The 72089-nt window shown below is 47.2% G+C and overlaps 1 protein-coding gene across 1 annotated transcript; it reads left to right on the plus strand.

Moving 5' to 3' along the window:
• Positions 1-39569: 39569 nt before the first annotated feature.
• On the plus strand, positions 39570-58736 carry Sall3 (spalt like transcription factor 3). Its single transcript, XM_085676361.2, has 4 exons — positions 39570-39697; positions 51119-54010; positions 54227-54567; positions 55918-58736. The coding sequence occupies exons 1-4, from the start codon at positions 39616-39618 to the stop codon at positions 56347-56349; spliced, it is 3747 nt and encodes a 1248-aa protein (XP_085532487.2). The 5' UTR covers positions 39570-39615; the 3' UTR covers positions 56350-58736.
• Positions 58737-72089: the final 13353 nt, after the last annotated feature.

Here is a 72089-nt window from a genome sequence, read left to right on the forward strand (position 1 = left end):
AAACTATTTCTGGGAAGTACTGGAAAAGGCTCTTTTCCAGACTCTGGGTTTCTCTTTCTGGGCTGAGTCACTAGGGATGGAGGTGCCTCTGTTTCAGGAATACACAGCAAAATGAAGGTGCTTGATTGATAACTTTGGTTGGGTCTTAGTTTGAGTTTAACTAACAGGTAATTATTATCTTGTTTTGACTAAAGACAAGCAGTTAGTTAAAAACCCAACCAAGGAGCTCCTCTGACCATGCTACACTAAGTACGCAGTACTGGAACCAGAGGGCCCCCCTGTGCTATCACTGGTCATAAGATGGCTTTTTTAAAAAAAATATTTATTCATTTATTACGCATACAATATCTGCCTACATGTGTGCCTGCAGGCCAGAGAGGGCACCAGATCTCATTACAGATGATTGTGAACCACAATATGGTTGTTGGGAATTGAACTCAGGACCTTTAGAAGAACGGGCAATGCTCTTAACCACTGAGCCATCTCTCCAGCCCTTGGCTAATGGCTTTTAGAACCTTCTCCTCTGAGGCCATCTCTCCTTGGGATATTGACCACTCTGGACTGCATATATAGAACTTATCTTAGAACAAGCTTTCCCCCACCTGAAAGACCACGCCTGTCTGCCCAAGCTCCTTCTTGTCCCCTGTGTTTGGTGACCTGAGCCAAGAAACACACCTTGACAATAAAACAATTTTGCTGCCAAGTTTGAAACAAGAGGCTCAAGGATAGCTAACGAATCTGAAAACTGCCGATTCCCAACTCAGCGTTTATCATTTTGAAGGAAAACCCATGACTAATTATGATGGATCACCATGTGGTTATTGGCAGTCGACTTAGCAGGAGTTTAAAATACTGCATGTCACTGACACCACAAAGTTCCCTCCATTTCTGTTAGTTTCTGTTAGCAAATATTTAAGAACATAGAAGTAGATTTGAGATGGGAGGACCACTCCACCCTAGCTATAAATAACCATTATACACAAATGTACATCCCAGGGGTACTGATCCACCTCCTCAATCAACTTGTTTTCAGCTACTAGCCTTTTCTTACACAGGACTAAGATAAGATGATACATCAAAAAGTGGGGGGGGGGCTGGAGAGATGGCTCAGGGGTTAAGAGCGCTGGCTGTTCATCCAAAGGTCCTGAGTTCAATTCCCAGCAACCACATGGAGGCTCACAACCATCTGTAATGAGGTCTGGTGCCCTCTTCTGGCATGTGGCCATACATGGAGGCAGAATGTTGTATCCATAATAAATAAATAAATAATCTTTAATTTATTAAAGATTAACACACTCAAGGGCATGCGCACACATACAAACATATTAGGAGAAACTCCCACCAGGAAAAGAAACTGAAATTCAAGCATATGGAAGAGAAGAAATAATATTAAACTTCCAACAGTTAAAGATCCTGTTTTGGGACTGGAGAGATGGCTCAGAGGTTAGGAGCTGACTTTTCTTCCGAGGGTTCAATTCCTGACAACCACATGGCAGCTCACAGCCATCTATAATGAGAGCTGATGCCCTCTTCTGGTGTGCAGGCACGGATGCAGACAGAACACTGTATACATAATAAATAAATACATATTTAAGGTTTGGAAAGATAGCTGAGTAGTTAAGAGCATATACTGCTCTGAGGACTCTTCTGATCCCCAGCACACACATCAGGTGACTTACAACTGCCTATAACCCCAGCTTCAGGAGGGTCTCACACCCCTGACTTCTGTGGCCACCTGCATTCATGTGCACATACACCCACAAGCACATAATTAAAATAAATAATTAAAAATAAATAAATAAATCTTTAGAAAAATCTAAAAAGAGTCTGTTCTGTGTATTTTTGTTCTGTGCTGTATTTCACTATCTATTTTCCTTGCTGGCCTGGAACTCATTAGGTAAACCAAGCCAGACTCAGACTCACTGAGATCCTCCTACCTCTGCCTCCTGAGGGCTGGCATTGCTATGCTGAGCTTTGTTTTGTTTTTGACATAGAGTATTCCTGTTGTCTAGGCTGGCCTTAAATCTTTACTACTCCCGCCTTGACATTCTGAGTACTAGAATTGCAGCCATACAGCAGCGCACCAGACTTAAATATTTTTTAAAATAGAAACAGCGCACATTAAATTGCTATTGTATTTACACTCCATATAAAACACGCTAGGGGGGTTGCAGTTTTAATTGTAAAAGATCGATACGTGTATCAATATAACGGAAGCTCTCTTGGCAGTTATTTAAACTTATGACGAGAAAACCAGATGCCAGCTTAAAGCTGTGTCAAGTTCCATAACGCTAAAATGTGTGTGCATATGTTGTGCGACTTTCCCTACAGAGGCAAAAAGAAACGTTTATTCACTTCAGAAAGAGAGAGAGAGAGAGAGCACAGACAACCCAAAGCAAGGATATCGTCCAAGTTCAGCTTAGGGAGCGAGTGACTTTTCTGGAGTTGGTGGCAGGACCGGGGAGAACCGCAGGAAGGGACACCACCAAGAAATGTCACCCCAGTCAGCTGGTGATCCCTGGGCTCTAACTCCTGTGTCAGATGAAGACTGTTGCTAGGGTCTAGGCATCCATTTATTCCTCGCAATCATGAACTGTAACTTGACACCAAGGTGATGTTATCAAGAGGTGGGTGTTTGGGAAGTAGTTATGTCCTGGGGGCTCTGCATTTCCAGAGAGGAGCTTAAGGGCTACCCCTCAGAGACATGGAGAAGGCACACTCATAGAGCACAGTCAACTGCCTCAGATTCCTCGGAAGATTGCTGCTGGAGGTTTGTAAGCCACTGATTTGATGATGTTTGACTATCTTTCCGCTGCTCCTCTCCGCTACCTACTGCCTACGCCGTTACTTTTGCTTGCTACACATTTAATAAGCTTACTCATCCTAAACCAAAAGCGCAGCTATGATAAATCTTTCTCTGAACGACACAGAACACACGCTCGGTTCTCTGACATTTAGGGGTCACCTGGCTTTCATAACGTAAGAGCCCTGTGAAGTCTGCAGCCTGCATACTGTTCACCATCAGTAGGCACCATGCTGCTGGCTGTGCTGCATCTTTGGGGAAATGCCCGTGCAAACCTTTCTGCCACACACCTGAAACCTATTGATATATCCTACTGCCTTTCTACTCCTTAAGCCAGGCCTCACTTCCAGGAAAGGGGGCGTCACAGAAGAAATGGGGAAGACGTAAAACAATACATTGACAAGAAGCAGTCGTACCCTAACCTCAACTGATTTTCAAAGTTACATAGAATGGAGCCACAGTTGGTCTGTGGAGATGGATTCGAGGGAAGGCCAGGTTATACTTTAAAGCACAAACACTGTGTCTTCATCTTACTTTTGACTATTTTTTTTTTACTTGCTTTCAAAAAGACAGTACAGTTAACACCCAGATTTCTAATTTTGTTTGATTGTTTTGACACAGGCTCCAGCTGTGCATCCTAGACTAGCCGGTGTCACACGGTCCCCGGTGTCACACGGTCCCTGGTGTCATCCGGTCCCCGGTGTCACACGGTCCCTGGTGTCATACGGTCCCCGGTGTCACACGGTCCCCGGCCTCAGCCTCCGTGGGCTCCATCTGTTTTCAACGTCACAAATGACTTCAGTTTCTTTAAAGGCCTTATTTAGTTTATTAAAACTGTAACATAAAATCTCACATGTGGGTACCGATTTCATCTCGGGCTTTCTCGTGTTTGGTCGGATTGGGTTGCATGGGGCTTTTGAACATATCACCACTGCATGTTAGCTGGGCTTGAGCTAATGATCTTCCTTCCTCAGCCACCGCAGTGCCAGAATTGCTGGTGTTTGCCACCGTTTCTGGCTCCATTCCTGGTCTTTATGTTTTGTTGTTGTTGTTCTGTTTGGTTGATTAGTTGGGCATTTTGTTTTTTAAACACAGATAGAATGTTCACTTCTATGGTTTTACCTCCAAAGGCCAGACGATGGTAGCAAACTGTCACAGGTTTCTCTGTGAGAATAGATGATCAAGAAATCAGAGACTAGAAAGTCCCCAAAGCCATGAAGGTGGTGATGCATTACAGAGAAAGGTAAGCAGGCCACATGGCCACGGCTCTCAGCTGGGCTGGGCCTTGAGAGAGTCAGGCTCCTACAATCTCAGTCTAAATAAGGTCTCCAAGTTCAACAAGAGGAGGTCGGGGCGAGGGTGGCAACCGGGATGTGGGAAGACATGCAGGTGTAGAGACGGAGTGGGTGGGGTAGGCTTGATTAGATCCGATATAGGTTCGTTACAAATAGAGAGGCGGGTGTTAACAGTCCTGCTAGACTTCATGCTTGCTGAATTGTATATGATAAAACATTTCCTTCCTCTTTGCTTGGTTTGGGTGTGAATAGCAAACGCCCCCACACTCACCAAGAGTCCCAAGAATTATCTAATGCGATTAAAAGGAAGAAGTCAAGAATCGCGGGGACATCACACCTGCCGCCCTGTGAGTTATTGGCCTCTTAAACGTCCATAACCCAACCCGTCAGTGAGAGCCTTTATTTACCCTTAAGGCACTTGGCAGCTGCTAAATGGCTGTCTATGGCAGTTTGGTGGAGACAATAATAATACATTATAAATCAATGAAAATGAAGTTTTTGCTGTGATAATCTCATAGAGATTTGCCGGCGTTTGTATGAAATTCAATTCTGTTTGATTGCATCAGCATATGCTTCATAGCTCTCCCTGCACTATTGATTTTGAAGGTTCTTATCCATATGTCTAAATTATTTCTATTACATCCTTGCGTTAGTGCTTAGAAATAACCTAGGTAAACGGGAGCCGCTGTCCCACTCTCCGCTGCATTTCCCTCTGGTTCAGGGTGGTTCAATGCTCAGGTTGTGTTTTAAATGGAAAGAAATGCCTTTCTTAAAAGCCCTCCTTTCTATAGACACAGCTAATATCACCCGATAATTGCAACATGCCAATTTCCCTTTATAAAACATTTATTGTTGTCGTTGTTGTTATTATTTTCACTGTTATCATTTTCTGAGTGCCCAGGACTGTTAGGAGGGGTCAGATTTTCAAACAGCGCTTTAAGTGATTTCAGCATCGACTGCTACATATTCATCTTCTTTAAAAACCATGAAAAAGTGTGTATAGCACTGAGGACGATTCGTGCATGAAAATGCTGATTTTATCATGGTAGGGAAAGGGAGCCAAGGGGACCTTGAGCTCTACTGAGTGCCTGGTGCTCCCCCAGGTACCTCCAAAAACTTCTGCCCTGAGGGAGCAGCATCTCTGAGTAGACCGTGCAGGCTCAGTTGTGCCCATCATGAAGTACAGCAGCAGAGCCCTCTGTCTTTCTGTATCACCGGGCCAGTGTCCACATCTCAGAAGCCCAGTCTCTCTCCATCCAGAGGTTCGAATCCATGTGACCCTGTGAGATGGGAACATGTGGGGAAAGGGAAAGTTAATAGAGTCACTTAATGAGGCTTCCCTGCTTCAGAATGAAATTGATTTTAAAAAAAAAAACTCCAAGAAGTTAGCCTGCCATCTGGCCTTAAATATTTTCTGTACCTCCTGTGTTTCAAGGATACAGGATGTACTCCAAACTAACCTGAAATTCTTTAGAAAGCATGCCACATGATGCAAAGAAAGTTGTGGCTGTCCATTTTAAAAGAGAATAAACCACAATATTTTAAAAACACACCCAGGCCTGCCTAGACTCCCAGGTTGAGGAGGCTGTCTGCCCTTACAGCAGATCTCAGCTTATCTATGATACTTTACATTTGCAAAAACATTAGCATCGTATAAGTTGACCTAAAACACACTTTATTATCTTCACTGAGATAATTCTACCTGTAATTGAGAATAGGTTGCCCGTTGTCATTTTTAAACATATTCAAGATAAAGATTTAATTTGTTTTTATTTCCTATCGCATAACCCCTTCTTTTTTTTTTCACCAGACCCCTCAGTCTTTAAATAAGTATTCTAACAGGAAAACACACACACACACACACACACACACACACAATTGATAAGTGGATGTGTGTCCTCCTGCCTCTTCAGGATAGAAATGTGGTCAGAGCCAGGTCTCCATGAAAGGACGCCAGATAAAAGACAGGCAAAGGGTGCCGAACAATGGACAAAGCCTCAAGAGGTTTGAGTTGCAGCGTGGCCTCTGAATTGCTCAGAGGCCATGGCAGCAGATGGTACTTTTCTGTCCATGTGCTCCCCCGGGGATGGGACAAACAAGGTCCCTGAGGAATGTGTGCCAGGTTAAAGAAGCTTTTTCCCCTGAGCATCCCTGAGTTCTCCAGCTAAGCTGGAAGCAGCAGAAGGCACACAGGTATCTGAGCACACGCTGCTGTGAGGCCTCTCCTTTCTCTGCACACCAGGATGATGATCTGAGAGAGCTGGTCTGGGGTGACTTCCCTTAAAGTCACCTGAGGATTCGACATCAATTTCTTAGCAATACAAATAGATTTGGTAATCGCACTTTCAAAATGCTGCATCAACTTTTCCAACTGAAACGTCATCCAAATCAGACCCATACGTACATCTATATATACACAGGCATCTTCAGTGAGTCCTCTCCAGGAACCACCTGTGGTTCCTTTGGTTGACTCTTAATAGCAGAAGGTATGACTTTAAAACTAGAGTATCTCTTTAAAAAATCAAAAGTATCAAATTACAGCCTAAGGGTAAAGTTCTCTGGTGTTTATTTATACCACGACATTTATTTATAATGAATAGCTGTCATTATTCTAGAGTAAATGGTCTGCCCTACGAATTTTCACATAAATCCTAGTTTTGAGTCAAGCTTGTGCCTCTTCTGGTTCAACTTCATGCTTTACCAAAATCTTTTCAAAGACTTTTACACGGTGATTTTACAAACCATTTTCACACTCAACTGCTTTCCGTTTGTTCATGCCATAGATATTTGCCAAAGAGCCACCCTGGCGGTGTCATAGATGCGCTAAGGAGGACAGAGTGAAGCAAACGAAGATGAGCGGACAGAAGCCAGCGTCCGCCCTGCCCCGCACATCTCGTTATCACCTGCTCCTTCATAAAAGACTGAACCACTGCAACAGTGAGCCTTTCCGTGTATGGAAAGGCCAGGGCTCCCGCCCTAGAAAGTCAACAGGCTGGCAAAACGCCTGGCTCCGAAATACTTTTCATTCCCTGTGACATGGATCCCCCCAGACTTAGCTCCCTGCTGGCAAGTCCTAAATTTTTGTGCTCTTAAATTTGTTTGAGCGCTTTGGTCACACATGCATGTTGGCAGTGGCACCGGATAGAAAGATAACATCTGGATTCTCCGAAGAATGGAGCACAGCTCAGAAAGACTTACCTTTCCTCACCCCTCTCTAGTCTCCAGTGCTAACCAAGCAATCACCCAGAAAGCTAGAACCCAGCCAATCTTGGAGTTTTGACTCATATGTGGGTCAGTATTAAAATATTTAAAAGTGAAAGGTGTATGTGTGTCCCCATGCACACTGTGATCAGCGCTCTTTTTTACTATATTAATAGCCTCTCGCCTCACTCCTCTACAGCAGTCAGAATATGGCAGGGTTGTCAAGATTGCATTGCTGACTTCCACTGTCAGAGTCCCGCCCAAAGCCAGTCCCCACTATCCAGCCATGGCAAGCAGGTGGTGCTGACTTTTGGACATGTTCCTAGAAGGCAGTAACAGAATGTCACATGACAAAGCTCATGACTGGACCAGGACCTGGGGACATTTCTCTGTCTGAACCCAGTGAACAGTCCTCAGCTGGAAGCATCTATGAGCACAGAAAGATGGAAGTGTGTATCCCTACACTTAGAAAATCAAGGGGGGCTTGCTGCAAAAAGCCAAGCAATAGAAATTTGTTCCTACCAAAAGAGAAATCATGAAAACAGCATTCGTGTGCTTAAACATTCTGTCAGATCTTATTATACTTTTAAGAACACAGAACAGTGACTGAGAGGCTTTCAAACAGCAGGTAATATTAACCCTGTCCCTCAGCCTGCATGCACCGAGGAGGCTGGGTCTCTAATGGGTTCCCTGAGACCAACTACACATGCACCCTACCCCCCCGGCCCAGCATGGGGAGGGTTGAGGCCAGTTCCTGTAGACCCATTCAGAACCATGATCTCTGGGGTACTGCGAGGGAGACATCTGAGGCCCACTGCTGATGACCCAAGCTGTCCTTGTGTGGTGTAAGGACTGGCTTGTGCGGAGAAAGAGGCCCGCAGGACAAAGGTTTGGGTTCCCGCTCTGCAACACCATCCTGGCCCTCGCGGCACAGTGAAGGGTGGGTTCTCTAGCCTCGTGTGCGCTTCCTTCAACCTGGGCTTTTTCCCATTTTCCACATGTGCTCTCTTACTCTCCGAGCTGCCTCTTTCTCCTTTTTCAATCTTTCTCATCTCGCCCTTCCATTGTTATTCACCCTGTTTATTGCTTCAAGCAACCCTGACAGAGTGGACGTCATCTGGAACCACAAACGACAGGATGCAATAAGCTGGAGAATAGCCCAATCTGGGGAAAGTTCTTCATTCACTCGCGCTCCTAACTCTCTGTCTTCTTATCCTACATAGAAAATAAAAAAATCAATACCACCTCACAGGGCTTGATAAAAGCACCGGCCGAGTACAGCAGGCATGCTGGATATAGTAAATTAAAGTGATCAAAATTTCCCAGCCCACTGCCTGTAGCCTACATAAACTAACAACCCTGTCTGCCCAGTGTCCATCAGCTGGAAGCTTTATTTTATCTGGGCCTCTGATTATCTGGGGAATGAATACATATACCTGCCTGGGCCTGGGAGTCTCAGTCTCTGTGGGAGAATAAGTGTGGCCACGGATGGATTGCAGGGGTGAGGTGCAAGGGGCAAGCACCTGTCTTCATAGACAAGCAAATGCACTCACAATCAAATTGCAGACAAGAATACCTGTGTGCTTAAGCTTAGAGTTGGGGGAGGGGTGAACAACTGGCCCTGGTACAAGTGGGAAGGACTGTGGGACAGTCCCCAGCTCTGACCCCTCGCTGGTGGCACAACCTTAAATAAATGCCTGACTCAATCAGCCAAGAGGCCTCCACCTTCAAAACAGCAATTACAGTTACAGTTGGAGAAATAGAAGAGGCTGAAAACCTTAGCCCAGGAATTTCGGACCTGTCCATTACAACATCTTTGCAAACACCACTGACACCATGTTACTTTCTTCAGATGTGTGAGCAGTCAAACAAAGTGCTTGCACATATGCACGCCATAAGAAGCTGAAATATTGCTGTTTTCACCCCAGAGGGAGATCATTTTCCATCTAATTAAACAGGCATTCAGGGTGCATATTCCTGATAGACTAAATTATGGAAAAAGTTCTATTTTAACGGCAGCCTTTCGAATACAACTTACTAATATAGAACAAGCATTTCATTTAGCTTAGAGCAAGATGCATGAAAGCTCAACTAAAACCTACCAGGCAGCCTGCAGCAAGAGATGGAACAACTCTGCTCTCCATGATGACGGCTGAGAAATTCCAGACATCTCCAGTAGAAGCCCCGGTTCTCCCATCAGACCCGGGACCCTTGCTAGGTAACTGACGTTTGTTCAGCATTGGAAATGAACTCAACCATTAGAGAAATAAAGAAGGAATTGAATCCTGTAGTCAAACAACATGTCAGGCCAACCAAAGACTGGGGTGCAAGCAGACAGCCAGGGGCCAGACAGTGACCCCCAGCAAAGCCCATGTGAACCCAAACACACTTTCAGGAACAGACACATCCCAAATTGTCTCAAGATAAAGAACTAAACTTGAGGTATGGAGAGATAGTTCAGTCTGTAAAGTGTTTGCCTTGCAAGCGTGAGGACCTGAGTTTCATCCCCAGTACCCACATAAAGGAAAGCCAGGCATAGTCCCTGGTAACTCCAGCTCTAAAAATCAAGAGATAGGAGGGTTCCTGGGGTTTGCTGGCTATCCAGACTAGCCTGTTTGGCAAGTTCCAGGCCAATGCAAGACCCTGTCTCGAAAAACAAGGCTCTGGAGAAATGATACCCAAGGCTGCCCTCTGGCCTGCACTTATGTGAGCGCACGCACACACACACACACACACACACACACACAAATATCAACACAAAAGAACTTAATTCAGGACCTTGCCAACCGCCTCACATGAGGAGGACTTAGTCCATTAGGAGTTCAACAGAATAAAAAGTGTAGCTGTGGTCAGTGACCTTGAGTGTTTGCCCAGGTAGCACTGGGGTTATAGGTATTCTGGGTTCTAGGAGAAATGGGCAGGGAAGAGACCAGAGCAAAGCTACCTCTCCAAGTCTAGCTCTTCAGCTCTCTGGGAGGACATTCTCTAAGTCTTGGTTTTCTCGGAGGTAAATTCAGGGCGATCAAAGTATCAAAGTGGTCAGATCACAGACAGAAGAAATCCAGAAAGACACTAAGCCCTGCACTCAGAAAATACCAGAGGGAAAGGAACATGGTTGCTTCCAGACTAGATACACAAGCAGAGAAATGGGAAAAGTGAATCAGACCCTAAGCAAGCTCATGGCTGTCAATGTGGATAACAGTGAGTTTTAAACACACAGACCTTATTCTGAAGATTTTCAAATCCACATCAAGGTAGACAGATTAAGACAATGAAGCCCACGTTCCCAGCCATCACCTAACCCTGACATTTGTCAGCACACATGGCAGGCACATGTCACGTGTCCCTATACCTTCTTAGAGCAAATCTCAATTGCAACACCTCCTTTATAACAAAATCACATCACCGCTGCCCACTTAAAATTATTCCTATTATAAAGCATCCTTGATTGTCTAATAAATACCTTTTTAAATCTCAGTTTATCCAAGTCATTGATGCCCTTCCCAAAAGACAAAGACCAGAGAGGTGACAGGGCTGAGCCTGCTCACAGGTAGAAGAGGCAGTTCACACTGGGACTTGCTTTTGCTACAGAGACTTGTCCATCACTGAAGTGTGTCTTCTTGTAGTCCATGACCTTACCTGTGCCTCTCTTCTCATTGGACATCACTACCAGAGGTCCCCGTCCTCACCATGGCTGTAGGTTGCAGCAATGGAAGATGTCATTGGCTATGCAGAGGTTTCCTGCCCTGTCTCATTCTAACTCACACCTTCCCACAAAACCCCAGGTTACACAGCAGAATGCTGGGTCCTGGAGATTCTCAGGTAACAGTCTTGCCACCTTCAAGTGGCCTTAACACAACAAACAGCCATCTCTTCAGCCTAAACAGAGACAGCAGGACAAGCTATTTGCTCTGGTCTTTCCCCGCTATGGACAAGCTTGGCAGGCACGGCTCGATCCCGTCCCAGGTCTGACCTGCCTTGTCTACCTTCCCAGTTCTTCTTAAGTAGGACAAACAAATAGGTCCTCCAAACATGGGTAGGGAGGGTAAAGAAAAGTCTGGAGCATGTCCCCTAGTTGTACCCAGAGTAAAGATGCAGTCAACAGCTCCCTCTTTAAATTTACATGGAATCTCCGCAAATCTGGAAGGCATAACTTGTTCATGTGTTTATTGGTCTATGCTTCCCGAGCTGTTTACAGCTGTAGACTTGATTTTGTCACAGAGAGACCATAGCATAATCAGCTCAACCCACTGACACCTCTACAATTCATTCGTACAATGCTGTGAAGGTCATCGGATGCCATGCCTTGGTCCTAAGACCCCATGATTCTAGAGCCTATTTCCCCTGTGACCCTTCAAAATTCTTGATTGTAATCCTGACTGAGTATGCCCCCAAGATTGTTTCACATCAATAGAGATGAGGTGTGGAAACAAGACCCATGACATAGAGGTCCTGCAGATGTCAGGGCTTAACACATGCCAGCTGCTGTCACATCCCGTGGACATCATCACACCTCTTCCTGGCTTAGACAATGAGACCGTGAAAGGAACAGAGGGTTCAGTAGGGCTTGGCGCAGGCTGCTGCTTCTCTCTCACAAGGAGGATCTCTCCCTTGCTTTCCGTTGGAGAGAAAACGTCTCATTGTCATTGCAAGAGTATTATTTTAATATAAGTACCACAAAAATAAAATAAAATCTCCCTTGAAATCAAACAGAAGGTCATTCCTTTCACTCTGACACACAGATATCCAAAGACCTTGGCTTCAATCACTCTCTCATTTAGCACTGTCTGGGGCACTTAAGAAAAAGAAAGCCCGTTTGAGACGGAGAGGTTGAGTCCGCAGCTCCTTGATGGCGAGATGAAGACAATTTTCATCAGGCTTAATTCTCTGAATGAAATCAAACCTCTGGCTCGAGAAATTTCTATCTACTGATTTATAGCACTACAGGGAACCAGACCTAAATATCTTAGGGGTAAGGGCATTTTATATGGTGATGATTTGACATCAATAAGAGAAAGCATCCAAAAGTCAGCACAAGAGATTCAGGGTCATCTGGCAGGAAAAGGGGAGATGGATCCCCCAAGGAGCCCCATCTCATCTTCCCAGACTGAGACTACAGTTGTGACCCCTTAAAAAGCCAGACATGGTGGTGGTGGAATGTTCCTGTAATCCCTGAACACAGGAAGCTTAAGCAGGAGGATCACTTCTTGTCTGAGGCCAGTCTCAGATATATGGTGACTTCAAGGACTATATAGATAGTGATATATAGTGAACAAGGCCTATACAGACAGATATTGTCTAAAAACTACTATTATTACTTAATAATAATAAACAAGGATAGATAGATAGATAGATAGATAGATAGATAGATAGATAGATAGATAGATAGATGGATAGATATAGATAGATAGATAGAGCAGGCTATCCCAGAATATCATCACAAGACTCAGAGGCTCAGAGAATGAACTTCAACCATGACCTGCAAAGATAAGTTTTCCACTTTTAAATAAAAGATTATGGCATATCCAGGAAAAAAAACCATGTAACTAAAAACCTTTTTACTATTTCAGGTGTTTTTGTTCCTTCTTTTTGTCTAGAGGCAGGGTCTCCTGTAACGAAGGCTAGCCTTGAATTCACAAGCTGAGAGTAGCCTTGATCCGTTCTCTTTCATCTCCCTATGCTAGGATGGTAGCCACGAGCCACCACGCCCAGCTTTCCCTGTGAACAGCACTGAGGCTTTTCCGGCATCATTTAATGCTCTTGGAGCAGGTTCCTCTTGGCAACACTCCCTGGAGTCCCTCCTTCTGCCCAGTCCTGGCTGCAGCGTGCTGAGGGCTTGTTCTGTCATTAGTCTACTGCAGGAACATCTTGTCAATTTTCTTAGGATAAAATAAAGAGAATTATTAGGTCAAAATGCGGAACTGTATCGGCTTTGGATTCCATGTGGGACAGGAAGACCCTATATCATCTACCGCTTCAGAGTCCCCACCCTGAACTTCCAAACAAGCTGGAAGGGTCAAAACACCTGGATAATGCTCAAGGACCCATATATGACCACGGTCTCCATCAGAAAACAGCCTCCATTTTCTCTCCTATGCCCAGAGACTTTACTTTTTCCCTCCCTTCATAGTTATTGCCCACAACCTGGAGTCACAGAAATTCCAAAGAAGACAATGATCATCAGACGCGTACCAAAGCTCAAGTTCTTGCTTTGGATCCCTAGCAACCACACATCCCTTCACGCCTTTGCCACGTGGTCTGATCCAGACTAGGCCTCAGCACTGGTACCCAGCTTTGGAGACCGTGCTTTGCACGGCAAGCCATGTTCTTGACCCCTGAGCTTCCATCTTACAAAAACCTCTAACAGTATCTTTACATACAGCCCTGTGCCTGGATTCCCCAGAAACCAAGATTCCTCAGCACCTTCCTTCTGGATGAACTCCCAAAATATTTTATCTCTTGCCTTTTGACACCAGAGTCATCGGACATGATGAGGATCCCTTCCCAGTGTTTTCGATGTGTCTTCCTACCGTCGCCACCTGACCCCGGATTCAGACCCCATGAGCTATGTGATCTGGAAAAGGAGAACGTCTGACCCGTGTGGCCAGCAGGCTCCACCCTGATGCCTGCAGACACAGACAGCTGGCTCGTCTTACATGACCTAACCTGGTGTCGCCTGAAGACTTGATTAGCTGGCTAAGAAGACAAGCGTGCTGAATCAACCCTTGCAGGGAGGCCACACATGGCTTGCATGCCAGGGGAGAAAAGACATCAACTGGAGAATAAACAGAAAGGCAGCAACCCAGGAAGAGGGCTGACTGAGATACTAAGGTCTGCCTTCCTTTCCATTTGCCTCAAAGCAAGGCGCTTTCCCTTACTGTCCCCACCCCCCAAAGTCTCTAAACACGAACATTCCATCTTCCCTGCTTATTTCTGAATTAAGGGACATGAATGGGAATCCTTCCTGGGTGATAAAGTGCCTGGCAAACGTCAGGATGGTGACACCCAGAGAGTAGCCGTTTCCTCGTGGACCTGTTTGCAAACTTGCGATTCACAGGACAAACAGGAGGCAAGATGTCTAGTGGCTGAGCCGGGTGCTGGCCATTGACCAGCCCTGAGGAACGTCTCTGAGCAGAAGACAGGCAACAGAGCTCTCCCATTCAGAGATGTAGAGAGGGAAATCCAAGTTATCTTTTTATAGTTTCAGATTTAACAGCCCACACCGTTGCTACGTCAAGGGAATTGCCAGAAATTAAAATGATTCCTGAAATCAATGTAGACCCCCCCAACATTAAAATTATTTTTAAGCGTGTTCTCATCGAGGGAGAATTTCATCTCAAACTACAATTAACAAGGCTGGGGAATGCGGCAGCCGTAAGGAGAGATGCTCTTTCACGGTCCTCTGGTTCTCATCCAGCAGCAAAGAGCCCAGCCTGTTTCCACAAGCTACCAAGTCCCCCATGGGTCTGCTTGAGCCAGCAACTGGGCTGGAAGGCTGCGGCCGCTCCACACCCTCCCTCCCAGCAAACAGCCCACGACAGTCTCTTTTTGGCTCGATCTGTTTCTCCCTCTTGTCTGATATTTTCAAGGGGTTTTAATCACGACGCCAGCAGATTGATCAATGACAGATATGAGCAACAACTTTTGCATGCTAACGGTGCTGGATTTTTTATCTGAGAAAATATTTCTCTCCTAAAAAGCCTCTGCAGGGCTGTGTATTAATTAAAATCTAAATACTAAATATTGATTGATGCGTTATCAGGCCATAGCAGTTGGGCCCTGCCACATTGATTTTTTGCTGTGATTTATTATCATATTTAAGAAAAATCATTTTGTGTGATTATACGAGGAAATAGACTTTAGTGCGGGTGTAATTCTTTTGTATCACTTTTGTTGTGTGGAGGACGGGCCAATTCCTCAATCGGGGCTGAGATTGCTGATACCCTTCACCGCCTCCTCACCGTGGCTGCAGCGGCTTGTGCGTTAAGCCTGCTTGGTCTTGTCATTAGGAATAATGGGCGCTAGCATTAGGTCCTTAATCACAGCTGAGATTAACAGATGGATGAGCCTAAGTTCTTAAAATTATCTAGTTATTAACAAGTATTTCTTTTTATCACATTAATGACATTGTTGCAGGGGACTTTTCTTCTTTCACACAAGAATTGAAGCGAAACCTGGAACAATGTCCTGGCTGGCCCTACGTGTGACAATTAGTTAATCTTCTCTCTTGGTGCAAATGTCCCTGTAGAGCAGCAGATATCTGGCTATGGGATAGACGGAGCATCTGTAGAGATAGGCCAGGGTTGTTTGTCGAGGAACTCACATGAATTTGTACAAACAGCGTGTAGATGATCCACCTGGACTGTTCCAGGAAGAAAGGAGGCCTGGTTACCCGGATGGAACCACTTACCTTATCCCTCCAGGAGTGGAGGCAGACACTGACCATGGTCCCTCCTCTAGATCCTTGTCAGAGCAGTAAGGAAAACAGTCACTTACAATTGCTTCAAGTCTAAATAGTCCTCACATTTTATTTTCTTTCCATTTATTTTATATAATCTTAAGACCTTAAATTTACTATGTATTATACGGAGTGCCAGTGTTGTCTCTGTTGTCATTTCTTTCACCTACACAAAAACCAAACAAATATGCAGTCTTTTTACTCCCTCTCTGTGGGTTATTTGTATAGATGATTTGTGTGTGTGTGTGTGCATATGTGTGTATTTGTGGGGTATTTGTATAAATGATTAGTGTGTGTGCGCACGTTTCTGTGTGTATGTATGTGTACGTGTATGTGTACATGCATGCTTATGTGAGTATGTATGTGTATGCTCATGTGTGCATGTGTCCACATGTGTGAGCACACCTGTGGAGGCCAGCGATTAATGTCAAGTGTTCTTCTCTGTTTATCTCCACCTTAGTTTTGAGACAGGGTCTGTTACTGAAGCCAGAACTCACCGTGGGCTAGACTGGCTGGCCAGGGACTCTGAAGATCCACCTGGCTCTGCTCACTCCAGGCCTAGGCTGATAAATGTTGGTTTCCACACCTGGTCTCTTACGCAGGTGCAAGGGATGGAGACTCAGGTCCTCGTGATTATATGACTGGAATTTTGTCAGCTGGCCATTTCCCCAGCCCCAGTGAATGATTCTTTAAGGAACTGTAAGGAACTTCCACAATAGCCCCCTTCCAGATTCTCTGTTGTGTTTTCTCAGCCCTGACCTCCTTGGCACTCATCGAATGCCAATGCCCACAGTTGGCAGCACCTCACCCCTAACGGCCATCACCCTCATCACAGACAAGCTGCTTTGCTGCTTTGACCAGCACAGGACCCTCAGATATCAGGGCTACCCTGAATTGGGGACAGGTGTGTGTGTGTGTGTGTGTGTGTGTGTGTGTGTGTGTGTGTGTGTATTGTTCTAATCTTGCATATAATCCTGCTTATTTTAGATTATTATTGATCAATTCTCACAGTTGTATTAAGGAAGTAAAGGAAAGAAGGAAGGGAGAATGGAGGGAGGAAAGAAAGGGAGGAAGAAAAGAAGAGAAAAGGAAGGGAGGGAGGGAACAGGTAGATGGTTCTGGAAACACAGGCAGTTCTATGACATGAACAACAGAGATGGGGTTGTTGGCCACAGTACTGTGCATTTTATAGATGTCCCCCAAATGAATTCTAAGTCGGGGCTCCTATATCAGACTGAAGAGAGCCTGAAGCAAAATTTGTGGAGATTATTTTATAGGAAAAACACTAAACTCAGTCCCATCCATAAAACCCTTTTCCTCCCTTGCTCTATGAGGTTGAATCGTGAAACCAAACAATCACAAACGACTCTGCATTAATCCCGGAACCTAGCGCTGTCCACTTGACGGTAAGGGACAGTGGGAAGGTGGGACTCCTTCAGCAGCCTCCAGCCAGTTCCGGTTCCTCTGCTTTTGTGGGTTACTGAACACCTCAGCCACCATAAAATTCTTGATCTCACTATTCTAAGACTCTTGACCCAGAAAGGAAAATCTAAAATAAAGTACATTTGGCTGATCCTGGCTATGAGGGCAAAAGTCAATCGCCTTACACCTTACATTTTGGAAAATCACGTTTCTGAAATTTCATCTGGTGATTTTGCCATAAACATCTCACTTGGTCTCGGATAAGAGCAAGAAGCACCATTTTGTCTCAGTGTTTTGCCCACCACAGTCCAGTGTTGAGACAAATACATGTCAAGGTAGGTTAGAAGTCATGGTGGGAGCCTGGAGCCAAACTGGACCTAGCAGAAGACAGCTGAACCCAGCCGGGAGAGTGGACTCGGAGCAGAGAAGCCGCTTCTACACGGTTCCCACGCTGCACCTGACCAGAGATGTGAAGATGGATTTAGGAGGAAACTGAGTCAGTGGAGACCACGTAAAGCGACGGCCAGCTCTCACCTCCCCCAAGCCACCCTGCACACCCTGCACACATGTCTTCCCAGCCCTTTGCCACCATCTCTGCAAGCTTCAGGTTTTGCAATGAAGTCTCCCTACTCAGTTACAGTACTGTCTGCTCACTGTCCTATGTGTCTCGGAGAGTCTCAGGCAAAGACAGCTCTGCCGGCACTGACCTGTGATGCCTGTGTTCTGACCCCTGGATGCAGGAGATTCTGCAAGAATACCCAAGAGTCAGAAAATAGCTCTCATTGGAAATATCAGCACTCAGGTGTCTGCTCTCCAAAATACTGACAGACTCCAGAGAGAGTTCTGCCACGACAGGAACAGGGCTGTCCAAAGGGGAGTTGGGATTCAGCCCTGCCTGAGATGTGCTGTTAACTCACCAGGCCAGAAAGCTGAGCAAGAACTACAGGGTACTGTCCTCTCTGTGGGAAGACCAAAGTGGGGATGGAGTCAGCAGGCCCTGCACCCAGCAGGGGCGCTCAGGACCAGGGGTCAGAGAATGAACACACGGACCTAGGATCCTCTGATGGCAATGTTCTTCCAGAAGGAAAAAGTCCCCATGAATAATGAACAAACTGATAAACAAGAAGAGAGATCACTGGCCCCATGAGAAAATATGTGAGCTGCAGTGTTTCAAATACTTAGCCTGCCACTCCATCATGAAGACCTAAGTTCAGGTCTCCAGAACCCACGTACAAGTTAGGTGTCAGGTTCAGTGAGGAACTTTGTCTCAAATACTAAGGTGGAGAATAAATAAGAGGACACCTAGTACTGACCTCTGACCTATACACATACATGTGTGCCTGCACATGCTCATGTGAACAAACAAGCACATATCACACCCCCCCACACACATACACCCCCCCAAACACACTACACCACACACACACCACACCTCAATCCAGGACTACCTGCAAAGTGCCCAGGGCCTCACCTGAGACAAAGCTCCTCAGATGATCAGTCAGCGGTACCAACCCCTCCTCACGCTCACCTACCTCATCTGCAGGCCTGGCTCCCTCACAAGGCTTCTTCTCACACCTCCTAAGCAAGAGCAGAGCACCGCAGAGGGGCAGGCGGGGCACTGCAGAGGGACTAGAGGAGCATCGCAGAGGGATGGGTGGAGCACTGCAGAGGGACGAGAGGAGCACTGCAGAGGGATGGGTGGAACACTGCAGAGGGATTGGCGGAGTACCGCAGAGGGATGGGCAGAGCACCGCAGAGGGACGAGAGGAGCACCACAGAGGGATGGGTGGAGCATCACAGAGGGACGAGAGGAGCACCGCAGAGGGATGGGTGGAGCACCGCAGAGGAAAGAGAGGAGCACCGTAGTGAGACGAGAGGAGCACAGCAGAGGGACTGGTGGAGCACCACAGAGGGATGGGCGGAGCACCACAGAGGGATGAGAGGAGCACCGCAGAGGGATGGGTGGAGCATCACAGAGGGACAGGTGGAGCACCACAGAGGGATGGGCAGAGCACGGCAGAGGGACTGGTGGAGCACCACAGAGGGATGGGCTGAACCTATGGCTTTGCTAGTCACTCTAACTCCCCATCAGACATGGTTCTAGGAGCCAAACCCCTTCACCTCATACGTGTCACCCCCTATTTCCTATTCTATAGCCTTTCCGTGTTTGTTGCCACTGTCTCAGGTTGCAGGACAAGTATCCATAAAATAGGGGACTTCTGCTAAATCGGAATGATGGAGTCTATCCTTCAGTCAGTGGTGACGGTGACAACTATCAGCACATACAATGTGTTTTTCTAATGTCAAAAACATCATTACCATTTGTTACTAAATGGGGCTAAAAGTTAGGCAGAAAAGTGGCATGTGTTTCCCTGTTGACGATAGCCCTGACACCATGCACGTTGGTTCTACATATCCCCTTAATTGGTAGGAACCATGAGGAGTGGCTTTCTTGGGTTGCCTATGCGCACCCTGTTCTGACGCAGAAACATGTTCAGTTGCCTCCCCATGGTTCTTCACTACTCTGTAGCACAGTGCAAGGACCAAGGTAGCAAGACAGCTTGCATGGGAGGAAGCGCATTTGCAGCACAAACACAAAGTCATTCAAGACACAACACCAGGTTTAATTTGCCTTAAAGTGGAGTTTGCATGAAGTACCTTCCAGTTTGTAGGCAGCAAGTTCATCCTTCCCTCTGAGGTCAAATCATTATCTCAGCAAGAGCGAAGGGCATCACTACTCCTGCTGCCACCCATAGCACACCAAGGCTACCACACGTAGCCAGAGACAGATATTGGGGTTCAACCTGAAGACCAGAAAAGTAAAGCAGTCAGTCGCTGGTTCTTACCTCTACCTCAGTCTGAAAATGGTGATCCTGCCTCCAGGAATCCTCAGAATGAGACTGAGAGTGAAACCTGTCTCCTCCCATCTTATATTCCTCTCTAGGGTTGGGATTAAAGGTATTCACCACTACCACCCAGTTTCTATGGCAAACTAGTGGGGCTACTGGGATTAAAGGTGTGTGCCACCCCTGCCTGGTCTGTATGGCTGACCAGTGCGGCTGTCTTACTCTCTGATCTTCAGACAAGCTTTATTTATTAAAATACAAATGAAATATCACTACAACCACATACTCTGCTCAGTTTTTATGGTCATGATGATGAAATGGACAGTTGATCCCAATTTACCTCTGCACAGGGAGGGGTGTCCAGTATTAGTGAAGGGGTATTATTAATGAGAAATGAAGATATGCCTGCAATATCATGAGTCCTCACTGTGCGACTGCCCCAGAGGACAGTCTACCCGAAAGGGTGTTTTCCAAGGAACAATATATGGGCCATAACAGACACAGTGAAGACAAAGACTTGGGAGGACCTCGGAAAGACCTTGGGCTTCTTGCTTCCTGCCTGGGTATGGCCAAGCTCCCCAGAAAAACTCGTAAGGGGATGACAGTACAATGTCCAGACAGAGTGTGAGGGAGAAAGATGGACAAATCTCCCATGCCCATTCCAAGCCATGAGAAGTTCTTCCAAGGATCTATGCAGAACTCATTCCTGCTCATGACTGAGTCAACTGAGATGTCACCGGGGAACACAGTGAAAGACCATTTCTGATCCTATAGATTAAAGAGACAAATACTCGGCATCAGCAAGGAATGGCACTTGAGATCAATGTAAATCCAGGTGGCTTGTGGGGGACAGGAGAGGGGGTACGCAGAGGAAGAGTCCCTTCTAGTTCACTATCAAGTCCCAGGTAAAGACTGAATGGCAGTTCTCCCATTAAAAAGCTTGTGAATTATTCAATTAAAAACTACATATGGGGGCCTGTGGGTAACTCCCATTGAACTAGAGTGATGGGAAGGGACTGTGGGCAAATGAAGAAACCATACAGCCCTAGCTGCCTGGACTGAGAATTCTGGACCCTGCACTGGGAAGAAAAAGCCCTGGACACTGTGATCAGCCCACCTAGAGCGCTTCAGTCACCTCCAGGAAATGGTCCTGCTTCTCTTGGGGATGCATAGCAAGCAGGGTTCAGTGGGTCCACAGCTATTGTGTGCATACTGATAGTCGAACAATTGGAACAACAGAGCACACTGCTCTCTGAAATTCTCTGCCCCGAATCTCCGCCACTGACTTATGCATCCATGATGGTAGAAACTCAGGCAACCCTTGGCTTAGACTTTCTCGCCCTGAGAGCAAAGGACGCGACCCAAGGAGATGTTCACCTACGTGCTCCTGTTGATGCAGAGTTGATTGACACTTGAACACACAGGTCTTCTATTTCACCCGGAGGATACCGCTCCTCCATGGAAGCACCTGATTGTCTGCAGACAGGTGTCAGAACACCTGGGCACACCCAGGCACACCTGGCACATCTAGGCCCTGACCATCCTGTGCAATGGAATTATCCTGGGGGTATCTCCATGGCTTTATTATTACAGGGTTCACTCAGCCGTACCGTGGCATGGAACTAAGCTAAAAGGCTCGCCACATGGTTCATAACCACTCACAGCTGACACTTGCTGAGAGCATGCTTTCTCCACCGGAGAGGTGTGTATGGGATACACTACGTGTGCTAGATGCCGTGGGTCAGCCTTTTCACAGGGCAGAGATATGGCAGCAGCCTATGACGCACTACACATATACCCAAGTTTTACTTTCCGATTTAAAAGTAAGTAATTTAAGAAAACTACGTTTTTTTTTCCTTGTTCAGTTTCCTTGAGTCACATTTTGTCAAATGCAATTACACACCTGTTAACCTTTACTGAAATCCCAAAAGGAATATATTTACTCCTTGACTCACCTCACGACTACCAAGAATAAATGCACTCTAATATTTAAAGAGAGCCGTCGGCCAAGGAATTTTAAGAGGTCTGTCCAGGTTTCCACATACAAATCATCAATTTGCTTTCCAAACCTCTCTACTGCTCTCTCTCTCTCTCTCTCTCTCTCTCTCTCTCTCTCCATAATGGAGGACACTGTTTCTTACATCACTGGTCACAGTGACCCCAAACACTGTGGGGGGTGCCCTTACCCTCCACAGACATTCTGAGATGACTAACTGTGTCCCACAGCCAGAAAGACAGGGCCTGTGCCGGTACCAAACACCCCAACTAAGTATGAGCAATATTGAGGAAGCCGTGTTTCCAGAAAGCAAATTGCTGCTTTGCATAAACAGAGTCTTTCTTGCAAAATTTCCACAGTTTCTTCCCCCTCCCCCACTAAGAAAGTATTTTGTGCAGTACACAAAGAAGAAAAACCAATCCCCATTTCTTCAGTCTGGGAGTCTTGGGTGAGATGCGCCCACAATGTTCTGCTCCTTGGCACGGGCCACAGCCTAAGTGCTCTCTGAGGTCACTGCTTTCTGGGCTGATTCTAGAATTCCTCAGGAACCCCAGGTACTCAGGCCCCCAGGCCCCTTGCTGAGGGTTCCCAGGACATCTTAGACAGCAACTTTCAGCACTCACTGGAAGACAGTGACATGCCCTCCAGGAGCTGAACTCCAGTTGACTCAGATCTCTGAGCAAGTCTACAGAAAGCTGAGCCAAAATGGGCCTCTGTGCTCTTTCTCCTGTAAACACAACAAGGTACACCAAATGCACTAATATTCCATTTAAAATTACATCCAGGGACAGTTGACTAGCATCCTGAAACTGATATGTGGAGACTGAGATAAAGGGGAAAAATGGGGACAAAAACCCCAGGTAAAGTCTATATGGACAATACAAGTAAAGACAACAGAACATAGGCTGGAGAAATCGATGGGCTGATTCTCAGTGAAAATACATTTAAGATTCACTGGAACTTAAAAAAAAATCACCATGTGATATTATTTTAATTCTCTTTGAAATTGGTGCATTGTGACAAAATAATAGCAACCAAATTATGTCTCTGCATTGATATAACTAAGATGTGCGTTTAACATAGAATAAGAGCAGTTAATATGTTTGTGTTTATAAAGTCCTTGCGAAATTCAAGCATCACATGATCAAGAGGAAAACAATTCCGGCTAATTCCAATATGAATTATAATGACAGTGCTCAGCTAACAGCATGGATTCGGATGGCGCAAGGTACTGTGGGCACAATTAACAGGTAACAATGGAGAGAAGCTCTACCTGGAAGGGCCTAGCGCAGGGCCCAGTAATTAGTGATCACTCTAATTATTTTTAAAGTAATTACCCAGATACAAGTTTCAGTAACAGCTCAGTTCTTAACTAAGCACAGAAATGCAAAGAGCATCCAAAAAGTCGGTTTCTTCATTGCAAGGCATACATCATATGTGCCCAATATTAGAGATTCTGTACTGTAGTCTAAGGCCATATTACATTGTTCATCCAAAATCAGATTCTATAAAGGGAAATTAGAAGAACTATGATGAAAGCTCTCTTGATAAAATGCTTCCCATGCAAGTTTGAGCATCTGAGTCTCATGCCCAGAACTGTAGCACTAAGCACTGAGAGGGCAAAGGTGTGTGCATCTCTAACTGTGATGGTCAGCTAGCCTGGCCCACTAGGAGCCAAAGTGGACAGGGCATGAGGAATGACACCCAAGGCTGACCTCTGGCCTGCGCGCGCGCACACACACACACACACACACACACATCAATTAAAGAGTGACTGTGACAGAGAAAATATAAAGAAAGAATGAATGACATCACTGATGGAGAAACTGGAGCCAAGCGAGCCCTGCTTTGGTTGCTCTACTTGTGAACAGGCTGTGCGCCTCAGTCCTAAGCAGTCTCCTTACACCTCTGCTTGGCTTGGCATCCATTTTAAAGAAACTACAGCATGCCATTACATTGAGAAGCAAAAGTTGGCATGGAGGTAGACTGAGGGTATCCATCAGTTAGCAATCCTTCATCCATCTGGGGTCTCCCTCGGGTAAAGGCTAATTACATGCCTTTCAAAAGCTCAAAGACTAAAGACATTGACCAAAAGGTGAATTACAAGAGTAATTCCATAGTAATACCCTACGGAAAGTATGGGTCACGAAATCTGCTTTTCATAAAACATCAGAAATTGGCCTTCTTTGCAAATATTATTATTCCAATATGATGGGTTAGGTAAACTAGGTATGGATTTTATTTTATTACTTACCCCTTCATTTTCATCCATTCTCATTGCTCGGCTTTATCAGTTCATTCATCCTTTCCTGGTCTCCTGCCCCTCTACTCCAGTCTAGTAACGTTTTCAACCCTCCCAGTGGGAGGCTGAGACAGGAGGATTGCCATGAATTTGATACTAGCCAAATAATAGTGACTTCCAAGCCAGCAAGGGCTGCAGTGTGAGACTGTCTCACAGGAAGAAAAAGAGAACTTCTTGGGGGAGGGATTCCCTTGAACATGAACCCCTTGTTGTTTTGTAATGTCAACTGCTACTGGGTCAGGCTGTGACCTTCGCTCATTGGCTACATTTTCTGGGGGTTACCCAATAGCTAAAGGCCCTGAGGATGTCTCTCAAGGGCAGTCAGAGTTTCTCCCATAGGCTAGTACGTTTGCCTGTGCACGTGGTGTATGTTTAACCACGATCAGAGTAGGCCAGAGTAAGTTAAACAAAACAAATCTAATTCTTCAATCAGAAAAATGGAGCTGGGGGTTAAATATCAACAAGGAGACACAGAACCCAGACTGGCAATAAAATGTAGTTTCACACTGCAGAAACTTAATAACAGCAACAACAATAAAAGTCACACTAACACTCCCCATAGGGTGAGCAAGAGAGCGCAACCAGTAAGGGCATTGGCTGCCTAGATTGGTAACCTGAGTTCTATCCCGGGAACCACAAGGTAGAAGAAAACCAACTCCTTCCAGTTGTCCTCTGACCTCTATATGTGCCCAGACCACGGACCAGGTCTGTCACACACACGCCCCACACCCCACACCCCCACGTATTTTGGAACTGAGGAAATAAATCCCACACAGGATGACGGTGTCTCTTGTAGGGTAATCTTGCAGGAAAATCCTCCAGTCGGCGCACATGCTCACCTCCTCACTCAGTATAAATCATCTCGTTTTCAAATATCAGCCACCGCTACAGGGAGCTTGGGATATGTCCCCAGTTCTGTGTGTTTTATTTCTCCCAAGCTCATGGAAAAGGCATTCTTGCTGCAGTGTTATTCAGCCACACTGGCACTGCGAAGGGATTTTACCTGGCGCGTTACTGAAGCCGTACCGAAAACCCTCAGAACTTCAACAGTGTTCACATGCAGTGGAAGCAGTCTTGCTCGCTCTGCCTTGCTATCCCATTTTCTCTCAGACTGAGAAACAGAACCACAGAGACACAGAGAACAAAAGAGAGTTAAGAGGGATCCCGGCCTTGCTGATCTCAGCAGCGTCAGGTTTAGATCAAGCAAGATCCTACCCACAGGATACACATGTCCTGCTTTTCCTGGTGGGGAAAAGACTAAAGGACTGGTAATGTGCAGGCAGACCCTCCTGACTCCATACACTCCCGCTGCACCGTAGTAAATGAAAGTTTCACGTGCAAGAATAAAAGTTAATGCTCACAGTTTTATACAACTCACTCCCCTGAAAGTTAATAAAAGTCCCACAAACACCAATCTGGCCAGTCGCCTTCAGTGAGCAGGTACCACTCCACAACCCCAGGCAATGAGCAAGTACAAGCTTCCTCTCTGCCCCATTGTTAGTAAGCTAAATGCCATAGAGAATATTTCCGTCCGAGCTGTGTTCTCAGAAAGGTAAGGTGCCTTCCCTGGAGCTGCGGAACAGTGTGGCAGTCTGTGTCCTTTCTAGTGGATGTCTGCCCTCAGGTGGTAAGATCGCAGCTGCTCCACCACCTTTGCCAGGCCTGATATACACACAGGTATGTTCACACACGGGTGCACACACATGCCTGTCACCTACTCGCATGTGTCTCATGTCCATGTACTCCCCCACACCCTCACATTCATACACGCTCATGCTCAATCACATACATGCTCATACATGCATACATGTCCATTCTTACATGTTCATGCGTACTGACATTCACACCCCTACTCCTTTGCACACTCACACATGCCCTCATGCACTCACACACATTTTCAAGGCTCACACTCATACAAGCTCAGGCTCAGACACATACCCATGCACACATTCATAGACTCTCACATATGTTCACACTCTCCACATGCTCACACACTCTCACATACTCTCCCACAAATTCAGGTTCACACCCATACTCCCAATATGCTCACACTCAAACACATGTGCATATACTCACAATCAGCCACAACCTCAGCCACATGTACTCACACCCTCACACACTTAATGCATTATCATACACTCACATGTACTTCTACACACACTACACACACACATACACACACACACACACACACACACACTTCTTTGTCTTGGCAAAGCCATGATGTCTGCTGTCACTGTAGTTTAACCAGTTCATTAAAAAGAAACAAAAAAAACACAAAAAACAAAAAAAAACCCTTATTTTAAAAATGGAGTTCTCTCTTAATAATATCTTTTTAAAAAAAAAAGAAAAGAGAAGAAACTATCTTTTTTCATTATACATACCAATCCAAATTCCCACTCCCTCCCCTCCTCCCATTCCCTCTACATACCCTCCCACTCCACCCCATCTAATCCTAAGAGAGGGTAAGGCACATTGCTTTGGTGAAGGCTCAAGGCCCTCCCTACTGTATCTAGGCTAAGCAAGGTATCCATCCAAAAAGAATAGGATCCCCAAAAGCCATACCTGCAGTAGGGATAAATTCTGGGACCACTGCCAGTGGTCCCTCCATCTGCCCCAGCCATGCAACTGTCAACCACATTCAGAGGGACTAGTTTGGTCCTATGCTTGTTCTTTCCCAGTCCAGCTTATGAGTTTTATGTTAAATATTTAATAGAGTGCTGGACTGAATTTCCATTATTCCATATCATGAAAAAGAATTCTTTCAACTTCAACGACAACTCTGGCTCCATCTGCAAAGGTGTCTCCAGCATTTGTCGCCCATAACAGTTCCTGGGAGCTGTTTCCTCAGTTTTCTAAGCAATATAAATTTAAATAACCTCAAATTCTATGACACACCAAACAAAACAGCTCTTCAGAGTCCACGGTGGGATTAAAGGGTTCCTTGATTCTTCCAAAGAACCCCGCGCACACTAGAGTGAGCAAAAGCTCCAGGCCTCTCTGCCTTGACGTTTTCATCTACCGTAAACCGTTGGGCATCCGGTAAACATAGTATCTGCTCTTTTATCCACAAAAGCACACACATGTTCTAGGACTAGAGAAAGCATCCACAGTTGCTTACATTTCTGAGATGAAGCGTAAGGAGCAGAACGTACAGTAAAGTTACGTAAACCAGAGCGAAGACGGAGGCTGCTGAGAGCGATGAAGGATGCCTCCCTGTCTCAAGCTTCTCCTAGGTCACATCTCAGATGGCCAAGGGCTCCAGCTGACATCTCTCCAGGGTCAATGCCTCCTAGCATGGACTACAGAAAGGCATGTGACTTGTTTCCACCGGCAGCAGAGTTCAAGCCCAGCCTGGTCTACAAGAGCTAGTTCCAGGTAGGTTCCAAAGCTATAGAGAAACCCTGTCTAAGAAAACAAAAAACAAACAAAACAAACAAAAAAATCAAAAAACATAAAACAGAATGATCTTTAACTCAGTTTCCCAAAATGCTTTCTGAACATCTCCATACCAAATTTTTCCTATGCATATTTTCTTTTTAAAAAAATTTAATGTGAATGGATAGGTATTTTACCTCTGTGTGTTTATGTGTAACACATGCATGCCTGGTGCTTGTGAAAGTCAAAGGAGGGCCTCAGATCCCCTGGCCCTGGGATTACAGATGGTGCGGGGAATTGAACCCTCCTCTGGAGGAGCAGTCAGTGTTCTAGTCATAAGCCATGTCTCCAGCCCCCTACTAGTGTAAAATTCGTGCTCTGTAATTTTTAATGATATTAGATCTGTGATTATCATATTTTTACGTGCAAAGTAACTCCTTCTAAAAACATGGTCAATATATTTTAGTTGCTTTCATTTCTTGTAAACACCCATAATTTAATAACTATCTCAGAATATAAGAAATGTTTGTAATGGGATAAAGTATATTTTAAATATATGTTCAAATAATACATAGATAAAGACACAAAACAGATCTTTTAGAAGCATGTAAGTGGAGTGTTTAACAAAACCATGCATATTTTCTACCCACACACGGGCACAATGGGCAAAGAAGACATTACAGAGAGAAGCCTCCACTCCGTTTCTGCAAAACGGCTCCTATGTCTCTTTCCTCCAGTTGTAGCCTCTCTATAAACAGACACAAAACGCTTGGCTAATTCCCTGATGTTGATCAACACTGTGGCAAAGACTCTGTTATAGCAGTAAATCCCACAACCTTGTGATATCTAGGCAGATGTTGACAACCAGAAAGCCAGGCATGAGTGTCTGCGTGTCTAAGGAGAGGCAGCGTCTTCCCTTCCTGGCAGGAAACCGAAGGTCGATATGAGTGCTGCCATTTTGTCTCACTCTGAGTGAAAGGCTGTCTGGAGACATTAGAGAAAAACAAGAGTGCATCTGAAGGTTTCCCCAGGCCCACCCCACAGCCCCGCTGCATGGAGATGTCCCACAATGCAGTGCTGTTTTGCAGCCTGCCCATGTGAAGTCTGAAAGCCCAGATGCACCTGACAGCTGTGGGTGAGTATTACCATGCTTGCACAAAACCAAATTTACAGAGATCTGTGTGGACATCAGTGTGGGGTGTGGCTGTGTGGGAGAGAATTGAAGGACTCTAATGCTACCCAGGTGTCCCCAGCTTCCAGGCAGTGTTTCTCTGAAAGGTAGTTTGGTCATCAGGAAGACCCATCTGAGGAAGTGCGCATCTAGCCACTCAGCCCTGTGCTGAGAGCATTTGTCCCACTAGTCAATCTCCCGTCTTATGAGACCTTCTGTACCTGAGCAATGTGACAACTCAGGGCAAGGCTAGATGTGAGCCAGGGTTCCCTGCTGCTCTGCCACACTCCAGTGCCCCATATAAATCATTTTTATGTCATCACGTTCTCAAGTTTAGAAGCAAGACATTGAAGTCTGGGGGTGTGCCATGCACAAGGCCCTGGGTTCTAACCCTGCACAAAAAAAAAAAAGAAAAAGAAAAAAGAAAAACAGAAACTATAGCCAAGTTTCTACTACTGAGACAGGCATCCCAAACCCAGCTGAAGGCACAGCTATACATTCATGGAGGCAACCTATCTCTCCATGTAATACGCTCAGTGGTTCAGTTTTGCTTCCTCAAAGGTGCTTTGCAACATCCTATGAGAATCAAAGTGGCAGATGTAATTCCCTCAGAAGAGCACCCTGGGGCACGAATAGTAAGACCAGAGTTTTGGTTACTCATACAAATCATATGATAGGCGTAAGGGGCAGCAACCTTCAGCTTCTCTTGCTGGGACAGCGTCAGGTGCCAAAGACATGAGGGCAAGGACACAGAGACTGGCAGAGGTGGGACAGACACAAGATGGCGGCACAGGTGTGTGCTTATATTAGACCTTACTTTCAGAATAACTTCATGACAGTTTTTGAGCTCTGGGAAATACTCTCTAAAAACCATTTTTTAACACCATTCATGATGTCCACCAATAAAAAGAAAAGGGGAGAACAGAAGAACCCCAGGTGTGAAGAAGGTGCCATCTTGGAATGTTTCCTCATAGAAAAGTGTCAAATGGTTCATACCAGGCTTGGTGGTGCAAGGCTATAATCCCAGCATTTGGGAGGCAGAGGCAGGAAGATCTGGGGTTCCAAGGTTTATAGTAAGATACCTTCTCAAAAGAAGAAAGCAGCCAGGGACCAGAGAACTGACTTAGCAGTTAAATGCATGCTCTGGTCCTCCAGAGGACCTGGGTTTGGTTCCGAGCACCCAGATGACTGCTCACATCATCTATAACTCCTGTTTCAGGATATCAACACCATCTGACTTCTGTGGGCACTATACACATGGTACACATACACATATGCATACATACATACATACATGCAAAACACTCATAAAAATAAAAATGATTCTTAAAAAATAAGAAGCAACAAGAACAAAGGAAACACTGGCTCAAAATTTGCTCAAGGATGAAACTAGTCTGTTTCAGGTGAGTCTGATGTTTACAGAAGAGGTGAGTGGGTGCCCAAGACGGACTAGGATGGTACAGCAAGACCAGAACAGTAAGGGTGAGAAATTAGATCATTTGAACGAACCCTTCTGCAGGAGAAAATGAACTCTGCCTCAGATATCCAAAGAAATAGCAGCCACGCTGTCAGGGAGGACAAGGTCGGGCTCATCTTGATGGTCACTTCTGAAGAAGGTAATGACATCATTGCTGCACAAGCAGCAAAAGGGAAAACAGTGTGGGCAGAAGCGCGGCACACGGGCTCGTCAGGAATGTGTTTCCAGGCGGACTAAGATGAGCAATGTTCTCCTTCTCCATCTCCATCAGTGCAGGGGAGGGGCTGGCCATGGATGTCACTGCTTCTTCAGAATCTACCTGAATGCATGGGACAAAAGAGTGAGAAGCAAAGCAGCTAGAGAAAACACCGGAAAGCCCAGACATGATGCCTAGGGATAACGTGGACTTCGTAGACAAAAATCTGAACATCTGGAAGGTTAAAGCCAGAGAGACCCCACACACATACACACAGTAACAAGAGTTTCCTACTCTGCCTCCAGATTAGCTGCAGGGAGGGGGGAGCAGCAATGAGGAATTCAACCAAGATCAGTAGTTGTACCATATGCACACGTGTGTGCATGTACACTCACACATCCATTACTTGAGCTGTCAGACACATGCAGTCCTGCACATGGATTTGCCCGAGGAGGTCTTTCTGGAAGCTCCTCCTGGTTCTGAAGTCTCCTACAGAAAACTGAACCTGTGGACCTGTGGTGCACATAAGAACCACAGAGAAGACCCAGCTGGGGGGGGGGGGGAGAAGGGGGTGGCAGTGAGGTGGGGTGTGGGGCAGGGGGAGGGGGAGAGGGGGTAGCAGTGAGGCAGGGTGGGATCTGGGGGAGGGAGAGAGGGTGGTGGCAATGAGGCGGGGTGGGGCAGGGGTAGGGGTGGAATTCCTCTGACCATGTGGAATAAGAAGATAGATCACTTTTTCTCAAGTTTGTCAGAAAACAGAAATGGTTTCCACAGAAGCTTAGCAAACATGCTCAGAGATGACTGCTCCCTGGGGTGTGTGGGGGAGGGGGGTCTCCCCGTGGGAAGGAGGACCTCACACCAGGCAGCAAAGACTGCTGCTTGAACTTCAGCCTAGACTGTGTAGTCTGAGAGGAGCAGACTCCAGGAGGGAGCTGATTTAGGGACCCTGAACACCACCCTCCGCACTACTGACCCAGGTCTTCTCTCCTTGAAGACTCTCCCAACTGTCCTGAGCTTCAGTGACTGACCTTCCTCTCTTCTCTCTGGCCTTTCACAGCCTGCTGTTCCTCAGACTCCCTAGTCTGCCACCTTCCTCTGATGTGCCCTCTCTACCCTGTTCTCCATCACGCACTCAGACAGAGAAATAAATGGCTGCTCCTCGGCCACAGTGGCAGGAGTACTCTCAGGACACCTTCCTTCTTCACACTCAGCCTTGGAGGCCGCCTTGCCTTAAGACAAGGCCATAGGCTAATACTGCAGGGTCACTGAGCTGAAGAAGGGAGTTGTCCTTTCTGGGTAAGACATCTATAGTAAAACAAAAGCACAACCCTTCAGAGACTCACTAAAGGACACTGGACACTTCCTTGCTCCTGAAGATGCATGGTAAACCCTGCCAGCCATGTGGGGAGCCCAGCATTCTGAAGTTTACAGTGTGGGTGGGCGTTCCAGTGTGCTGCGGAAACGGCCACTTGAATTGTCCTTTCTTGTAACTGACATTCATCCTCCCATAGACAGCAGTGTCTTACAGTTCTCCCTTTTCTGTGGAGGGGGCTGGGATGGATGCCAGGGACTCACACATACTCAGCAAGTGTTCTACCACTGAGCTGCCTCTCCAGCTTTACATTTTATTTTAAACAGAAAAGTCCTGATGAATCAGACATCTGTAATTCAGAGTATAAAATGCACTTAGCCCCGTTTCTCTGCAGTGTCCGGAACACTGAAGGAAGGGTGCCGGGAGGGATCCTATTACCTCCCTGCTAGCACTTTAGTTCTGAAAACAGCTCCTTTTCATTTTTTTCCCTTTCTTTCTTTTTCTGAACCTGGTTCCTCTGCCTGGAAATTCCTTGATCCACTTTAATAACTTTAATAATCAGACCAACTCATTTCCCCCAGGTCCCGGTGCTGATTCTACTTGGATGTCATGTCTTGTTCCTGGAGACTGATCAGATTCTAATGGGACAGTCTTTACCTGGCCTGGCATAGCCGGGCCCACCACAGAGCTGTTTCCCTCAGAAGCCAGCGTTAGGTAACTCTTGAATGAGAGCAGGAGCCCCCACCTAGAACTGGCTGTTTTGTGGGAAGTAGGTAGTCCTGGCCTTGTGGGAAGCGTCTTTCTCTCCCTTCTGCAGAATTGCATCTCTGAACTGAGGCAAAGCTTGAAGTCAAAACAAATGACATCAGGGACAAAAAGGCGGCCGAGAACCATGCTCAGTAACTGCGCCGGCTTTCTCAAACTTCGTAGACTCCCTTATGAAGAGTGGTGTTCGGTTTCCTGCAGGAATCCTAACACATCCCGCGGACAGGGAAGAGAGCCCTGGATTCTCCAAAGGGCCTTAGATCAGCCCAGCCCAGTTGCCAGATTCAGGGCTGTGTGCGTCACTCCAAGCTGTGTTCCACACGGTGAAGTTCTGCAGGACCCCGTGACCTCTGAAAAACTGACACCTGGTGAGGTAGGAGAGGTGGTTCTTGGCTCAAAAGGTAGGAAAAGAAGGAGGGATGCGACGCCGCCGCACTGACAACTGGTTTGGGGACTGAAACCACCAACCTGCGCCGCCCACCTGGGAGTGTCAGAAATTGTGGTCCTTGCTCCCAGGGACTCGCGCAGTAACTCGGGGCTTCCGTGAAGGCTTCAGAGTGGGAGAGACTTCGTTCTCCCTGCTTAGTGAAGTACAGACCTCCGAGGGGCCTCCACTGCCTTCCCAGACCCTACCGCCATACTAATTAGGAAACTGCAGGGGGTGGTCCCCTCGCTTTGGCCCTAGCAGCCGCGACAGTCTTACAACTATTTCATCTCGCCCCACCCCCACCAGTTTGGCGCGTGACAGCTGTAGGCTGCAGAAATGCGGGTGGGAAGGGACCTAAGTCAGTGGTGTGTTGAATGGAGGGGCCGCTTGAGAACCCTGCACGTGGGGTTTATAAAGACAGTCACTGGTGGAGGCCAGAAGAAAAGCCTATAATAAGGAATAAGGTTGGACTCTGGGGACCAGAAAGCTCCAGAAGACAGGCGTTGGTACATTCCTTTCGTCTTCCACCCAGTCCACCACCTAACACGCCCCCAGATGTGCCCCCGATACTTGGCCTCCATAGACCCTCGGTGTGGCCTCCTCCGGGGCTCACGCGTGTCCAGGCGTCCTCATGCGCGCTCCTGGGGGAAATGACTACAAACCTCTGGTCCCCGGCTCCCCGTAGGCCAAGCTGGCGCGGGGGGCGGGGCGGGCGGAGAAGCAGAGAGGACAGGAAATGCCCTTAATTGAGGGAAATGCACACGAATTGCTGGGGCAGCCTTTGATGTCGCCTCTGGGCTGACGGCCCCTCCGTGCGGCCAGCCCACCCGGCGAGTCCCCTCTCCTCTCGGGCGCCAGGACTTCGGGCTGGCCAGAGCACCCAAGAAGAGGACGCTTTCCGATTGATCTGAAAGCTCTGGGCCAGTCCTACCTCCAAAGCAAGGCAGCTCACGGGGAGCCCTTGAGTCCCTTTGGTCTCCCCAGAAAGGGCTCTCAGGGATAGCTCCAAAGCCAGGCCTAGCAGGCCTGACCACGCTGGCCGCGTCGCACTCCCCAAGAGAGACAAGCCTGCCTTGACCTAAGACGTGTACGAGTATAAATACAGTGTTCGTCCAAATGACATTCCATCCCCCCCCCTTTTTTTTCTTTTCATCATCAGCAAATAAAGATTAGCCAGGGAGATTACAGAAAGCGTTTTCAGGCTGCAGCTGATCTTTGTTCCGAAGGCTTTGTGATGATATTGATGATGATGATGGTCAAGAGGACAGTTTGATTTTTGTGTTTGGAGCTAGTTATAAAGAATCAATATTATATCAAGGGGTAACTTTCGTGATAAAGGACTTTAACCACTCCGGCTATTCATCATAAGTCTGTAGCAAGCAGATAGGTCAAAAGAAATTATATTGCACTAAAGAGTGAGTCTTCTTATCTCTCCCATACCAGGGGAATAAGGGGCCAGCCGATCGATACAGTAGCTGCCGTATACTTCTTGCAATTATCAATAGCTGATTTCGCCTTTTGAGGCCTGCATCTATTAATGCAAGCTAATAATAATCACTTGTGCCTCCCCATAGGCAGGGGAGTCAAAGTTTCCAGTCCTGGCATTACTTATATAATCATATATGCTAAACCATCCCTTCCCAGCCTCATGCAGCCCAGATTCAAAGTTTGGTGGTCAGGGAGAAGGACTTCCACATTATTTGTAGCCCCCCCGCCCCGGGTGCACAGATGATGTCTGTGAGATGTGTGTGTGTGTCTGTGTGTGTGTGTGTGTGTGTGTGTGTGCCATAAAAAGCCATGGAATGCTCCACTGTGATGCCTACAGTGGAGCTGCATGATGTCCAGTAGCGAATGTGCAGCTAGGTTCCACAGCACAGGAAACAACGTGGATTTATATACGAAGCACATGGCCCCCTCCTCTTACAAGTATCCAGGCAAATTTATCTCAATGACTTTGAATTACAAACAGCGATCAGAGCCGGAGCTGAGCTGAATCTGGTGTGGACATGGCCAGGGACTGATTTCAGTAGTTTAACTTCCAAGTGGGAGAACAGCCGCTCAGATAAAACGTTTTTCAAAAATACCTCACAGGTACAATTTTTGCCTACATTTTTTCTAGCACACACACACACACACACGCACACACGCACACACGCACACACACACACCCTGTAATAGGAAAGCAACATCTCTATAATTGGCACTTGACATGCTGTTTGCGTTGGGCTGTGGTACACCAAGCACAGATTTCCTGTTGATGGAAACATTTATCATTGTGATTGCCCCAGAGTGGCAGGTGGTGTTATCAATTACCTCTTCTTACCAATAATAATATTAGTATGGTAATATCTTTGCTCAAGTGAGAACCAATTAGCGGTCACTTGTCACAGCACTAAAGACACAAAATCATGCTGAATTTAACTCAAAGGAGTTTTTTTTTTTTTAAAAAAAAAAAAGTTAGGGTGGGAAAGGAACCAAAGGGAAGGAGAGAGGGGGAGAGGGGCCAGGGAGTAGGACAAACAAAAACTAAAAACAAAATAGGAATTTTGTGAGGGAAAGGGATGAAAGGAGACAGAAGGCTGTTTTGTGTGAAGAAGCTGGGGGAATGAACGCACTGTAAACCAAATGTCAAGTGCACCTATGCAAGTCTGTCTCCTGTGAATCCAGAGCCACACATCTTCCATAAACCCTGGCTGGGAGGTAAGAACCAACTATTCAACTCCTCTGGTCAAGTCAATCTTGCAGACAGGCTTTCTGCTTCATCTGAAGAAATGATACAAATTAATCCAAACACCTAATTATATGTTCCATTAATGTAAAATATACAGTATTAATTTGTAAATAATATCATTAAGCAGACAAAATAATAACGTGTCACCTCTTAAGATGAAAACAACATTGCAAGAGGAAAGACAATTAACAAATTAGATTTAATTATAGGGAGGAAAAGCAACTTTTGTTTTTTGCAATGGAGCTTAGGTATTGCAATATTTTAATAGACAGCGGTCATGTGATAAGTGTCCATGCTTGGTGTGCATAACCACAGTGGAGCCTGTACCTCTTCTGTGTTAACCTGGGCACAGCCAGAGAGACTGCTTCCTGATCCATCTGCGAAAACACTCCACAACACATTGTCACTTTGCAATATACTGATTTGATTAAAGCTTCTGAGGCCAACTTTTTTCTCAAAATTTACCACATAGGATGACAATGGAAGGTTTTCCACATAAGCATTAGAAAGCAAGGGAGGGAGAGAACAGGCTTTTGTTTTCTAATTTTACTATTTTAAAAAAAATCCTCTCCCTGATTCCAATCTTTGAAAGGTGCACTTCAGAATTCACTTGAGTATGGCCCTTCCACAATGGAGGGACTCTCTGTAGGTTTCTGTTACACACAATGTACCTGGTCCTTTCCTCCATGTCTTTGACATCTTCTCAACGAAAATTCCAGCTAAGTCAGCCTCAGGGGAGTTAGGTAGCCTGCAAGCTCACCCACACAACTCAACTAGGCTTCTCCATGACTCTGCCATGGCAGACCACCCTAAGCTGATCCATCTTGGAGACCTCAGCACCGGGCATCCATGCAGGCTAGCTGGAAACGTTGATCAGCAATGTCCACTTCTGCCTGAGCCCCACCTGCTTCGCTGAAGGCTTAAAAATCACTCCACACCTCTGGAATCTAAGGGCGTGCTCCTTTCACAAAAAGGGCCAGGGCTAGATTCGCCTTCATTGGAGGGGCTAGGCCGTTCCTCCCCAGAACTACACTTCACAGAAAATGCAAAGCAAGTCTCCCAATTAAACAGTCACACTGAAAAGGAAGACCTGGGCAAGCGTTCGGCTTGCTAAAGAGATCAGGAGCAGTGGGCAGGCAGCAAGAGGGTGGAAGAGGACCTCAAGCAACAAGAAAAAGGTTAAGAGAGGCTTAAAGTGACCCAGTGAAGGGTTGATGGGGACCAGGTGGTTGGTGGGATCCAGTGGGACCCGTCCTTCCTAAAGGCTTCAGACGTTTGTGGGAACCCGTTTTTTTTTTTTTTTGCTTCTCCCTAGTTTCTGCCAACAGGAGGTGGGGAGAGGGAGGGAGGGTAAAGGGAGCCATAAAAGAAGTGCACGTTTGGCCAGGCATTGGACACCCACGACCTGTGTTTTCTAATGACAACCTTCCCATCAAGTTGCTGCAACTTTTCTCTCTTAATTGTTCTACAAATTTTGCAAAAAAAAAAAAAAAAAATCATTCCACACATCACACCTACCCTCCGACAGAATACTTCCACTTTTTCTCTTCTCTTCCTTACTGCTTTCTCTTGTTCAAGTTTCTCGACAGTAAAAGTTCTGCCCCGATGATCGCCCCAAAGTCCTAGTTGTAAACTTTTTGTCACCAAAGGCCTCTGCACCAGACACTTGTGTTCCCCCTCCCCAATCTGTAGCCCTTCAAAACCTCACTGCGTGTATAGCGACGCAGACATTTCACCCCCATAATTTAACTGTAAACATGCCATCCGTGTGTGTGTGTGTGTTAAAACGGAACTCGAGATTTGGAACATCTTTTATTTGCTTTTCTTTAATTTTTTTCCACTTAAATGAGTACACCCTCCACCGAAAGGAAAAACAAACCAACCTTAAGGAATTATTATTATTTTTTCATAAGTAGCTCTTAGGGCTGTTTGGAGGCGACTCCAACCTCCTGAGCGCTTCGTTCTTCAGCACAGTTCTCTCGCGCTTCCCGGAGCCCAAAGCTGTTGCTTCGTGGAACTTTGACTAGATGCGAGAAGACGAACGCAATGTGGGAACCGGAGTCTAGAACCGAAAGGCAGCTTTTGGAGTGCTCGGCAAGTTAGCCAGCCTTGGGTCCTGTGGAAGGGGCAGGGGATTCCATCAGTAGGCAGCCCATTCCCCAGCCCTGCGGGAAGCTCGCGGGTCGCTGGGCGCTCGGGTTGGAGGGTCACTGCCTACTTTCCCACTCTCCACCCACGAAACAAACCAGGGTAAACTCCCGGAGGCCATCTGAGCCGAAGCTTTGCACTCTTGGTCACTTGCACCAGCAAAAATAAGAAATTTAAGAAATGAAAAAAAAAAAAAAAGGCATGCTGGGGAGAAGGGCTTTGGAGCAGCTGCGGCGAGGCCTGGGGCACATCCTGGTGGCAGCTCCGGGATGGAGGACGCACGCGGATGCGAGTGCTCGGTGTGGTGGGAGAGCGCGCGAGTGAGCGCGCGGGAGCGAGGCCGCGTTCGCGTGACCGCGGGCGGGGGGACCGGTGCGGGGAGCGCGCCGCGCCAGCTGGCCAAGGGTGCCAGGCTGGCGTAAACATGCGCGGCCCCCTCACCTGCCCCCCACGTCACCCCCGAAATCCCAACAACTCGCGGCCCGCTCGCCGGACTTTCGTGGACTTGGAACTTTGAGTCGCACTCGTTGCCCACTCTGCGGGCCCGGACAGTGGGCACTGGGGCCACAGAACCAGTGGGAACGGGAAAAGGGGGGCGGCACCGAAGTCCCGCAGCCCCCTCCCTCCCCTGGACTTAAGAAGCCGTCCGCCGTGGGGAGGCCCTGGCAGGCGGGCGCGGAGCCGTGGAGGCCCTAGTGGTGGCGGCGGGCGGGGCGGGCACTCAGAAGTCGGTGGGGACCGGGGGAGGGGGGCAGCAGAGGGGAGGAGAACGCAGGGAGGGGAGGAGCCGCGCGGCCCGCGCCGCTTCCGAACCGGAAAGTTGGTCTTGCCGAAGTCCTGCCACCCTAGCGTGCGCACTCCGCTCCGGCCTCGAGCTTCTGAGCCTGGCGGGCCGCCGGAGGACCCCGCGAAGTGGACAAGAGCCGGGAGAGAAAGTCCGGAGATAGGGACACCTGAGCCGGAACGGACCGGGCGAGCTGAGCGGTGCGGCTACCGGCTGCCGAGGACCAAAGGCAGTTGGCCAGCCGACCCGGAGCGCAGGCGGTGCGGTGCGGCGCCCGATCGGCCGGGGCGAGACAAAGGCGCCGGGCCGGAGCCCTGCCCGCGGCCGCTCGCTCCGGGAGGGGCCGCCCGGAGGCGACGGGGGGGGGGTGGTGCGGGCGACGGCGCAGGCACTCTATAAAGGGGCGAGCCCGGCGCGCCGGCGGAGACGGCGCCGCGCGGACGCCACCAAAGTTTGCAGCCTGCGCGGCGCGGAGGGTTCGCTGCCACGGTCCGCACCGCACCCCGGCCGGCCGAAGCCGCACCTGGGCAGCCGAGGAGCGCGGCGCCCGAGCGCGGTCGCCGGAGCCCGAGATGTGAGCTGAGTGGGGCAGCGCGCACCCAGGTCCGCAGGCGCCGCGGCCCCTCCTCGCCAGCGCGGCTGCTAATTGCGAGAGCGGCCTCATTTGCATAGGCCGCCGGAGTCCGCTGGAGGCCGGCCAATCGGCGCGGCCCTCCGCTAATGGACATGCATTATTCACCAGCCTAATTGCTCAGCCCCATGCGCGGCCCGCGCAGCCGCCGCCACCGCCCCGCGCCCCGCGCCCCGCGCCCGCCCGGCCACCCTGCGCCCACCCCGCGCTGTCCCCGCCGGCCACCCCGCTGATGCCGCTGCCCCGCACGGGGCCGGAGCGCCGCTAGCAGCATGTCTCGGCGCAAGCAGGCCAAGCCCCAGCACCTCAAGTCGGACGAGGAGCTACCGCCGCAGGACGGGGCTTCAGAGCACGGTGAGGGCCAGGGACCTCAGGGTGGCCCGGAGTTCTGGGGCGCCCACCCAGGTTGGGAAGCGCGGGCGGTGGGAGCGACTGAGCGCGTCTTGGAGTGGGAGAAAGTTCTCCGGTTCCGGTGAGCGAGTGCTAGCTAGGAGTTCGGTCCCTCGGCCAGTCTGGCCAACCGGGACCGGTATTCCGTCGAAGCGCGCGGCGCGGAAAAAGAGTTGCGGGCCAAGTAAACTTGGCTCCGCTGCTCCGAGTTGAGGAGCTGCGCGCGGACTGAGCTGCGGCCGGGCCGGCTCCAGGATGGACCGGAATCGGCTGGGCCGGAGGCGGAGGCCAGCTCGCCGAGAGCGGGCGGGAGGTGTGTGTGTGGGGGGGGGGGGTCCGCGCTGCCACCCCTAACTGCTCCTGGTCTCTGCGCCCCCACCCTGCTTCGGCGGGCCCGGAGCCTCCAGAAGCTCCGGGACTCTGGTCTAGCTCAGTACTGTCCCCAGGGCGGGCTCAGCAGCGGGGGACGTGCCCGGGGCTCACCTACCGCTGGACGCGGGCCCTGGAAGCCGCCGCCTGGCCAGCTTTGTTCGGCACCGCGCGTCCTGGTGCCCAGCCGGTGCTCGTCTGGAGCCTACCCGGGGCCCCAGCGCCACCTCGGTGATCCCAGTCTCTGTTGCCTGTCCCCGATACCGCCAGCAGGCCGCCTCGGGTGACCCTCGGGCCGCGAACCCCGCGGTGTCCCAGAGCGTTGACAAATCCAATCATCCCTTTCGGAAGCAAGTGGGAAGTAAATGTCTCTTGGCCTTTCCTTAATGGCCGACTAGGGAATTGTGGGGCGCGAGCACAGCTGTTTCTTTCGGGGGCTAGTGCGTGCACGCATTAGGACCTCATCACGTTCCTGGAGGAATCCAAGTTTTCCCTTCGGCCTTTTCGTACTCTTTTGGATGCACCGAAATCGGGCCATGGAGATACCTTCACAGTTACTTCGCTGGTAGCTACTTCCTCTTCGAACCATCTAAAAGTGCAGGGCAGGCGCTACGGAAGATGCGAATTTAGTGTGGTTGAACTTTGGCACCCTAAAGTTTATAGCACCCTGAATCCTTAAGCCCTGGGTGTCAGTTTTGGCGCGCCTTACCAGGGTCCCTAGGACGTCGGCAAGGAGGCCGAGGAGGGGCAGCCGCATATGACATGAACCCCCTCAACTAGTTCGAGGTGGAATAATTTATTCCTTAAAAGCCAAATTTTAGGATCAACCTATTGTAAATTGTTTAGAGACAGATACTAAATAATCTTTTAACTAAGATTATACCACCTCCCCCCCCCAAGAAAAAACCCAAGCTCGAAACCCTAGCAAATATGCGGAATTTAAGGGTTTAACATACAAGCGTTAAAGTTTGACAAAGCATGCAAGTCGCAGTAGAAAGTGAGAAAATGCCCACAGCAGTCCTGGGATGAATTAAATCAAATGGGACTCGTTGGGTCTTTTTGTTGCTGTGAGGTGAGGGAGCCGGCAGCTCTGCAGCCAAGTCAGCCAAGATTAGAACAGGCGATATGCTAAAAAGAAACGCTTGCATATGTTGGGTAGATTAGGGACAAAGAATCTTTTTGTCATGGAAATGGATTTTTTTTTGTTTTGTTTACTTCTTCACATAGAATTTCTCACACTTGGGTTGTTTTGTATTACCCTCAATGACTACATGATCAAATGAATGGATTTATTTCTGCCGAATGAGAAAGACAGTCTTTCCCTCAAAAGAACTACACTGCATCCCAGTGAGGAATTTTAAAGCTTCATTATTGCAGCTCCTGAATAGCTCAAAATCCGCTTTCACAGCCGCCCTAAAATGCAACAGTGTAAATACTTCTCCGCTTTGTAGGGTTGTTATCAAAATGTGCAATGTCTCCTTTTATTAAAGCATATTTTAATTAATAGAGTAAAACCTCATGTGTTCAACAGTTAACAAGCTGAGGCACTGTTGTTCATTTTTAATTTCGCTTCAGAAATGTGAGTGTGGTTAAGTTAATCGTGTAAACACGTCAGAGGATATATAACCCGGACAGTGTTGAAAACCCCAGATAGTCAATTATTTACGAGTTCTCTTTTGAATTCTGCTCGCTGCTCTAATTTATTTCGAGACTCTCCCATATCCAGGTTTTCCATCCTTTCAGGACTGGCGTTTTTATCCAGGCTGTGTTTTGCACAGTGGTTCAGACTTCTGATCCCGAGGTTGCCACAGTTCCTCATCATATTTTGCAACAGGCCAAAAATAGCCTGTCTGAGGCTGAGCCCTAGTAAAGCAACATGCGCTATTCGGGTTTGAAGGATAGTTTAGGCAAACTATTAAAACAAGTTCTTTCTGATTTAATTGTTCTGAAACAGATTGTTCATGGAGCATAAAAGATACTCTGTTTCCTCTGAAGCCAAGGAATGCTCATGCTGTCTTAACTCTGAGATAACCAAGAAAAGTAGTTTTGTTTTTTTTTAAAAAAAAGATGAATGGTTGTGTAAACTAAATTACTCCTTTGTCATTTCAAATTTTTAATTCTTTTTAGGGGCACAGGAGACAAATGTGTACAGCATGAAGTTCTAAGTGAATTAAGTCTACTACGGTGTTTTAGAAATGGAGTAAATGATTCCTTTGTATCACTTTGGGTGTGACGTGTTAATTAAAGCACTGGGTCCATCCTGCAGTAAAATTGAAGGCTTTTGTTAATGCCATACAGGACAGATACCATATGTAAAAAAAAAAGTGAGAATAGTGGAAAGCAAAGATACTTAATCATGTTGACTTCCAGTAGAAACTCTATTTTTATGGTTTATTTTTCAGGATTTGGTTTTTAGACAAACAATGGGAAGGAAAAAAAAAACAGCAATAGCTTTGGTTCTCTCCAGACCATAGCACTGAAGGAATGAATGACAGGTCTGAATGAAAACAAGCAATACTTGCCTTGTGGAAAGTTCTGGAGTTACCTTGTGATAACATTTTATTTTAAGTAACTGAGCCTTAAGTCCCCAATAGAAACTGTCATTTTAAATTGCTTATTCGTGATTATTTCCCCTTTTAGAAATAAATGTGGTGCAGCTTTGGGGTTCAGTTAGATCTGTGCCACCGGTAATGATATCCTCTGAGCCAGCTGAACATTTTTGTTCTAAGAAAAACTCATTAAAACTTCCAGTGACAGTGTGACGCTTAAGCCCCTACCACGAACTTTAAAGACGTGGCAGCCGTGTGCCGGCAAAAGGAAAAGAAAAGCAGTCCTAAAGATGCATTTCTCTGCCCTGGGAAAGTCTGTGTTTAAGGAAGAACAAAAGAATGTTGTAATTTAAAACAGTTTTTGGGGCGCATCTTCTTTGTGGCATACACTACCTCGCGGTGTTTTTATTTCCTGCCGGTGTACAGTTTATAGCGATCTTAAAAATCTTTTCCAATGTGGTGAGTCTGCGACCTAAGCACTAAGGCGTGGAATTCGTAGACTGCGTAAGTTCAGAGAGAAAAAGCCACCCATGCTCAGTGAAGGGATCTTTTTTTTTTTTTTATCTGTGTGTGCAGGGTTTGCCTCCAGCTCCCCCCACCCCCCCACCCCCAAGCCTCACATTTACAATTCAGCATACCAAAAGGGACAAAACAGAAGCCACTTTCTTACATCCACTGGCAGATTGTTTTCTCTGAAACATGAAAGGTGGAAAGTAAGTGAAGGGGGAGAGGGGAGGGGGGAGAATTTGCAAACATTCCTTTTTAAAATAGCGCTCAAAAAATTTAACCTGTTTAAAAATGCATACTCCTAAAATGGGCGCCAATTAATTCCACCTTAAGGAGAGCTGGTTGTGAGGCAAGAGTTAGGGAATTCTTAGAAGGGCATGCTCTAAACTTTTCAAAGCTAAGCGTAATCCAGGGTTTTCGGATGCGTTCAGACCGCAGGGAAGGGAAAGGTGTGGAGGAGCAGCGGGAATTATTTAGTGTGCTGAGGATTTCTTTGTATCCAGAATGATGGGGGAAAGAGACAAAAGTGGGTCAGCTTTCATATTCAACTCTGCCACCCTTTCTCCTGGTAGCCTTAAGAACATTTTCTTTGGAGATAGGGAATGCAGCAAACAGAGCCAAGATTTTTGTTCTGTGAATTGACCATCAGCTGGAATTTAGCATTCTTATGTGTAAGTATTGGCACAAGGTATCCTGTAAGTAAATTAAAAATCCTTTAGGTTGCTTGTGGGCTTTTCACTATCTTTTAATACAGCGACATAGTTCTGAGTGCCATTTTTAAAAATAATACAATCAAGGAAGGGTTTCCCTTTTTCCCTTTTCCTTTACTGTTTTATTGGTTTCTCTTGTCCTCCTGATTTCATGACTAGTTGCCAGTATAAGAAACACCAGTGAATCTTAGACAATCTCATGAAGATGTGAGCTAATACTACTACTGGTGGGACACTGTTGTAATTACAATGTGTAATTACATGTACTGCACATTTCATATACAATCTATGTGAAAATCGAATTTTAGTAATTACTTTAAGAAAAATGTTTTAAAAGTATTTTGGGGTTTTTCTCTTGTAATTTCAACACAGTTATGATTTAAGATGCAGTTAATTTAATTGTGTGACTGCCAAACAAGGCAAGGCATGCTCCAGAAAGTGAAAAATACAATTTTTTTAACAAAATAATGAGATGACCTTTATGCTTGAGACTAAGATTGATTTGTTTCTTAATTAAAGGAAGGGGGTTCTGGCCACCAAAGGAAGCTGATGGTACCGGAGCGTTTTCTCCTCTGAGGGTGGACCTTTTCTCTCACCTCTGGCCTAGTTTTGTGTGCCATCTAGGAGGCTCTTTTGCATTCTTTGAAAGCCTGGTGACTTCATGGTATGGCATGGAACCTTTTTAAACTGTGGTTCTAGGAAAGGTGGGTGGCCTAATGCTGGCCGGCTTGCGCCTTCTCTCCCTGAAGGTGAGTCCTTGGGAGTGTTGTGACAAGCCCTCGCCTGCTTCGCCCTGCCAGGTCGGCCACTAGATGTCAAGCTCATAATACAATTAGTGCATGTGTGCTGTTGACCTTGGCAACAGGACTCAGCTCTGTTCTGCTAAGTGTGAACTCCGGGTCCGTGCTAACTAGAGATCCCATGAGTTTGTTCCATGCGGTCCAGGCTTATCAAATGCCATCCAGTTCAGCACAAGTGTTTATAGCTCTTGGAAGAAGAGAAACTGGCTTGCTTTTGTGTAGCCATTACATCTTGAACGGTTTAATTAACCCTGCAGGTGCCAGGGCACTCTGTCCTCATTCCTCAGCATTATGGGTCCTCAGAGTGGCCTCAGACGGAGCTGTTTGATAATAGTCTTGTGTAATTTGTACACATGCAAAGTCACCGGCATCATGGGGTGGGCGGTGGCTTTTCCAGGATGACTTTCTACTTGTATGCAAATTTCTCCCATAGACGTGAAACAGCACCGCAAAATCATGGCAGTTGATGGAAAGGATGTAATTGTCTAGTCCAGGCGCCCGAAGCCAAATGCTCACAGGTGATCTCGGCCTCTTTCCTAGTTGTGTGACTAGGGCTAGTTCAACGGAGACATTTTTGCACCAAATGCATTTGGCTTGCTCACTCGATCTCTCCCCCTCCCTCAACTAAGTAATGGGGGATGGGAGGGTTTGTGCATGCCCTGCTAGTGGATTGCGATGGAATAGACACTTTCTAGGAGGAATGTCATAAAACTATGTGGAATACTTTGTATCGTCTTGGAAATCTCTGTATTTAAACAGCTCACCACCTTCATCTGAAGCGACTTAACAAAACCTTGTTTTCAGCTTGCTGGCTTCTGCTGACACGCCTCAGGTCTGTGCTTTTTCTGAAGCACAAATAGTGATGTGAGCGTGAGCATAGCGTGGCAGCTGGGTGAAAGGACGGTTGTGCACGACTTGAAGTGCACCGGACATCTTTCTATCAAAGTCACTGTGTGTGTCCTGCTGCCTCCACTTCGTGTCCCATAAAGGGACAGTGTTTCTGTCCCTGGAGCCTCACCTCACAGATTAAAACTGAACCAGTTTAAACAGTAGATGCCTGGGGCCTGTGCCACAGGTGGTTGTGACTTAACAAATTTGTGATGTGGACCAGTGAGTGAGAGGGAGCCCGTGGGTCAGTGCCGCCGCTGAGCATAGCAAGACTGCCCTCCACCGTTCAGCTCGGTGAGCACACGCGCTTCCCGGGTCTGGGGGGGAGAGGACAGAAATTTTTCTTTTGCGCCTGGAATTTCTTCTACATTGTTAAACACAGTGGGGGTCTCTATTTGTCTCCTCCTGTGACACAGCTTGGGCTCAGTATGGCGATAATTCATCTTTCTTTATGGGATTCGAAGCTATCATAAGGAGTTAAAAAGAATTAATTTGCAAGAAAATAAGTGTCTCCTAAGAGTTTGGGGGAAACTTGGGAAATGCTTGCTACATTTTTAAGAGATGGAAAGACAAAGAAAAAAGGAGAGTTTCCTGTCCCGAAGACCCACCTGGCATTTTAAAGTTAATAGTTAAAGAGGGGAAGTTTAGCGTGCCTCCCTCTGTACTAAACAAGTCTGCCTTCTCCCTTTGTTAATTGTGCTGAATTAAAAATGTGTAATGAAAATGTAGCAAAATAAAGAAAACGATAGATCAGCAATTCTAGTGCTGCTTTGAAATGGGTGAAATTCTTGACACTTCTGGAAAGAGAAAATAAAAATAACCCTTGCTAAGGGCGGTGCATAAATATTTGTATAGAGAAAGTGCAGCATCTCAAATATTTTTATGCACTGCAATGTTTTTCACATGTGGCCTGGCAAAGATCGTGTTTAGAAGACAGAGAAAGCATGGTGTTGTTTTCTACAGCTAACCAGGAGTGAGAGCTGTGATCAGTGAGGATGCCCCGGGAATCGGCAGATTGTTATTAAACATGCTGTGTTGTCGGTGCATGGAAAAACGCGCGTTTCTAAGAGGAGTGCCCTGAAGCTGTCTTGTGGTTTTCTCTGAGGGGCTGTGGGCCTTCCCCTTCTCCACTACCAGCCACAGGCATGACTGTCACTCAAGGTGGAGTTAGGAACCCTAGGTTCTGGGATGACCATAAATCGCCCACAAATTTCTTGTTCGTCCTCCTAGGTGGAGGTGACTGGTTTCCAGGGCACTGAGGACTGTGTGGTCCTTCCACAGTTCTCCTCACTTGGTAGCCCCCTTCACCTGCTGGTCCCCAAACAAGAGGAAGGCCTTCCAGGAGGGAGATGGTGCACTTGGCCAACTGGTTAGCATTTTCTCCCCTCCATGTGTAACTGTCTGTAACCTTTATGCACTGTAAAATGCCTGCATAGTCGCTGTGTAGTTGGTTTCAGATCTTATTGTTGAGCCACCAGCAGGCAACAATACAAGTTACTTTGACACAAATGAGAATGTTTAGAATGCTTGTTTTTGAACCCTCTCCTCAAGAAAGGAAGGAAGGAAGGAAGGAAGGAAGGAAGGAAGGAAGGAAGGAAGGAAGGAAGGAAGGAAAGAGAAAAAGAATAAAAACTTACATTGCTAATAAATTTTTCAAAGTTTTTTTTCATTGTCCTTTTGAAGAGTGTGCCTCCCTGACTCTGGTTACCCGTAAATTAAGCAATATTAACTAGTGGGCTAATAACTTTTGAGCATGGTGGCCAGTTCAGAATGTTACTTAAAGAGAAACATGGTTTAATAATAATATAGTCTTGACTATACAGGAAGGCAGAGGTAAAGGACACTAGCAGCAACTTGATAGACTTATAAACTGCAGTCAGGGCATCTAGCTGGGTTTTCTGTTATAGAAAACAAATAATAATATCAGCTTCACACACAGACACTGTAGTGTATGCAGTGTCAAAAGCAGGTTAGAGTTTAATTTCTCTCACTCTCTTTAGAACACACCAGAGGTCAGCACTTGGACTCTTGAGTTGGTAGACTGTACCACTCCAGAAAGACCTGGCCTTACTGTGTTCAGATAGTGCCTGACCGTCCGTTCAACTAAAGAGCGTTTTGTTGCTTAAAAACATTTCAAATATATGCAAGCAATTTCAGTTCCATAGAGGAAAGATTAGTCTTAATAAGTTTCTGCTTGTCTCCAACTTTTATAAAAGAGGTCTAGTTCCATTTGAATTTGGAAATCATCGCTGTAGCTTGAGCATGTGAGACCTACCTGTTAAGTGGTAATTCTAATTTATTTGCCCCAATAAGAAATGCAAATTGTTTTTGAAGAATTTTCTCCTCGCTAACTGTAGTTTTTAAGATCACTCTTTTGCCAAAAGTAAAATTCATGATGAAGCTTGGCTCATAAGCAAATTGTTGCCAGGCTTGGTTTCCTTGGACACAGTAACATAAAGAACTGTTAGGGTCCAAGGGGTCAGAATGCCTTTTCCTTACAATTTCCTCCTTCCATTTGGTGGAGGATCGTTTTACTTTGAACAAAATATCTAATGTTGAGATCATTGTCACTTCAGACTGAATTAAACAAAATGACATTATTTGGCAGAACGTGCTTATATATTCCACGCACATATCGGAGATCTGGGAAGCGCTTATAATTTACCAGCCCTTGCTACGGAGGAAAAAAAAATAAAATTACCTGAGGGGTCCCTTCTCAGCTTCAGTGCATCTGGAAGTGAACCCTAAAAACACTTAGCACAGAAAAAACTAATGGGAATGTAAAACTGCACATCTTTAAGGTAAATAGAGGTTTGTTTGGGTCCAGACCCTCCCCCCCAAAAGCCCGGGTGCTCTGCGTTGCACTACGCTCTCTTCTAAGGAAAATCTGGGGAAGTTCATTTGTGAAGGTGAAACTCACAGTTATAGAAATTAATTCTCTCCACTTTGGATGCACTTTAAGTGATCTTAGTCAGCCCACTTTGCAGCATTTTCTGAATGCATTGTCCCTAGAACATACTAAATATAGAGAAAAGGTATTCTTTTCATAAGATTTTGTTTGATTTCATAAAATTTAAAGTGTGCATGCCTTCAGTTTTTGAGCATTGTACATACTGTCCGTTTTTAATCTTCTTAAGGAGGTGCCTATAGACAATATTTCAAGACAGTAGCAACCTTTAATGTTTTGGCATTTCCTTTTTTTAGAAAGTACAAAAATTATACTTTTTCTTTGCACACTGGAAAGCAACTTTTTAAAGTCAGTCTTCTGCTTAGCTATTTCTGTGTATCTGTTTTATTGCTTAATGCAAATGAGCTTTTTAATGTCCGCTGAGCTACATATAAATATATATGTGTATATTTATGTATCTGTGATATGTGTGTGTGTGTGTGTGTTTGAAGAACATTGTACAGTTAAAGAGAAATCATAAATACATTTTTTGGCATTTTGTGAAAACTTTTTAAATTAAGTTACTGGAATTTTGAGGAACTCATCATTTTTTGTTTTGTTTCGTTTATTCAGTGATTAAAAAATTCTAGCCTCCCCAACCCTGTTCCATGACCTTAACCAGGTTTACAATTAGTTTCGCATACACTGAGCAAAGTTGAGCATGGAGTATTTGTTTCCTTAATGTGCCTATCTGCTATATAAATCGGCTGTGTCTTTGCTCCTAGCTACCCTCAACCTCATTACAGATACCTATTACGTTTCTCCCCCCATGCAGTAACGAGACCGCTTGCTGCAGCCTGCTCTTCGCTCTGAGTTTAGTTTAAAAGTCTATGGGGTTTATGGGCTGCAGCTCTGACTTCTTTCCCCTTCAAATGGCTTAGCCAGTTAAGAAAATGCTAATTGAATGCTGCTAATCATTTTTAAAGGCATGTAGAAATTACCTGGAAATAATGGCCTCGTGGAATGCAGCAGAGCAGCCACAAAAATATTTTTATTTCATTTTCCAGGAGAGGAGCAGTGGGGTTTCCTGGACAAAATTAAAAAAGCAAAAACAAAACCCAGATTTCTCTGCTCAACGTATAACAGAACTAATCCCAACACCGCCCCCCCCCCCAGAAAAACAAAAACCTTAAAAGAAAAATGTTAGAGACTTTTTAGCAAGTCCATGTGCTGGTGTAGTATCACCAGTGCTTTTCAGATGGGACTGAAGGATGTTTGGTTCTCAGGCTCAAGTTTGCACACCTAACAAAGAGCTGATTTCCCTGTGACATTTGCTCTGTTCAACGGATCTGTTGCTGTCACTTCATCTGCAAGCTGAAAAATAATAAAAAATAAAAACCCAGGAATAAAACAACCCAAAAAACCTTCTAGTCAGTGGCACCCAAGCTGGTACACAAAACCAGGTCGCAGTGGGCATCTCTCCCCACCACAGTGACCCAAAAAGCCAAAGCCAAAAGTGTCGCTGGGTGTCGATTTCTCATTCCCATGCAGCTATTTATTTGATCAGGTGTGAATTAGAGTTGTTCATTAAACACGGTTGTTATTCGGCACAAGAGGGTTAGGAGACAGAGGAAGTAGCTGCCTACAACAGTAATTAAACATGTGTAACCAATTAGAGGCTTTTCCACGATGGTGCAAGCATATAATTTGCTAAGTCTTTCTATGAGCATGGATGAAAATAGGTACAAAAAGTGTGTCTGACTGCAACATTCTCATGCTAAACATGTCAACATAAATGAACTTTAAATATATAATTCCTGGTTTGTTAACAAACCACTGAACTCTATTGGCTAATCACAATAACATGTAATTTCAAGTTCATTTTGCCAAAGAATATTGCATTTGACAGAGCCGATTAGTTGTACTAAACATGATTCATTTTTAGGCCTTGTGTATATTGATAGTCATCTGGCAAGTCCTAAAATGTAGAGGGCCTCTGCCTTCCAAAAGAGCCAAGAGGTAGGAGAGAGAAGGATACCACCATTAGGATCTGAAGAAGCGCTTGTAGTTTCTTTGTTGCATTCACAAATCATAGTATTTAGCCTGAATTTCCTACGTGAAATAAATGCCTATTGATTGCAAAGGTTCTGGAGGATCATGTTGATCGGCACCGCCTCGGCTGGGCTTAGCGATGATGAATCCATGAGCGCAGACCACACCACACTGGCTTCCTGTCAGGTGCTGGTGTGTGGGAAAAGGTTACGGATTAGCTCGGCGATGTTAAGTGAACTGGCAGAGGCGTCTCTAATTTTGTTGGAAATGAGGAAGCCCATGGTAAAGGGGAATCCTAATGAGCCCGTCGAAGGCTGGCTTTGTACCCAACAGACAGGGTGGCTGCGGATTGTATGAAGATATTGGAAATCGATGGCTTCTATGGAATTTCATTAAGAAGCAGTATCCACAATTGATAGAGCCTCATAATTTGATGGATTGTGCTAAGAAAATGATTAGCTAGCTAGAAAGAGTCATAGAACACACACGCTGGGACGTCAGAAATGTTGAAGTGGGGTAATTTGTACAAAATAAAAAATATTGATTTTACTGATGTGCAAAATTTTGAAATGGAGGGCGGCTGTCTGGCTGAACCTAGCTGATGTAATCTCTTGGTTTCCTAGGCGTCCCCGGGGACGGTGCTGAGGACGCAGAGAGCGGCAGTGAGAGCAGGAGCGGCAGCGAGGAAACCAGCGTGTGTGAGAAGTGTTGTGCAGAGTTTTTCAAGTGGGCAGACTTCCTGCAGCACAAGAAGACTTGTACCAAGAACCCACTGGTGCTGATCGTGCATGACGATGAGCCAGCGCCGCCCTCCGAGGACTTTCCAGAACCTTCTCCCGCCAGCTCGCCCAGCGACCGCACTGAGAGTGAGGTGGCTGAGGAGGTGGCACCCACGGAGGGCAGCGAGGTGAAGGCTACAGCAAAGGAGGCTGAGCCCATGGATGTGGAGGCATCAACGGACAAGGGCCCTCCCGGCCCAGGTGTGCCCCCACCGCCACCTGCACTGCCACCACCACCGGAACCTGCGGCCTTCAGCATGCCTAGCACCAATGTGACGCTGGAGACACTGCTCAGCACCAAGGTGGCGGTGGCACAATTCTCCCAGGGTGCACGTGCGGGTGGTACGGCAGGCGCCGGTGGCACCGTGGGCGCTGTGGCCATCCCCATGATTCTAGAGCAGCTGGTGGCACTGCAGCAGCAGCAGATCCACCAGCTCCAGCTCATTGAGCAGATCCGCAGCCAGGTGGCCCTGATGAGCCGCCAGCCCGGGCCTCCACTGAAGTCCTCAGCCAGTGCCCCTGGCACCGCCTCGGTACAGCTGCAAGGCCTGGCTCCACACACAGCTCTCCAGCTTTCCACTGGACCTACCACTGCCTCTGCTGGCTCAGGTTCCACCCTGCCAGCGCCCTTCGATGGCTCCCAGCACCTGTCACAGCCTGCCTCTGGCACAAGCACTCCCTGCAGCACCAGTGCTACCCCCACCGAATCTGGGGCGCATGCTGCCTGCAGCACTGGCCCTGCTCCGGGAGTCGTGGCCGCAGCATCCAGTACAGTGGGCAACACAGTGCAGCCCCAGAATGCATCTACGCCCCCGGCCCTGGGTCCCGGGCCTCTCCTCAGCTCAGCCTCCAATCTGCCAAACCCTCTGCTACCTCAGACTTCATCCAGCAGCGTCATCTTCCCCAACCCCCTGGTGAGCATCGCTGCCACAGCCAATGCCCTGGACCCGCTGTCGGCTCTCATGAAACACCGCAAGGGCAAACCCCCTAATGTGTCAGTGTTCGAGCCCAAGGCCAGTGCCGAGGACCCTTTCTTTAAGCACAAGTGTAGGTTCTGTGCCAAGGTCTTCGGCAGCGACAGCGCCCTGCAGATCCACTTGCGCTCCCACACCGGGGAGCGGCCCTTCAAATGCAACATCTGCGGAAACCGCTTCTCCACCAAGGGCAACCTGAAGGTCCACTTCCAGCGGCACAAGGAGAAGTACCCCCACATCCAGATGAACCCCTATCCTGTCCCAGAATACCTCGACAACGTGCCCACCTGCTCCGGCATTCCCTATGGCATGTCCCTGCCCCCAGAGAAGCCAGTGACCACCTGGCTGGACAGCAAGCCAGTGCTGCCCACTGTGCCCACATCAGTAGGGCTGCAGCTACCCCCCACTGTCCCTGGCACCCACAGCTACACCGACTCCCCCAGTATCACCCCCATCAGCCGTTCCCCACAGAGGCCCTCTCCAGCATCCAGCGAATGTACCTCTCTGTCTCCAGGCCTCAACAATACTGAGTCTGGTATCCCCGTGAGGCCGGAGTCACCCCAGCCGCTCCTCGGTGGGCCTCCAGTAACTAAAACCGAGCCAGTCAGCCTGCCTTGCACTAGTACAAGGACGGGGGATGCCCCTGTGGTGGGCGGGCAGGTCAGTGGATTGCCCACTTCAACTGCCACGACTGTCACCGACGGCGCCTGCACAAGCCTGGGGAGCCCCGGTCTTCCAGCTGTTTCTGACCAGTTCAAGGCCCAGTTTCCTTTCGGCGGGCTGCTTGACTCTATGCAAACGTCAGAGACCTCGAAACTGCAGCAGCTGGTGGAGAACATCGATAAGAAGATGACCGACCCAAACCAGTGCGTTATCTGCCACCGCGTGCTGAGCTGCCAGAGTGCCCTGAAGATGCACTACAGGACACACACCGGGGAGCGGCCCTTCAAGTGCAAGATCTGTGGGCGCGCCTTCACCACCAAGGGCAACCTGAAGACACACTTCGGGGTGCACCGTGCAAAGCCCCCGCTCCGAGTGCAGCACTCGTGCCCCATCTGCCAGAAGAAGTTCACCAACGCCGTGGTGCTGCAGCAGCACATCCGCATGCACATGGGGGGCCAGATCCCAAACACGCCGCTGCCCGAGGGCCTGCAGGAGGCCATGGATGCTGAACTGCCCTTTGATGAAAAGAACGCAGAGACCCTCAGCAGCTTCGATGATGACATTGACGAGAACTCCATGGAGGAGGACTCCGAGCTGAAGGACACGGCCAGCGAGTCGTCCAAACCACTCCTCTCCTATTCGGGGTCCTGTCCGCCCTCGCCCCCATCTGTCATCTCCAGCATTGCTGCCCTCGAGAATCAGATGAAAATGATCGACTCGGTCATGAACTGCCAGCAGCTGACCAGCCTGAAATCAGTGGAAAATGGGTCTGGGGAAAGTGACCGCCTGAGCAACGATTCCTCATCCGCGGTGGGTGACCTGGAGAGCCGCAGTGCAGGCAGCCCCGCTCTGTCTGAGTCCTCCTCCTCCCAGGCTCTGTCGCCTGCTCACAGTAATGGTGAGAGCTTCCGTTCCAAGTCACCAGGTCTTGGCCACCAGGAGGATCCCCAGGAGATCCCACTGAAGACTGAAAGGCTGGAGAGCCCACCCCCCGGCCCAGGAAACGGAGGTGCCCTGGACCTGACAGCGGGCCACCCTGGGCGGCCACTCATCAAGGAGGAGGCCCCTTTCAGCCTGCTGTTCCTGAGCAGAGAGCGGGGTAAGTGTGTGAGCACTGTGTGTGGTGTCTGTGGCAAGCCCTTTGCTTGCAAAAGTGCGTTGGAAATCCACCACCGCAGCCATACCAAGGAGCGGCCATTTGTCTGCACGGTCTGCAGGCGAGGCTGCTCCACTATGGGTAACTTAAAGCAGCACTTACTGACACACAAGTTGAAAGAGCTACCTTCTCAGGTGTTTGACTCCGACTTTACTCTAGGTCCCAGCCACAGCACACCTAGCCTGGCCTCCAGCCCCGCGCCCACCATGATCAAAATGGAAGTGAACGGTCACAGCAAGGCCATCGCATTGGGTGAGGGCCCAGCCCTCCCAGCTGGAGTCCAGGTCCCCACTGGGCCCCAGACAGTGATGAGCCCTAGCCTGGCACCCATGCTGGCACCCCCACCACGACGGACACCCAAGCAGCACAACTGTCAGTCATGTGGGAAGACCTTCTCCTCAGCCAGTGCCCTGCAGATCCATGAACGCACCCACACTGGGGAGAAGCCCTTCGGCTGCACCATCTGCGGCAGGGCCTTCACCACCAAGGGCAATCTCAAGGTAAGAGGGCCACAGGTCTGAGGCTATGACCAAGCCACATGGCCCCTGTGGGTGGTCCCTGCACCCCCTGTCTAAGCAGAGATTCTGTCTTCACACTCTTATGTATGTATACACATGTGTGGAGTGGGTTGGTTGTACATATACAGTATGAGGGTATATAGTATGTGCTTGTGTATACACATGTGTATATGAGTAATGAATATATGCAAATGCATGTGTACATACTCAAAAACACATGCATCCCATTAAATAGCAGTAAGTGAGTCAGGAATCCATGAGGCTCATGTCTGCCTGCTCCCCTGGTGATGTCAGCCTGTTCCAGGGCCTCAGGTCATGGCAGACACTTGGTGAGCAGGCCCAGGATTCAAAGCTCTTGAATCTTGGTCCTTAAACAAAATGAATTTGGTCCTTAAACTTTAGCATAGAGCAAAACGAGACTTGTTCTGTGAATTCTAGAATGTTCTATTGTCTGTGTGACTACAGACAGGGCCCTGGGAGGGGAGGGACATCGGGTGAGGGGTTTCCCACCATGTGAAGCCTGCATCCCTACTGAAGACCAGGCACAGATGAGGGTTCTCACTGACTACTGGCAGGTGCTGCAGGCCACTCCATGTTCCAGGCTATCCAAGCAGACACCACCTTCGTGGGGCTAAAATAGTTCCTAACTAAAGTAGAGGTCTCAGAAGCCTCTCAAAAGAAAGCCAGTGGCCAATCCCAGTGGTTTCTGTGCTGGACCAGTGCTGGTGGGACAGGAGCCTCCTGAGGACCCTGTACTCTGGTTGGCCCACGAAATCTTGGCGCTCTCTTTTCTTGCTTGAAAGAAAGCAAGAGAAGAGAAGGACAGTCAAAGAGTTCAAGTTTAAGACCTTTTACAAGCTTGAACATGGACTTGGGGGGTGAGGAGGCTGAGTCTAGTCTGCTTGGTGAGTTCCAGGCCTGTAGCAGACCCTACCTCCCCCCCCCCCCAAAAAAGGTGTACTATTCTTGAAGAATAACCAGAAGTTGTCCTCTGACCTCCAAATGTAGACACTAAGGTGGGGATGGATGAAGCAATGGAAAGGTCCTTTATCCTCAAAGCTCTAGAACCTTCTCAAGCAGTCTTGGGAGAGGGGATCTTGTTGTCTAACAAGTTTGTCCATTTACATGCTGGTTGTGCTTGTTAAAGTCACAGAATACAATACTGTGTATGTTGGAAAAGGTGCCGAGGAGAGTCCACCTAACTGCATTCTGTTGCCCCCATGCTAATGTTTAGAATGCATATAAGTCACACAAAACATTGAGACCAAGACATTGCTGCCTGTCAGTTCTAGACTTGCTTACTTGTGGTTTGTTTCTCCGTGTCTCCCATAGGTACATATGGGCACCCACATGTGGAACAATGCACCTGCAAGGCGTGGCCGCCGCCTGTCTGTGGAAAACCCCATGGCCCTGCTCGGTGGTGATGCTCTGAAGTTCTCTGAGATGTTCCAGAAGGACCTGGCGGCTCGGGCCATGAACGTTGACCCCAGCTTTTGGAACCAGTACGCCGCTGCCATCACCAATGGACTTGCCATGAAGAACAATGAGATTTCTGTCATCCAGAATGGAGGCATTCCTCAGCTCCCAGTAAGTCTAGGCGGAGGTGCCATCCCGCCTTTGGGTGCCATGGCTGGTGGGGTGGACAAGACGCGCCCTGGCAGTAGCCCGCCCATTGTCAGCTTGGACAAAACAAGCTCAGAGACGGGAGCCAGCCGGCCATTCACAAGGTTCATTGAGGATAACAAGGAGATTGGAATAAACTAGTCAGATATACTTCAGACTTCACCCTCCTGCTCCATCCCACGTCCACAGTTTGAGCATCAGGCTTTGGACCCCACATGCCTAGGCTCTCACTAATATTTTATCCGTGACAGAAAATACCTGCACCGTGTGGCTGCTGTAAGGTGGCCTGGTGAGCGCCGCACGGCACGTCTTCAACAGCTTGACTGTTCTTGAGAACTCTGCAACCTTTTAAGTAAATGTCAGACAAAGGCTTAAGTGCTTGGAAAGCTGCCTTAGGAACAGAAGGAGCTCAGACCATATCTACTTCATTTGCTCCTAGAACCTAGTGACCCCCTTGTGTGGGGGAGCAGGGTCCCCTGTGGTAATCCAGTGAGCTGCATTCCATGGTTTTGTTCAAATTCTGTAGGCACTTGAACTCTGTTTTAGGGACTCTTCATCTCGAGGAAGCAGCTCAGTGCTTCAAATGCTGTGTGTTATGACAGTCTCTTCGTCTATAGTATTTATGTTAAGATTATGCGGGTAACAGACAATAAAATAACCCAACCTTAAATGAGGATCTTGTATCACAGAATACATCTGGCTGTGTGATTTTTTTTTTAAAGCAAGATTTGCTTTATTATAAATAAGTGGATTAATTAAATGCAGGCAAAATTGTGACGTTCTATTGGGAAAGATAGCATGCTTTTTGTGTGCAAGTACCTGTCAGTAACATCCCCCCCCTTTTTTAATTTAAATGTTTGTAGCTGCTCTGTGAACGGTTGTTCTCTAGTGTGGTCTGTAGCCCAGCGGTTGATTGGGAACAAGTTACAGACAAGCATCACCGTAAAATGATTCGCAGCATTATAAACAGTTGTGAGTAAATATTTCGCATTATCGACGCTGTATAATAAAGATGTAATGTTTGTATAATGTGGTTGCAAATCTTAATTTATACAATTGCACTTTTAGTATTTTGTATTAGGGAGGTTTGTCTATAATTTGAGAATTTACAAAAGATGTAAAGTATTTTATAAATAGTACCTCAGTTTAAAGAAAATGTCACAGTTTGGTTTGTCTTAAAGTTGAACGTGAGAAACCTATGCTGTTTGAGCAGAAAAGCCACCGAGGCTTGTCAGCACCTCAATAAAATAAGGCCTGCCATTTCTTAAATTAACATGATTTATTTAACTTTTCTACAAAACCCATTGAAAAACTGTGAGCACCCTACCAAAACTTTGACAAATTAATCTTAGTTCTGTGACATAGAAAAGGAAAAAAAAAAAACCAACAGAGTGAATGCTATGTAGGTGTGATTTACTGTAGGCTCGCCTCTTCCTCTCACACACATGAGATGTGACTGCCTCATAGCTCTGGCCATGGCGTAAATGAGAACCGTGAGTGTCTGGCAGTGGAGTCAGTCATCGCTTTGACGTTTTCTGAGTCCATGATTTATTGTCTTCTAAGAGCAAACACAGTGCAGTGTCCTGAGGATCCAAAAATCTGATGGTTTGCTGATGACTTGTCTAAACTGCATCCATTGAGCAAAGAGGCCATATGCAGGGAGGCGGGGCTGAATCCAAACTTGAACGTCAGTGTTGTGTGTACTACCTCATTTTTGTGCATCGCAAGCATGCTGGGATGTGACACGATGACCTTCCAACAGAATTGCTCAAGACATACCTAGGTAGCTGGGTACCTCGACAGGGAGTGGTCTGCGCCTGGAGGCTGAACCAGACAGTGTGAGACAGACGGATAGAGCAGTCACCTCAAACAACTGAATCAACAAGAACAGGCGCTGCAGGGTAATGACTACCGCTGGCCCACTGGCCTGTGGCTGAGCAGAGAGCTTCTGGGGCTTGTTTTCTGTTTCTGTCTTTGGAAATGAACATGGAACTCCCTGACTCTCTCTTCCACATAGTGAGGTGGAGCGTCTCCAGGCCATGCAATCTCTTGCTGGGGGACAGGACTGGGTGCTTCTGCTTTGGGAAAAGGAAGAAAAGTGGCTAATGTTGCCGGGCTCTGGGCAGTTGAAAGTCTTGTTATTTATCTGTGTCCTGGTGTGTTTGTCCCCACTCTCGGTTGGTATTTGGCACCATGTTAGTGTTCTTTCTTCTCTCGAAACGATGTGTATATAACTTAAGAGAAATGTAAAGCATTATAACTGAGATGGCTGAGGAAGGTGCCGTGACCACCGCCATTCCGTGTTCGGGGCCGGCTGTCCCTCTGCGTGGTGAAGAGAGACACTATTTTTATAAACGTAAAACCACGCGGGGCGAGGGCCACCCAGAACCAGCCAGGCTGTTTCGTAGATCCAATATATTTTATGATTAAATCTTGTGGCTTGACACATCTACTGACTGAAATGGATGTCTTAGTCTAGGTTACTATTTTTGTCATATGAACCGAATAAAATGCAGGATGTCATATTATTTCTGAATTGTGTTCCCTGATTCTTCTTGGTGGAATTTGCAGTGCTGGTCATTGGTGGTGAACGGGGTGTCTGTGGTGTTTTCCACGGGAAACGTCAACAAGGGTTGACAACTTAAATCTCAGCAATGTCTAGGAGTACTTAGACTGATCTTGAAATTTTTTTTCCAGTGCTGGGCATAGCGCCCAGGGCCCTGTACGTGCATGGTATCCAAGCACCCTGTCACTCATCCGTATATCTTTCCTTTGATTTATTTTTTATTATTTCCCCAAATAAAAATAAATCTCATTGTGGATATTGTTTTTCTTCTGTCGTGGGAGACAGTTCAGTAGAGATGCCTGCTGGAGAGTCCCGGCCATGTTGGGGACTACCTTCCTATCATCTGCGCTGAGGGGACATAGCAGCTTACAGGTCACTTGAACAAATAGATGCTCTCAAATTAGGAAGCACAAGAATAAGAGTGAGCTCCCGGGTACCACCCGCGGAAGGCAGACAGCCTGTATGCTCTCCGACACCGGGCCTCTGTCTACTCCCAGTGCAGATGTCATTTCTTTCTAAATTAGCTTTGTCTCACAGATACTTTGCTAAGACTTCTGACTTATTTAAGAGCTCTTGGGTATTATGTTAGAGAACCCATTTCTTCATTTTTAAACATTAAATAACTATTGATACCCAGCAGCTGAAGTGGCTTAGGTCAGGAACATAGTGGAAGAATAGTTCTTTTGGGAGTGAGAAAGGCACCAACCGCTAATCCAGCTGACCAGGCCACCTTTCACTGCTCTCAAGCCTTAGGAATGAAACCGTGTTGATGTACTTGAACGAAGTCAGATAGTAAATTCAATCTTTTTTTTTTTTTTAAAAAAAAGAGAAGTAGCAAAGACCCCACAACTGCTTAGAATCACTAATACAAATTAAAATTCAACAGAAAAAGGAGCTATCTCTTCTATTTCAAAATTATTTTTGGGCATATGTGGGTTCTATCCTAAGTGGCAACCATCCCTAAAAAGTATTTAACTGCATTTCTATTCTAACTCCATTGCAGGATCCGCTAACATTTAAAGCTAATTAAGTGCAGTGCTACAGGGCCCAACAGGAATTCTCTTGTCTCCACGGATGACAGTAGACTGCTGTATCCCTCCTGCTTTTCCTTCCTGTGTGGCAGACAATACCTGTTCCCATGTGGTATTTCCTAAACACAGTCGATGGCAGGGGCATTTCTTTATTTCCAAGCAGTGTCTGCACTTCCAGCCCACCACCAGCGTGTCTCTAGCTGCAGACGCCTGAACCCTTTGTGTCTTTCTCTTGACGCATGCTTGAGGCAAAGCAGTGACGTTGTATGACCGTGACTCAGTGTCTAGCCTGTCCCCACGACGTACTCCGACCAGCCTAGCTCACTTACTAAATACCAGAGCTAAGGTAGAGTGAACACTTGCTTGTTTTCTGTTGAGGTTTCTTGTCCACTTCACCAGAGGACAGGATGGGACACATTTTTGTCTCTTGGCTGATTTGGGAAATGTTAAAATTTGATCTACAAAAGTATTTCTGATGATAATAAGGAAAATTCTTTTCCTCCTTAGTTAAAGAGAAAAGACTGGTACTAACTCTGAGCATTTTTTTTAGAGGGAGAGCCTTAAGAGCAAGTCACAATCCCGTCATCTTCTGTACTGTGGTACTGAGTCAGAGGCGTGCATGTAACTGGATCTCCATGTGTCCTTGGGTAGGCTCTGAAGAGGGTCAAGGCAGGAGCTTGCAGACAGGCAAGAGATGGAGCCTCTCCCTCCCCTCACTTGGTCTCCTTGCCTGGAGGAGCTCAGAAGTTGATGATATACTCAAATCCCTCCACTTCTAAACCCAATGTTTTTAAGCCACTCATAACATACCTTTCCAGTCACGAGTCAATGGACAGAGTAAGTGACGGTATTTATATATAGAGAGAATGTGAACAATTGCCCGAGACTATTACCCCATAACACAACATTTTTCTTATAGAAGACAGCTGGAAGAATTCTGCAGGGTCGTTTTGGGGCTGTGGAAATGTGTTTCTGTCTTTACGCAGGAAAAGAACAGCAGCGAGCCTTCAGCTCATTGGAGTTCTTTTCAGTGCCGCAGTCCCTATGCTGAAATAAAAGCACTGTCTGTGAGCACTATGCTGACTTCCTTTTCTGTCAGAAAAGAGATTTTTTTTTAAGTGACTTGGCTTTTTTTTTTTTTTGGTATCACATACAAGCACACGCACAAGTGAACATTCCCCTGATTCCTCTGAGGAAGATCCAAATGCTCGGGTTAACATGGTGGTTATTTCCTGATCATTAAAGATACTTGGGACGCCACATCAGCTAAGTGGCCAACACCCCGATTTACAGCTCTGTCTGCATCCTTCCTTTCTTTGCCGGCATCCCAGTGTGTAATCTAGACAAGGCAGCCTTGAACACACCCACTTGAGACCTGCGGTACAGCATTCACTGGGCTCAGGGGAAAACCTGGTGGGAGAATCAGGAGGGACATTCGACAGAAGCGGATGGTGTCAGCATGTATGAACAAAGCAAATGAATGCTGGGTCCTGTCCGTGGGCTGAGAGGGAGAACCTGACCATACCAGTGTGCCTACTCGCTCACTGTACGGGATCTCACTTGGGAAAATAAGCCTTGGGGTATACATTTCCAAAGGTGATATGTGAATAAGGGGGTTCTATAGTCACCCCCACATGTTCTAAATTGGTATGCCATACTTTAAAAAAAAATCTTAAAATGTCTGTAACTAGAAATTTTATGGAGAAGCATGGATTGTTGCTTTCACTTCTCATCCATGTAGTATGTTAAGCACTCAGTAGTTTTACTTGTGTTCTTCTTGGGTTCAGTTGAAGGACACTGTTTTGTTTTGTTTTTTTTTTTTTTTAAAAAGCAAGTAGAGATGAATTTTATTGGTTTGGTTTTTGAGGCAGGTTCTTTTGACACAGCCCTTCCATGTCCTGGAGCTCGCTATGTAGACCAGGCTGGCCTCAAACTCACAGAGATCCACCTGCCTCTGCCCACCCCCCCCCCCCCGAGTGCTGGGATTAAAAGTGTACGCACCACACCTGTGAGATGAAAAATTTTAAATGTCAAAGATTACCACTTTATTTTTAATTTTTAGAACCAGCAGATCCTTTGATGATACTTAAGATACAAAAATGTTTGTTTTATTTTTTTTCCTATTTATTTGTTATGCCAAGAACAATTTAGGAACAACTGCCCTTATCCTAATTCACCCATGGGAAATGTGTGGCACCCTCTGTGCCAGTGCTGCTGTTGAAGGAATAAAAAGGGGCCTGACAAACAATTTCCCCTGCAAAGGATCAAAGTTTTAGGGGTGTTTTATAAGAAACTGCTTGAGGCCTTCCTCCCCACAATTTCAAGTAATTGCCAGGTAAATTAGATTTCGACAGGAATCCATCTCAGCCCTTATTTTTCTGTGGGGTTTGCACTGTGACTTTTAGTAGTGTATGTAGAGTTCCCCGTGAATGCTGCAGTTGTCCTGGGCCCTTCGTCAGAATCACGCATGACGTCTGGAATCTCCCATGAGATACGTTTAACAACCAGGGTTTTTTTGTTTGTTTGTTTGTTTTGTTTTTTTTTTTTTAACTTGGAGCTTTAAAAAAAAAATATATATATATACTCGAATTCCAAAGACATAGGCATCGGGAACCCGTTCTGTTATTTGTCACCAGCGTATGGATGCTTCTCCAGTAATGAGCTGAAATAGCTAAAGTTTCAGGCCAGGAGTACCTGGGCCTTTATTACTGAGAAAAGACCCGTGTGAACGATTCTGGGCAGGATTCTGACAATTGGTTCAAATGAGCCGCACTGATAAATATTTATGAACAGTTTTTCCAGCTGAACTCCAAGCCTGTTCTTCTGAATCTCAGGCGTTTTGTAGAGTCTGAGACCAAGTCTGGCAGGTAAGTCCCCAGCTCTCCCATCTCCTTTTCTCCCTTCTCCACCCACCCTCTCTGTTGCCCTTACCCAGAATTCAGTTGATGGCTTGTTTACTCGTGTCTTTTCCGTTTGTCCTTTTGGTGTTGTTTTCGCCCCCATCTGTCCTGGATTACTGAAGAATGTGGGATATCAATTTAATTATAATAACAATCTGGTTAGTTCAGGAGGGTCCTCTAAGACAAGCTGTGACCCCTGGCGTCTTCTCCTTCTGGACGGGACTAGATGATCAGTTTTAGATGCAGGCTCAGGGGTCTTAGGAGAAATTAAGATCACAGATGGACCCTGCTCTTACCAGAAGCAACAGTCAAAACTTTATCACAAACCGTGAAGGAAAAGTCCGCTGCTGAGTGTCTGGAGACTTCTCCTGGATAGCGCTATGCTAAGCCTAGCCCTTCCTGGTACCTGTAGGCTGGGGTGATCTGTGGACAGGCATAAAGAAAGCTATGTTCCATGCATATGTTTTTTGCCCCCATGTGTGGCCCACTTGCCATGGGGATGCAAGTTCACTCCAGGATCGAGCACATTATAAAGACAACCAAAGGAACTGGCCTTGACTCTTCCGCTTGTCATGTGCAAGGGATGGAGCCAGCCTGCTATCCATCAAGGGCATCAAGGGAATAATTGTAGGCTATGTAAACGTAAATGCATTAAAAAAAAAGTATTATAGTCACAGACAACCCCCTCAAAAAAAGGGTCACCATGCTATTGTCTGGCAATGAAGGATAGAAAGAACCTACTTGCAGGAAGAATAAAATGGTACTTGGATTAAAATGACCTTTTGAAAATTTCACTTTTAAAAATCTTAAGCCCCAGTTTTTAATCTTACAACTTTTTGGCAAGACCAAACTCAAATTATTTGCTTCCATGTTTTTAGCATTTAGTAAAAATTTCTGCATGTATTGCCAGGCAATAAGTCCCTGCAAGACAGACTTCGGAGTAAACCTCAGCTTTGCAGGGAGAGGCACGCTGACTCAGATCGTCCATTTGCCTCTCCAAAATGACAGATTCAGCTTTTGCTAGGAAGCAGGGCTAAGCTTAGGTACTTCAACTTGTTCTTCCGGAGCGAAGATTCAGCCGTCTTCCCTCACTTTGTAGACACAGACAGAACAACCAGCATGTGCTTGCAAAGCTGGCCTAGTAATTCCATGAAGGAAAAAAAGGCTCCATTTTGCCCCAGCACAGCTCAGTATCACTTGTATCTTCTCAGGTTTTGTAACTGAAGAGACCGGAGGCCTCTCTTCTGGTAACAGAATGCTCATGTAGCTTAGAGGAAGTAAGTACTTCTTGGGCCCAGGGAGGTGACACCCTGTCCAGGAGTCAGGGCTCCCCAAAGCATGCAGCAACTCACCTGTTTTGTTTTGGGTTTTTTTTTTTTTTCTTTTCTAAAAGCTACAAAGGGGACCATTCACGAAATGTGGAACCCAACATAAAACACTGTGACTTTTCCAAACACTGGACTGCCTTTCAGGATTGTAAATAAAATGTGTTCCAACAAGTCGCCAGGCTCCAGAGACTCCTGAGAACTCACGGGATGCTCCGATGCTCGGCGTACCTTTGGTGGTACCTGGCTTGGGCTCCAGTGTCACCCTTAAGATATTGAGGGCTGGCTTCTGAGCTGAAGACTTACATGTGGTAAGAGCTTATCTGGATGGTGACCCCAGTCACAAGCCGGGTGTTCATGTGTGCACATGTCCACTTCCACATGCCTGAGTCACACACACACACTCTTGAGGCCTGGCCCTGGAATTTGAGGGTGGGACAAGGCTGAGTCTGTCAAGTGAAGAATACCTCAGTCCCCACCCCATACACAGAGCCCTGGAGTCTGCACCTGGTAGTGGGTGCAGTTAGCCAGTGAGGGGAGCCCTGGGGAACAACCTGAAGATTTGGATATGGAGGACAGCTGGAGCTGTGTAGGGCCTCTGTGGTCCTGGGTGCCCAGTGCTCATAGCCAGTCCTTATCCGGGCCCCTTGGTCCATGCAGCTGCTAGAAACAAGGCCGGACCAAGCACAGAGCATGAGCAGGGAGTACCAGCCATTCTGGAGCTACAATAGGCTGCTTAGGACCCTTCTGTCCTGGCTTCAGAAGATCCTGTAGCCTTGTGAAAGGGACCAAGGCTCATCCAGGCCCTTGTAAAATGCAAGATGAGCTGGAAGTGAATGGAGCCCCTGCCCTGGAAAGGAGAACCAACCCTGGAAGTCCCAAGCAGGCACAGCACAGGCGGAAGGCCTCTGTCACCTGCAGAGGAGTCTGTAGGGTGGGTACATCGGCTCATCCCTCACCAAAGGCGACTTCCTCTATACTACCAGAGTTTCTGTTGATCTCTAGGTGCATCCCTTTGGGACAGTGTATGGAAGAGGTATCTCAGTGAACTGGCAGACCCCAGTTTTTTACTCCCTAAGCACCCTACCACCAACTCACAGGAATGACACATTTCCCCACCCATCTTCCTGTCACCATAGCCACTGGCTTCCTGAGATAGTCCACTGAAGTGAGAGACAATGTCATTTCCTTTTGGCATGCTTCAAGTCATTGCTTTTCTTGTTTTGAGACAGGTGTAGTTTGTAGATTGTCCTAGAGCATATTATGTAACCGATACTCACCTTGAATTCACAGCAATCCTTCCGTCTCAGCTTAAATGCTAGGATTACAGCTATGAGCCACCATGTTGGTCCGATGATTTAATTTTAAATATTGGCTCTCCTACACTCCTGCTCCCTGCTTGGAAACCCCCAGCATGAGTAGGCCCACAGGGCCGAGGACCACCAAGCCATGTCTTCTGGGATCAGAGTGTAGAGCTACTCCAGTTGGGAGGGCTGATTAGCAATGCAGGTCCCCTCGGGGACAGCAGAAGGACAGCACCAGTTGGTTCTGCTATAGAACTCACTGTAGAGCATGGCTCAGAAAACCCAGGGATTGAAACTCTTCACAGTTAGAAAGGGATTCTCAACATGTGGGTCATGACCCCTTTGGCAAACCTCTATCTCCAGAAGCATTTACATGATGATTCATAATAGTAGCAAAATTACAGTTATGAAGTAGCAATGAAGACTATGGTCGGGGTCACCACAACATGAGGCACTGTACTGAAGGGCTGCAGCACTAGGAAGGCTGAGACCCACTGAGAGGAGAGGGTTCTATTAGGATGGTGTAGCTGAGACGATTAAGGGTCACACGATATAACCAGAAAGGCTCAGCACTTCCTGTCTTTAACGATATGTTGTTAGGCTCTTTGGACGGACCCGCCACCCAGCTCCCAAATGAATCGCTCATGGAATCGTCTTACTCTTACTTATAAACATCCTTCCTTAGCTTGGCTTGTTTCTTGCCCACTTTTCTTAAATTAATGTGTCTACCCTTTGCCCTCTGTGTTATTCCTGTTCTCTTGCTTTAAATCTTACTCTTACCCCGTGGATTGTTGTGCAGCTGGATGGCTGGCTGACGTCCTCCTCCTTCTCTGGCTATTTTTCCAGAACCCCTTCTAGTTTTCTCCCATTCATCCTCTCTGCCTGCCAGCCCTGCCTATCCTTTCTCCTGCCTCGCTATTGGCCGTTCAGATCTTTATTAGACCATCAGGCGGTCAAGACAGGCAAGACACCACAACTTCACAGAGTTAAAGGCAACAAACAAAAGCCACACAGCTGAACATAATATCCCCAACCCCTGGCCTCTCCCTCACCGCTCACTAATGTGGAGATATTCACAGATACTTCCCTCCTGCCGGGTCAGGGCCCGGTTAGCGGGAGGTGACAAGAAGCCATATGAACAGCGCCACAATCCGTGTTCCTGCTCTGCCAGCCTCTGAGGTTCACTCCAGCCACCTCTCTGGTAACTGCCCTGCTCTCTATTGTACCACGTTCCTACCCGAGCAGGCATGGAAATGGTTAAACCTGAGATCTCTGGCCCTCCCCAGAGGCTGGGCTATAGAGACCACTGCTGATGCCCAGAGCTGGTCTGGTCCTCTAGTGCACAGTCTAGGAGTGCATCCTGGGTGTTGCTCAGCACCATGCCAGGGTTTAAGACCATAGGTATACTGAGGGCTCTCTAAACCACAATGTCACAGCCTCATCTCTGGCCTGGGACCTCCCATAGATCTTGATGCTGCTATTGCCGCCATTCTGACACTGGAATACACCAAGTGCAGAGAGAAGGGGAAATAAGCGTCAACACAGAACTGGCCCTCAGGTGTTAGGACTTCTGACCCCTATGCCTCTCATACCTCCTGGGACACACAATGTCCCAAGGCCTTGGTGTTAGTATTCGCACAGGGCCCTGACAGGATGCGTCCTCAGCTGCAGCCGCTAAGAGCCCCTCCTGTGCACATTCGCTGTGCTCCCCTTTTAAAGGTGGGCCTTGCCCATGCCCCCCCCCCACCAATCTTGTCCCCTGGTCTCTGCCCCTCTCTGCCCCTTCTCTCTCCTCTTCCAATAAACCTCCCATGTGAGTTTTGCTGCACCATGTGACTTCTCTTTGTGGCGTTTTTTAAAATAAATTACAACCCTTGGTCCTACCAGTTACATTTGTATTTGGCTATGAATAGCAGAAATCTCATTTACAGCAGAATTCAAAGTCCAGAGCTGGGTCGCTACGCAAGAGTGTCTTCTCAGAGACCTCATAGAAGCGTTTCCTCCTCATGCTAATGCCATGTTACCACAAGGTAGCTGCCATGGCCCCAGGCATTGCATGCATTTGTTCTCCATCCAGGAAGAGAGACATGGAAGGATCCCAGAGCTTGGAAGCCAACCCCATCTTCTGTCACGACAGGAGTGGAAGTCATTTTTGCTCTTCAGCTTGAATTTCTTGGGCCAACATTGGGTCATATGGCTGCTTCCAACCACAGGGTGGATGGGTGTGGATGGGAATTACATCTGCTGGATACTGCCAAGTACCCTTGCCTCATCTCACAACCAGATCTTCCTAGTACCTGGCCAGTGCAGTCTCCTGGGCTCTCTCCATTCAGCCTGCTATACAAGGTGGTCTGGGAGCTATGAAGTTGAGAGGCTTCCATGCTGTTCTCTGATGTGTGCAGCCTTTTGTGCAGAGACCTGTGGATTCCAACCCTCTTCCTGGTCACTTTGTAACCACAGGGCACACTCTGACCCTTAAATTTAGGACCCGTGCGATGGGGCCCTAGAGGCAGCTCCCCTGGACTTCTGTTGGGATGAGTCTGCGACTTAGCGGTGTAATACACTCCCTCACCACTGCTGGGAGGGTCCGGGACCCCTGACTGCACGTCTGTCGCCTCACATCTTCAGCACCCATCCATCCTAAGGGAGTCATCATCATTCCCAAGCTGAGTCGCAAAAGGACCAGGCAGTCTGGGAATATTGCTCTTGGAGCCCTGCAGAAGGCTGGTGGGGAGGCAGATAATAGGTCACTTCAGGGCCCAGGCTTAGTCAATGACTTGCTCTCTATTGAGGTCTACTAGGGCAAACTCAAAGTAAGTAAGGTAGACGTGAGAGGACAGGCAAGTTCAGACCTATGCAGAGAGGAGACGGCCTCTGAAGGGGACAGTGAACACAGGCGTGGTTGGTAGGGATCAAATTTAAGAATGGGCAGCCAAGCATGGTGGCACACACCTTTAATTCTAGTCCTTGGAAAGAAGAGGCAGGTGGACCTCTGTGAGTCTGAGGCCAGCCTGGTGTACAAGGGGAGTTCTAGAACAAGCAGAGCTACAGAGTATGATATTATCTCAAAGTAAATAAATAAATAAATAGATAAAAAATAAAGCAAAAACAGGTGGGGTGCTGAAAAAAGCAAGTTGAATGGCCAGTCACCAGGTAAAAGGTGACTGACTATTCATCAAGTAGCCTAGTGGCAGGTGACCAGAGAGCATCCGGGGTCTGTATCTTACACTACACCGTGGGTTCTTATTTCCCGGTCACAGCCATCTAAATACAAAGCTAGCTTCTGACTGCCTGGTTTATCGACTGTGTTTGCGGTCTTGGTATATTTCAGGAACCCTCGTTGAAGAGATATTGCCTTCCCTCTGCTGCTGACACCCACTGCCACCTACATTGGGAGAGACCTTGGGGACCCAGGCCCTTCTAGTGGTTGCCTTATTCTGGGGTGGGGGGTGATGAATAATATGAACCTCCAGGGTGAGCCTTGTTGGCCTAAGGGTGGTGCTGCTGGATGCCACCTCTCCAGGGAGCTCTCAAGCCTCAACATTCGGGTGTGCTCTTAATCCCTGGATGACTGAAAGAAGTGTCATGCTTGCAGAAATATTCTCAGAATCTGAAGGAACTCCAAGTGACCAGAGAAAAGGCAGCCCCCTCCCCCGGCAAGAAACTTGATAATACCTTCCCTCCCCTTTCCTTTGTTTTAATAGCAGCTGTTGGCTGGGAACGCACATTGCCTCTCTGCAGTCACATCACTGTGTTTTAATGACATGGGCAGCGGCAGATGGAGGTGAGGATAACTGGAGAAGAAAAGGGTGTTATTGGTAAATGCGCTGGAAGCCTTGCAAATTTGAGAGGATAAATTGAAATTTTACAGGACTAATGAGTTTTTTGAAAACTGTTAGCCAGGCTTGTCCAAACCGTTCTCTCCCTATTTAAGATTTTCTAAATTAGAAACTCAGAAATTTCAGGAGCTGTTTTGGTCCTGGAATGAATAAACAGCCCAAAGTAGATGGTGCGTTTCCATGTATTAAACTTACATTGTGTCTGGCTTGCATTGTAATCATAGTGCAATATTCTTATTAGAATCGATGGTCTGCTCAGGGCTCTAGCTTTATCGAGCTAAGGTCTAGAAACATAGGAACCATCATTGAAATTCAACTGTCAGAAAGAATCAAATTCTCGGCACCTGCATGCACGTTTTGCATGTACTGAGGTATGCTGGAATAGTTTCATACAAACCAAAAGATGAATTTAGAGGAAAATTCACTGTATTTCTGCAGGCGTGCTCTGTTCAGGGCTTATAACCCAGTGGTTACAAAACCCTGAATTTGATTATTGGCTCTACTTTTCTTAGTATCAAGTCTGAACTGATGGTCATTGTCTTAGGGTTTCTCTTTCTGTGAAGAGACATGACGACAACAACTCTTATAAAGGAAACGTTTAATTGGCACTGGTTTGCTGTTTCAGAGGTTCATGGTGGGAAGCATGACAGCATGCAGGCAGGCATGGTGCTGGAGGAGGAGTTGAGAGCTCTATATCTTGATCCGCAGGCATCAGGGAGCGAACTGTGAGCCACACTGGGTGTAGCTTGAGCATATAAGACCTCAAAGTCGGCTCCTATAGTGACACACTTCCTCCAGCGAGACCACACCTCCTAATAGTGTCCCTCCCTATTGGTCAAGAATTCAACACATGAGTCTATGGGGGCCTTTCCTGGGCAAATCATCACCATTGTCATGGAAAACTGATGCTTAGAATCACACTTCAATATTCCAGTCCCCAGTAGTACAACCTTTTAACCCTGGAAGCTCTAGAAGGAATATTTGTTTATTTATTTATTTATCTATTTGTGTGTGTGTGTGTGTGTGTGTGTGCGCGCGCACGTGTGCATTCATATGTGGAGACCAATGTTAGGTATTGTTCTCAATCACTTCTGACATAGTGTTCTATTGCTGTGAAGAGACACAATGACCTTGGTAACTGTTACAAAAGAAAAGCATTTAACTGGGGCTGGCTTACAGTTCAGAGGTTTAGTCCATTGTCATCATGGTGGGAAGCATGCGGTATGCAGGCAGACATGGGGCTGGAGAAGTAGCTAGAGTTCTATATCTGGATCAGCAGGCAGCAGGCAGGGACAGAACCACTGAGACCCCCCCCAAAGCCCACCTCCTGTGACATACTTCTTCCAACAAAGGCACATCCCCTAATTCTTCTAATCCTTTCAAACAGTTCCACACTCCCTGTTGACCAAGCATTTACATATATAAGCTTATGTGGGGTAGGGGAGGTATTCTTCTTAAAACCACTACAGCTTCTCTACTCATTTTTTTTGAGACATAGTCTCTCACAGAACCTGGAGCCACAAGGGTCCTCTTGTTTCCATCCCAATCCTCCTACCCAGCACTGGGGTTACAGGCTGGAGAGCCAGGCTTTGGTGTGCTTTCGCCAGCACAGCTGCAGGACCATGGTGTTCTCCAGAAACCATATGGGCAACACCTGGCAGTGGTGGCCACCTAAGAAGCTTCATCCTGACTGAGCATCCAGGATTTCTACCAGGTCTCTCTCATACACAGGCATGGAACAAGCCCAGGACTGACCCAGTGCCCTGGAGGTCAAGCTGAAGTCATCTCATCAGGGGGCCATTATAACTGACACAATGTGTCACGTCGTCAGGCCTTGGGTGGAACACTCCTCCCTGGCATGCTGCTGCAAGGGTCAGAAATCTCCCAGACTCACCACAGCTCGGCAGACCCTGGAACAAGCACCTGGAGCTGCTGAGGTCTGACCACTGACTTCCTGTATGGTCCCTTTCACCCGCTCTTTGCTTTGTTTATGAACTGCTTCTGTCTAAATTGTCTGCCCGTGTTCCCGTTCACTAAATGTTTGTAAGTCCATGCCAATGGCTCTTGGATTCATATAAAATCATCATGATGTCACCTAAACCCTCATTTTCTAGAAAGTCAGTTCCAGAAAAGCCTAATGTTGTTGGTTTAGTTTTTGTTTTTATTTTTTTTTTATTTTTTGAGGGCAGGGCTGCTGTTTTTTAGAGATAGGGGCTTATTGTGTAACCCAAGCTGGCCTGGAACTTGCCGCCTTCTAGCTCAGCCTCCCGTATACTTGGATCACAGGCAGGTGCCATGACACAAGAAAACTCTGCCCACTGACACCATATCTACCCAACTGGCATCCTGGAGAGAGACCAAGCAGTCAGATTAGACTGCTTGTCTCCCTGGGTCATAGTCATCTCTCAGGTGGGCTGTTATGGGATGTATCAGAGAAGGACCCCGGCAAGCCGTACAACTGAGATGAAGGTGTGGTGGTTCTGGAAGCTTCAGAGCAAACACTCTACTCTTCTTGGATTATCTGCTCCTTTGGGTCTGGGGAGTGCCGCAGATGACATCCCAAGCTATCAGTGTCACTCTCACCCTGAGCAAGACTCAGTGTCAACTAGAGGAGCCCTTCCCCCATCTCCAAAGACCTGGTGGACTGGTAACTACATCAGAGCCCTCACTCTAAGGCATCTTACCAGAGCCAAGTAGTTAAACTTAAAATGACTCAGTGGTCATGTGTGTTGACAAGGAACCAGGCAGGAACATCAAGATGTGCAGAGCCAGGCCACACCCACAGTCACAAAGATGTTCATCTCTGTGTCACCAGTTGCAAAGGGCACAATACTATGTATGTGACTCTGCCCACTAGTGTCTGTGTGCAAGCTCTCAGCCACATGGTGGGGACACCTAAACAGCACTATAGTTCCT

Source organism: Myodes glareolus, chromosome 13, assembly GCF_982192425.1.
Source record: "Myodes glareolus chromosome 13, mMyoGla1.1, whole genome shotgun sequence".
NCBI classification, from domain to species: domain Eukaryota; kingdom Metazoa; phylum Chordata; class Mammalia; order Rodentia; family Cricetidae; genus Myodes; species Myodes glareolus.

What these genes read in the sequence shown, in the direction of transcription:
- Sall3 (XM_085676361.2), top strand. Translation starts at nt 39,616, where the DNA reads ATGTCTCGGCGCAAGCAGGCCAAGCCCCAGCACCTCAAGTCGGACGAG. An exon ending in GGACGGGGCTTCAGAGCACG is followed by an intron (nt 39,698 to 51,118) that starts GTGAGGGCCAGG and finishes TTGGTTTCCTAG; the next exon opens with GCGTCCCCGGGGACGGTGCT. An exon ending in GTTCCTGAGCAGAGAGCGGG is followed by an intron (nt 54,011 to 54,226) that starts GTAAGTGTGTGA and finishes ACTTTACTCTAG; the next exon opens with GTCCCAGCCACAGCACACCT.